Source organism: Rutidosis leptorrhynchoides, chromosome 4, assembly GCF_046630445.1.
Source record: "Rutidosis leptorrhynchoides isolate AG116_Rl617_1_P2 chromosome 4, CSIRO_AGI_Rlap_v1, whole genome shotgun sequence".
In the NCBI taxonomy this organism is placed as follows: Eukaryota; Viridiplantae; Streptophyta; class Magnoliopsida; order Asterales; family Asteraceae; genus Rutidosis; species Rutidosis leptorrhynchoides.
Genome location: NC_092336.1, coordinates 413,004,400 through 413,076,488, shown reverse-complemented (window position 1 = coordinate 413,076,488; position 72,089 = coordinate 413,004,400). Strand labels below are relative to the sequence as shown.

The window sequence follows — 72,089 nt, the reverse complement described above, 5'->3', positions numbered from 1 at the left end:
ACCCATAACAACACCAAACATAATCAACCATAACCATCACACACCTGCAACTTTTTTGCTCGTTTGCATGCTATTTGCTTTTTGAAAACTACCATCAACACCATCACTTACAACAATCCATAATCATTTAATTGTTTTCCTTCGTTGGCGTTATGACCCTGCGTGTTATGCCACTCGAACCAGAAACCATATCGAAACAGTCATCCTCACCTTTTTGATACTACTATTGTATTATTTTGATCTGATTTCAATTCAAACCCCACAAAACCCCACAATGATAACTAATATAGTATTAATAATGGATCACGGTTTAAAGTTTGGCAATATGAGTGTATTTGAATATTAATATACACATCATTATTAACCTACAAGACATGTGTGGGACAATGTTAAATAAAATGGCAGACAAATTGTGTGGGATTAGTTGGTGAACCAAAAGTAAATTTGGAGGTTTGTCAACTTGGAAATAAAATATTTCAGCACCTTATCACTTTACATGTGCAATACTGTGAGATGGTGGCCGACCTAAATTGGAGCAATTAAAGGGGACGTAATTTTTTTTTAAAACTAGGTAAAAATATTAAGATGATGATAAGAGTTACATTGTATAATGATAATGAAGAGCCTACAGTTATTACCATTCAAGAACATATAAGAACTTAAACATTTGATTTGGGCCGATTGCTTTTTCCTTCTTGGGCCGAGATATAATGAAATTTTTGATTGGGCCGTGACCCAATTACCTTACTGTTGGGCCAATCATAAACTGAACGAGGCATGTTGGGGTTGTGTCTGAGAAATGCGTATAAGAATATGAAAGAAGATTGGATCGATTAAAATTTTTTAAAAAGAAGAAAAGAACGAAAATAGGTTAATATGTGGTTAAATATAAACGGGATGCAAGTTAATCAGAAGAGCAGGGATAGAGGAGTGGTTTATGAATGGTTTAGGTTATCGAGAGGTCGTGGGTTCGATCCTGGGCGATGATATTTTTTTGAGATTATTACTTTAAAGGTAGTCTTTATTATTATTTATTATTATTATTTATAAAATCATTATAGTTATTATTATTAGTAGCATATTATCATTATAATCAAAAACAATTTTTATTACTATTATTGATATTATGTTATCAAATAAATATTTTTTTATATATAAAATATACTTTTAGTAACATTACATATAAGTATTTAATAATCATATTAACATTTTATATGTATAAATATTCATATATAACAACTTAAGTATTTTAATATAATACTAACCAAATATATATTAATATAACTATATAGATATTAATCATTTTGAATATATACACAAATTAAATATATAATATATAAGTTAAGATATAATAAATAAATTTGTTCGATTACGATTATGTTTATTAATAAATATACAAATGATATAGGTTCGTGAATCCGAGGTCAACCCTATACCTGTTCAAAGTCATCCTATGTATTTTTACTACAAAATACATTACAGTGAGTTTCATTTGCTCCCTTTTTAAATGCTTTTGCAATATATATTTTTGGAACTGAGAATACATGCGCTGCTTTTATAAATGTTTTACGAAATAGACACAAGTACTTAAAATTACATTCTATGGTTGGATTATTAACCGAATATCACCCTTCAAGTCTGGTAACCTAAGAATTTAGGGAAATGGCCCCTGATTGACGCGAATCCTAAAGATAGATCTATGGACCTTGACAAGTTCCATTCGGGGTACCAATGCTTTAGTACTTCGAGATTATTATACAGACGAGAGGTTCTGTTTTGGGGATATTCTATGCATTAAGTTAACGTCGGTTACCAGGTGTTCAAACCATATGAATGATTTTTGTCTTTATGCATGGGACGTATGTTTATGAGAAATGGAAATATGAAATCTTGTGGTCTATTAAAATTATGAAATGATTATTTATGATAAACTAATGAACTCACCAACCTTTTGGTTGACACTTTAAAGCATGTTTATTCTCAGGTATGAAAGAAGTCTTCCACTGTGCAATTGCTCATTTTAAAGATATTACTTAGAGTCATTCATGACATATTTCAAAAGACGTTGCATTCTAGTCATTGAGTTCATTAAGATTATTATCAAGTCAATTATAGTTGGATATATTATAAAATGATATTCATGCCGTCAACTTTCTATGTAATGAAAGATTGTCTTTTCAAAAACGAATGCAATGTTTGTAAAATGTATCATATAGAGGTCAAGTACCTCGCGATGAAATCAACTGTTGTGAATCGTTTATAATCGATATGGACTTCGTCCGGATGGATTAGGACGGGTTGTTACAATTGGTATCAGAGTGGTGGTCTTAGCAAACCAGGTCTTGCATTAGTGTGTCTAACTGATAGTTGTTTAGATGCATTAGTGAGTCTGGACTTCGACCGTGTCTGCATGTCAAAAGTTTTGCTTATCATTTCTAGTCGGAAATCATCTGCTTATCATCCTTAGGAAATTACATGCTTATCATTCTTAGTCTAGACACATTTTACTGCAATGATTGCATGAATAGTGTATAGACAAAATTTGTATCTTAGTGTATCTGCTAATTCATATCTTAGCATATCTATTACTGTAGACTTTGCCTGACAACTTCCGTAGATTTCTCCGTAATTTATGGGATTTTAGTATTATATATGCATATGTAAATTATGTATTGCAGGGTACTAATCTCCCTCCTATAATCTTTTTCTTATCAAAAATCCTTCATCTGATCGTACGAGATGAATCCCTCAACCAGTTCGAGTTCCTCAGATTTCGATAGCTATTCCGATAGTTATTCCGACAGCTATTCCGACATGGATATTCACCTAAGCTCCGAAAACGGTGTCACCAGAATGAATTAACCAATCAACCATCCCCAAATCATCTGATGGGTTCGTAGTCGACTTAATCAATGGAGACGCGAAGAAGGCGATCCTTTCCGTCAACCGAATTCACTTTTTGGTGAAGAACCTGAAGCACTCACCGGCGAACCTGTTCAAAACACCATTTTCACCCTCATTTCCCGAATACCTCACCACGATTATATTCTATCTAAAATTCTAAACCTTATTCATCCGCTCGTTCCGACCGACAGTCATTCCGGAATAATAGAATAAGTCAACGAACTTCGCGCTCGAGTAATCAATTTGGAGAATATGGTGCAAAATTTACCAGCTTCAGCAACATCACCGGTACCAATAGTACCATTAGTAATGGCACCAGTATCATCAACAATCCATGCCTCAACATCTCATTCTATACCTCGAGTATAATGATCGTTCTACGTATCGTTCTACATCGATTATCTTCGTTCTTCATGGCGATTAAGTAATCTCTAAATGTTTTAGAGATTATGTATTCTAGTTCTAACGGTAAACCAAATGAGTTTAATATTATATTAACTCAATGAATCCATGATTACATCTGAAGAAAATATATATGTATATATGTTTTCATAAAGATTGTAATTAAAAATTCTTTCGTACAAGTGTTAATTGTGAAAATATTTTATCGGGTAGGTAATACCCGAGGAATATTCAGATTTCACATTAATAAGTTACACTGTACATTCTTCGAAGCTGATTCAACAGTCGTTTACTATCCTACTTACATCCACCGATATACAAATCCGTTCACCACAGAATAACCATATTCATCCAATTTCATATTTGGATTTTGATTCATCAGAATCCAACAAGTGGCATAATGAAGAAAACATTTGACAAAATAAAATTTGTTAGAAACAAACAAATTAACTATGAGGAATTTTGTTAAGAATCCACGTTAATTGTTCCTAGCTAACTGATTACATTTTATTTATCGTAATTTAATTATCGCAATTTACATTCTCGCAATTTTATTTATCGTTATTTAATTTCTGTTATTTACTTTACGCACTTTATTTATCGTCATTTAATTTCTGTTATTTATTTTTACGCACTTTAAAAATCGGGACACGTATACAAGGTTTTGACATATCATATCGACGCATGTATATATATTATTTGGAATAACCATAGACACTCTATATGCAGTAATGCTGGAGTTAGCTATACAGGGTTAAGGTTGATTCTACAATAATATATATATATATACTTTGAGTTGTGATCGAGTCTGAGACATGTACACGGGTCACGATACGTATTAATTAATTTGAATATTATATATTAAATTATATATGAATTATTGGACTGTTAACTGTGAATTATCGACTGTGGACTAATGACATTGGACAATTAAAATGAATTAAAATATTGATTATAATATATGAAACTAAATAATTCTTCAAGTTTGCCACTTGATTTCATTTTAAACGCCATTTGTATCTTGACAATTCTAATCTGCGTTCAAACCTTTCAAGATTCTTGAAAACACCTCAATCGAGAGGATGAACCAACCGCACTTCATCTACGGAAGAAAAGATTAATGCATATAGTTATGCACCTGAAAACACTCGGAACCTGCGTGAATGTTAAAACGTATCTGTGTTAACTCTTTTAGCATTATTATTACCCAAAATAACTTTACAATTCCTTTTCAAGGTAGCAAATTTTATCACAGCTCCAGTAAATCAACTTCGACTTTTCATTCGGATTAGCCTTATTATAACCGTGATATATAAGTTTGCCTTTCGTCATCGTTACCGGAGTACCGTTTATATCTCATTACATTAGCAGTAAACTTACCAGCAACTTCATTACTCATTGACTTAAGTCTCTCCAAAAAACCATTATATTGTTCATTAAAACCCTATCATATACTCAACCGCATCTTGTAATGAGAATTTCCATACCAATTACCGGGAATTAGCAATCAGTATTTTGAAATCTCGCAGCATGTCTACATCAACAGTTATATGTATACATATAACATTTATCTCTTAGAATTATGATCTTTCATTCTGAAATTCTGAAAAGCACCCAGTCTACAAATCAATACTTCAAATTCTGGAGAAGCTGAATACAACAGCAAAAATTGTACACGACTTTAACAGTCGGAAGTTTGATGATAAAGAATAGTAGATTGGCAAAGCTCAGAAAAGTTGAAACTGGAAAATGAATTGAGCAAACCAAGAAGGAGATTGTAGAGAAGTCACAAAGAATAAATCTGCCTTCAAAGAATCCAAATGATTCAGTATCTACTGAAGTCATTAACGAATACCTTACTTCTGACTCTAAATTCTTGCGGACAAATTTTCTATATCAACCTTCAAACTTAGAAATCCCAAAATATCATCATAAATATCTTTGATATTTCTGAGGATATTTTCATAAAGATTCTTGTCCAAAATTATTTATCTCTTCCTGCTATCTATATTACATCATAAAGGAAACTACTTTAGTTTCTAAATTTCTTTAAAATTTGATTTTGAATTATGAATGAATTTCTTCATCACAACTTGATTCAAAAATTCTAAGATATCATCGTACCTTTATTTTAAAAATCAACGATATATCTGAAGATATTCTTATCTGAAATCATTTATCTCTTCGCATTATCAGTGTTACATCATATAAGAAACTATTAGTTTCTATATTCTGTAAACCTTCGAGTTTAAACTATGAATGATTTTGAAATAGTGTTGGGAGCTGAAGCATGAGTTAGTATAATATAATAACACTTAATCAACGTGATTATATTACAGTAAGTCATGCTGAGTTTCTAATGGAACGTGATGATTCACAGATCATAACGTCATCATGTGCCATGTTACATAACTCTTTCATTCTGTTTAACTTCTGAACATATCAAGAAAGTATATTCTTGATAGTTCTATTCTCAGTGATTCTGGTAATTTGACAAATCAAATCGTGTGCTTTCACTCTTTCTTGTTTAGAACATTAAGTTCATTCAAAATTTCACACCTACGGATTCTGGACCATTATTTGCGAAAAGAAAACAAAAGCACAGAGCTCCGAAATAGAAGGGGGTATAAATCGTAGCAAATAAGAGAGAACATTAACTGTGAATGACAATATTATAGAAGACGAAAGTAGGGACTCCAAAATATAAGAGAAAATATAAAGCCCAATAACAACACGGAGATTACAAACCATGGATATTAATACGGATAGCAATATAAAGACACGGTATAATTAAGAATAGTATCACCCCAAGGTAATAGTAGAAGTAAACAGATTCTTCTGATGGAAGATTGAAAAGAAGGATGACAGAAATAATAATTAGAAAAATATCAAGGATTAGAGCTGGATTAAGCATTTTCACAATCTTTTGGATGTATGATCTAAGAAAGAAAGTATAGGAATGGTGAGAATAATGGAACGGAAGAGCTTAAATTTATAGTGGAAATATCAGACAGAGTAATCGAGGCAGATCATCGTATTTAATTATAGAGATCTTAATTTTTTTACTCGTCGAAGAATCAAATTTTTAGATTTCGAAGATTTTCTTTAAATCCCTTGAATTCCGGAATTCAACCAAGACAACGTCAAAAGTTAAAACGCACCTTATTTTCTAAATTTAACCATGACTAGTTAAAAGTTATGACGAAACTTGTCTTTCTCATTTCACTATTTAGTGATAGCTTCACTCGTACGCTTCGAGTAATCGAATAGTTTATCTATATTAATCAATAATGATAAAACTATATTTATCAACTCGTATTCGTCATGAAAACATTTTTATTGTTAACCATGACCACCTCACTTAAATTTCGGGACGAAATTTCTTTAACGGGTAGGTACTGTGACGACCCGGGAATTTCCAACCAAATTTAAACTTAATCTTTATATGATTTCGACACGATAAGAAAAGTCTGTAATGTTGAGTCTCAAAATTTGTGAACTGATTACATGAATGCATTTACCCTTTGACAATTCCCGACAATTCACGAACAACAAATTGTAAATAGATGCATATATTTATAATGATTGGAAGTATAATTCGAAATAAAATATTATTTAAGCATTAGAATTAAATATTAAATATTTGAATTAAAAATGGAAATAATAAATAGAATGATTAAGTAACTATTAATATATATATATATATATATATATATATATATATATATATATATATATATATATATATATATATATATATATATATATATATATATATATATATATATGATTTCTATAAAGGAATATTATGATTGGAATATATATAAAAGATATAAATATTATATGTATTATATTTAATACAATTATTAGATATTACATAATTTATAAAATGTAATATTAATACATGAAATTATAAACTAAATTATAGTTGTTATATTAATTTATATGTTACTACTTTCATTATTAGTGATATTTAAATCAATATTATAATTATAATTATATATATATATATATATATGAAATTAGATACATTTAATTGCTAATATTATTGTTATTATTAGTAATATCATTATTATTGTAATTAGGGGTAAAATTTTTTACTTTAGTTATTATTAAGATTTTTATTATTATTTTTATAATAAGCATTAAAAAAAATATAAGACTCAATATTAACATTATGATATATTCATTAATAATATTATTGATAATATTATTATTGTTATTATTATTATTATTATTATTAATATTAATATTACTATTATTATTAATCTATTTAATTATGTAAAGATTGTATATAAGGAATTGGAATCCAAAATCAGTTACATGTAGTTTTTCAAACTGTACGTAAATGATTCTTCAAATCCCTAATTAGTACAAACCAGATTTGCAAAGATCACAATCTGCATATTTATTATTTTTTTTGTTTCTTTTCTTTTGTTCTTTATTTCCGTTTCCTGTCCAATTCTTGTCCATCTTCTGATAAATGTCGACCACTTCCACTATCCTCAAACCCATCGCCATTTAAACACAACAATCACCACATCATCACCAAACCAAACCCACTAGTTGATTAAGGCTACTGCGTAACCATGACCTGCTGCTACTGTTGATTGTATTCGATCCAAAGAAAACTGCTGCTGCTGCCATTTTCCTGTTTCGGTTTAGTAATCACCTTTGGCTCACCTTTATACCACTGATGGCCGAAAACACCACCAGAACTGGCTACCACTAGGCCAAAGAGCCACCCTACCTCCATCTTTAACCCCGGTATCACCCCACCTCCTTCACCTCCTTTTTTTTTTTTTTGCTTGATGTCTCGACCCATAACAACACCCAACATAATTAACCATAACCATCACACACCTGCAACTGTTTTGCTCGTTTGCATGCTATTTGCTTTTCGAAAACTACCATCAACACCATCACTTACAACAATCCATAATCATTTAATTGTTTTCCTTCGTTGGCGTTATGACCCTGCGTGTTATGCCACTCGAACCAGAAACCATATCGAAACAGTCATCCTCACCTTTTTGATACTACTATTGTATTATTTTGATCTGATTTCGATTTAAACCCTACAAAACCCCACGATGATAACTAATATAGTATTAATAACGGATCACGGTTTAAAGTTTGGCAATATGAGTGTATTTGAATATTAATATACACATCATTATTAACCTACAAGACATGTGTGGGACAATGTTAAATAAAATGGCAGACAAATTGTGTGGGATTAGTTGGTGAACCAAAAGTAAATTTGGAGGTTTGTCAACTTGGAAATAAAATATTTCAGCACCTTATCACTTTACATGTGCAATACTGTGAGATGGTGGCCGACCTAAATTGGAGCAATTAAAGGGGATGTTAATTTTTTTTTAAAACTAGGTAAAAATATTAAGATGATGATAAGAGTTACATTGTATAATGATAATGAAGAGCCTACAGTTATTACCATTCAAGAACATATAAGAACTTAAACATTTGATTTGGGCCGATTGCTTTTTCCTTTTTGGGCCGAGATATAATGAAATTTTTGATTGGGCCGTGACCCAATTACCTTGCTGTTGGGCCAATCATAAACTGAACGAGGCATGTTAGGGTTGTGTCTGAGAAATGCGTATAAGAATATGAAAGAAGATTGGATCGATTAAAATTTTTTAAAAAGAAGAAAAGAACGAAAATAGGTTAATATGTGGTTAAATATAAACGGGATGCAAGTTAATCAGAAGAGAAGGAATAGAGGAGTGGTTTATGAATGGTTTAGGTTATCGAGAGGTCGTGGGTTCGATCCTGGGCGATGATACTTTTTTGAGATTATTACTTTAAAGGTAGTCTTTATTATTATTTATTATTATTATTATTTATAAAATCATTATAGTTATTATTATTAGTAGCATATTATCATTATAATCAAAAACAATTTTTATTACTATTATTGATATTATGTTACCAAATAAACATTTTTTTTTATATAAAATATACTTTTAGTAACATTACATATAAGTATTTAATAATCATATTAACATTTTATATATATAAATATTCATATATAACAACTTAAGTATTTTAATATAATACTAACCAAATATATATTAATATAACTATATAGATATTAATCATTTTGAATATATACACAAATTAAATATATAATATATAAGTTAAGATATAATAAATAAATTTGTTCGATTACGATTATGTGTATTAATAAATATACAAATGATATAGGTTCGTGAATCCGAGGTCAACCCTATACCTGTTCAATGTCGTCCTATGTATTTTTACTACAAAATACATTACAGTGAGTTTCATTTGCTCCATTTTTTAAATGCTTTTGCAATATATATTTTTGGGACTGAGAATACATGCGCTGCTTTTATAAATGTTTTACGAAATAGACACAAGTACTTAAAATTACATTCTATGGTTGGATTATTAACCGAATATCGCCCTTCAAGTCTGGTAACCTAAGAATTTAGGGAAATGGTGAAATTTCTCGTTCTTATTGATTAAAAACGTTCCATATTAATTGATTTCGTTGCGAGGTTTTGACCTCTATATGAGACGTTTTTCAAAGACTGCATTCATTTTAAAACAAACCATAACCTTTATTCATCAATAAAGGTTTAAAAAGCTTTACGTAGATTATCAAATAATGATAATCTAAAATATCCTGTTTACACACGACCATTACATAATGGTTTACAATACAAATATGTTACAACAAAATAAGTTTCTTGAATGCAGTTTTTACACAATATCATACAAGCATGGACTCCAAATCTCGTCCTTATTTAAGTATGCGACAGCGGAAGCTCTTAATAATCACCTGAGAATAAACATGCTTAAAACGTCAACAAAGATGTTGGTGAGTTATAGGTTTAACCTATATATATCAAATCGTAACAATAGACCACAAGATTTCATATTTCAATATACATCCCATACATAGAGATAAAAATTATTCATATGGTGAACACCTGGTAATCGACATTAACAAGATGCATATATAAGAATATCCCCATCATTTCGGGACACCCTTCGGATATGATATAAATTTCGATGTACTAAAGCATCCGGTACTTTGGATGGGGTTTGTTAGGCCCAATAGATCTATCTTTAGGATTCACGTCAATTAGGGTGTCTGTTCCCTAATTCTTAGATTATCAGACTTAATAAAAAGGGGCATATTCGATTTCGATAATTCAACCATAGAATGTAGTTTTACGTAGTTGTGTCTATTTTGTAAATCATTTATAAAACCTGCATGTATTCTCATCCCAAAAATATTAGATTTTAAAAGTGGGACTATAACTCACTTTCACATATTTTTACTTCGTCGGGAAGTAAGCCTTGGCCACTGGTCGATTCACGAACCTATAACAAATATGTACATATATATCAAAGTATGTTCAAAATATATTTACAACACTTTTAATACATTTTGATGTTTTAAGTTTATTAAGTCAGCTGTCCTCGTTAGTAACCTACAACTAGTTGTCCACAGTTAGATGTACAGAAATAAATCGATATATATTATCTTGAATCAATCCACGACCCAGTGTATACATATCTCAGTATTGATCACAACTCAAACTATATATATTTTGGAATCAACCTCAACCCTGTATAGCTAACTCCAACATTCACATATAGAGTGTCTATGGTTGTTCCGAAATATATATAGATGTGTCCTCATGATAGGTCGAAACATTGTATACGTGTCTATGGTATCTCAATATTACATAATATACAATACAAGTTGATTAAGTTATGGTTGGAATAGATTTGTTACCAATTTTCACGTAGCTAAAATGAGAAAAATTATCCAATCTTTTTTTTTACCCTTAACTTCTTCATTTTAAATCCGTTTTGAGTGAATCAAATTGCTATGGTTTCATATTGAACTCTATTTTATGAATCTAAATAGAAAAAGTATAGGTTTATAGTCAGAAATATAAGTTACAAGTCGTTTTTGTAAAGACAGTCATTTCAGTCGAAAGAACGACGTCTAGATGACCATTTTAGAAAACATACTTACACTTCGAGTTTAACCATGATTTTTGGATATAGTTTCATGTTCATAAGAAAAATCATTTTCCCAGAATAACAACTTTTAAATCAAAGTTTATCATAGTTTTTAATTAACTAACCCAAAACAGCCCGCGGTGTTACTACGACGGCGTAAATTCGGTTTTACAGTGTTTTTCGTGTTTCCAGGTTTTAAATCATTAAGTTAGCATATCATATAGATATAGAACATGTGTTTAGTTGATTTTAAAAGTTAAGTTAGAAGGATTAACTTTTGTTTGCGAACAAGTTTAGAATTAACTAAACTATGTTATAGTGATTACAAGTTTAAACCTTTGAATAAGATAGCTTTATATGTATTAATCGAATGATGTTATGAACATCATTACTACCTTAAGTTCCTTGGATAAACCTACTGGAAAAGATAAAAATGGATCTAGCTTCAACGGATCCTTGGATGGCTCGAAGTTCTTGAAGCAGAATCATGACACGAAAACAAGTTCAAGTAAGATCATCACTTGAAATAAGATTGTTATAGTTATAGAAATTGAACCAAAGTTTGAATATGATTATTACCTTGTATTAGAATGATAATCTACTGTAAGAAACAAAGATTTCTTGAGGTTGGATGATCACCTTACAAGATTGGAAGTGAGCTAGCAAACTTGAAAGTATTCTTGATTTTATGTAACTAGAACTTGTAGAATTTATGAAGAACACTTAGAACTTGAAAATAGAACTTGAGAGAGATCAATTAGATGAAGAAAATTGAAGAATGAAAGTGTTTGTAGGTGTTTTTGGTCGTTGGTGTATGGATTAGATATAAAGGATATGTAATTTTGTTTTCATGTAAATAAGTCATGAATGATTACTCATATTTTTGTAATTTTATGAGATATTTCATGCTAGTTGCCAAATGATGGTTCCCACATGTGTTAGATGAATCACATGGGCTGCTAAGAGCTAATAATTGGAGTGTATATACCAATAGTACATACATCTAAAAGCCGTGTATTGTACGAGTACGAATACGGGTGCATACGAGTAGAATTGTTGATGAAACTGAACGAGGATGTAATTGTAAGAATTTTTGTTAATTAGAAGTATTTTGATAAGTGTATTGAAGTCTTTCAAAAGTGTATAAATACATATTAAAACACTACATGTATATACATTTTAACTGAGTCGTTAAGTCATCGTTAGTCGTTACATGTAAGTGTTGTTTTGAAACCTTTAGGTTAACGATCTTGTTAAATGTTGTTAACCCAATGTTTATAATATCAAATGAGATTTTAAATTATTATATTATCATGATATTATCATGTATGAATATCTCTTAATATGATATATATACATTAAATGTCTTTACAACGATAATCGTTACATATATGTCTCGTTTAAAAATCATTAAGTTAGTAGTCTTGTTTTTACATATGTAGTTCATTGTTAATATACTTAATGATATGTTTACTTATCATAATATCATGTTAACTATATATATATCCATATATATGTCATCATATAGTTTTTACAAGTTTTAACGTTCGTGAATCACCGGTCAACTTGGGTGGTCAATTGTCTATATGAAACATATTTCAATTAATCAAGTCTTAACAAGTTTGATTGCTTAACATGTTGGAAACATTTAATCATGTAAATATCAATCTCAATTAATATATATAAACATGGAAAAGTTCGGGTCACTACAGTACCTACCCGTTAAATAAATTTCGTCCCGAAATTTTAAGCTGTTGAAGGTGTTGACGAATCTTCTGGAAATAGATGCGGGTATTTCTTCTTCATCTGATCTTCATGCTCCCAGGTGAACTCGGGTCCTCTACGAGCATTCCATCAAACCTTAACAATTGGTATCTTGTTTTGCTTAAGTCTTTTAACCTCACGATCCATTATTTCGACGGGTTCTTCGATGAATTGAAGTTTTTCGTTGATTTGGATTTCGTCTAACGGAATAGTGAGATCTTCTTTAGCAAAAAATTTCTTCAAATTCGAGACGTGGAAAGTTTTATGTACAGCCGCGAGTTGTTGAGGTAACTTAAGTCGGTAAGCTACTGGTCCGACACGATCAATAATCTTGAATGGTCCAATATACCTTGAATTTAATTTCCCTCGTTTACCAAATCGAACAACGCCTTTCCAAGGTGCAACTTTAAGCATGACCATCTCTCCAAATTCAAATTCTATATCTTTTCTTTTAATGTCAGCGTAGCTCTTTTGTCGACTTTGGGCGGTTTTCAACCGTTGTTGAATTTGGATGATCTTCTCGGTAGTTTCTTGTATTATCTCCGGACCCGTAATCTGTCTATCCCCCACTTCACTCCAACAAATCGGAGACCTGCACTTTCTACCATAAAGTGCTTCAAACGGCGCCATCTCAATGCTTGAATTGTAGCTGTTGTTGTAGGAAAATTTTGCTAACGATAGATGTCGATCCCAACTGTTTCCGAAATCAATAACACATGCTCGTAGCATGTCTTCAAGCGTTTGTATCGTCCTTTCGCTCTGCCCATCAGTTTGTGGATGATAGGCAGTACTCATGTCTAGACGAGTTCCTAATGCTTGCTGTAATGTCTGCCAGAATCTTGAAATAAATCTGCCATCCCTATCAGAGATAATAGAGATTGGTATTCCATGTCTGGAGACGACTTCCTTCAAATACAGTCGTGCTAACTTCTCCATCTTGTCATCTTCTCTTATTGGCAGGAAGTGTGCTGATTTGGTGAGACGATCAACTATTACCCAAATAGTATCAAAACCACTTGCAGTTTTCCCATTTCCATTCCGGGATTTCGGGTTGTTGAAGTAGACCTGATGGTTTCTGATGCTCAGCTTTGACCTTAGAACACGTCAAACATTCTCCTACATATTTAGCAACATCGGCTTTCATACCCGGCCACAAAAAATGTTTCTTGAGATCCTTGTACATCTTCCCCGTTCCAGGATGTATTGAGTATCTCGTTTTATGAGCTTCTCTAAGTACCATTTCTCTCATATCTCCAAATTTTGGTACCCAAATCCTTTCAGCCCTATACCGGGTTCCGTCTTCCCAAATATTAAGATGCTTCTCTGATCCTTTGGGTATTTCATCCTTTAAATTTCCCTCTTTTAAAACTCCTTGTTGCGCCTCCTTTATTTGAGTAGTAAGGTTATTATGAATCATTATATTCATAGATTTTACTCGAATGGGTTCTCTGTCCTTCCTGCTCAAGGCATCGGCTACCACATTTGCCTTCCCCGGGTGGTAGCGAATCTCAAAGTCGTAATCATTCAACAATTCAATCCACCTACGCTGCCTCATATTCAGTTGTTTCTGATTAAATATATGTTGAAGACTTTTGTGGTCGGTATATATAATACTTTTGACCCCATATAAGTAGTGCCTCCAAGTCTTTAATGCAAAAACAACCGCGCCTAATTCCAAATCATGCGTCGTATAATTTTGTTCGTGAATCTTCAGTTGTCTAGACGCATAAGCAATCACCTTCGTTCGTTGCATTAATACACAACCGAGACCTTGCTTTGATGCGTCATAATAAATCACAAAATCATCATTCCCTTCAGGCAATGACAATATAGGTGCCGTAGTTAGCTTTTTCTTCAATAACTGAAACGCTTTCTCTTGTTCATCATTCCATTCAAATTTCTTCCCTTTATGCGTTAATGCAGTCAAGGGTTTTGCTATTCTGGAAAAGTCTTGGATGAACCTTCTGTAGTAACCAGCTAGTCCTAAAAACTGGCGTATGTGTTTCGGAGTTTTCGGGGTTTCCCACTTTTCAACAGTTTCTATCTTTGCCGGATCCACCTTAATACCTTCTTTGTTCACTATGTGACCGAGGAATTGAACTTCTTCCAATCAAAATGCACACTTTGAAAACTCAGCGTACAATTCTTCCTTCCTCAATACTTCTAACACCTTTCTCAAATGTTCACCGTGTTCTTGGTCATTCTTTGAGTAAATAAGTATGTCATCAATGAAAACAATGACAAACTTGTCAAGGTATGGTCCACACACTCGGTTCATAAGGTCCATGAACACAGCTGGTACATTAGTTAAACCAAACAGCATGACCATAAACTCGTAATGACCGTAACGTGTTCTGAAAGCGGTCTTTGGAATATCATCTTCTTTCACCCGCATTTGATGATGCCCGGAACGTAAGTCAATCTTTGAATAAATAGACGAGCCTTGTAGTTGATCAAATAAGTCGTCGATTCTCGGTAGTGGGTAGCGGTTCTTGATGGTAAGTTTGTTCAACTCTCGGTAGTCGATACACAACCTGAATGTTCCATCTTTCTTCTTGACAAACAAAACAGGAGCTCCCCACGGTGATGTGCTTGGTCGAATGAAACCACGCTCTAAAAGTTCTCGTAATTGGCTTTGCAATTCTTTCATCTCACTGGGTGCGAGTCTGTAAGGAACACGAGCTATTGGTGCAGCTCCTGGTACAAGATCTATTTGAAATTCAACGGATCGATGTGGGGGTAATCCCGGTAATTCTTTCGGAAATACATCGGGAAATTCTTTTGCAATGGGAACATCATTGATGCTCTTTTCTTCAGTTTGTACTTTCTCGACGTGTGCTAGAACAGCATAGCAACCTTTTCTTATTAGTTTTTGTGCCTTCAAATTACTAATAAGATGTAGCTTCGTGTTGCCCTTTTCTCCGTACACCATTAAGGGTTTTCCTTTTTCTCGTATAATGCGAATTGCATTTTTGTAACAAACGATCTCTGCTTTCACTTCTTTCAACCAGTCCATACCGATTATCACATCAAAACTCCCTAACTCTACTGGTATCAAATCAATCTTAAATGTTTCGCTAACCAGTTTAATTTCTCGATTCCGACATATATTATCTGCTGAAATTAATTTACCATTTGCTAATTCGAGTAAAAATTTACTATCCAAAGGCGTCAATGGACAACTTAATTTAGCACAAAAATCTCTACTCATATAGCTTCTATCCGCACCCGAATCAAATAAAACGTAAGCAGATTTATTGTCATTAAGAAACGTACCCGTAACAAGCTCCGGGTCTTCCTGTGCCTCTGCCGCATTAATATTGAAAACTCTTCCGCGGCCTTGTCCATTCGTGTTCTCCTGGTTCGGGCAATTTCTAATAATGTGGCCCGGTTTTCCACATTTATAACAAACTACATTGGCATAACTTGCTCCGACACTACTTGCTCCGTCATTACTCATTCCGACACCATTTGTTCCTTTCGTTCTATTAACCCCTGGTCCGTAGACCTCACACTTCTCCGCGCTATGACCATTTCTTTTACACTTGTTGCAAAATTTGGTGCAGAACCCCGAGTGATACTTTTCACACCTTTGGCATAGCTGCTTCTGATTATTATTGTTGTTGCGGTTATTATTGTTGTTGGGATGATTGTTGTAGTTGCTGTTGTTGTTGTTGTTGTTGTTGTTGTTGTTGGGCCGTTTGTTGTAGTTGTGATTGATGTTGCGATTGTTGGGATAATTGTTGCGATTATTGTTGTAATTGCTGTTGTTGTTGTATTGGTGATTCTTATCACCGTTTTCCTCCCACTTTTTTTTGACTTGCTTCACATTGGCCTCTTCAGCAGTCTGTTCTTTAATTCTTTCTTCAATCTGGTTCACTAGTTTGTGAGCCATTCTACATGCCTGTTGTATGGAGGTGGGCTCGTGTGAACTTATATCTTCTTGGATTCTTTCCGGTAATCCTTTCCCAAACGCATCGATCTTCTCTTCCTCATCTTCGAACGCTCCCGGACACAATAGGCACAATTCTGTGAATCGTCTTTTGTATGTGGTAATATCAAATCCTTGGGTTCGTAACCCTCTAAGTTCTGTCTTGAGCTTATTGACCTCGGTTCTGGGACGGTACTTCTCGTTCATCAAGTGCTTGAATGCTGACCACGGTAGTGCGTACGCATCGTCTTGTCCCACTTGCTCTATATAGGTATTCCACCATGTTAATGCAGAACCTGTGAGGTATGCATAGCGTACTTCACTTTGTCCTCTTCAGTACACTTACTTATGGCAAACACCGATTCGACCTTCTCGGTCCACCGTTTCAATCCGATCGGTCCTTCGGTTCCATCAAATTCCAAAGGTTTGCAGGCAGTGAATTCTTTGTAGGTGCATCCTACACGATTTCCTGTACTGCTAGATCCAAGGTTATTATTGGTATGTAGCGCAGCCTGTACTGCGGCTATGTTTGAAGCTAGAGAAGTACGGAATTCCTCTTCATTCATATTCACGGTGTGTCGAGTAGTCGGTGCCATTTCCTTCAAAATAGTCAAATGGAACAAGTTAATCATACAGAATATTAAGAGTAGTTAATAGTATTTCGTAGCATAATATGAACTCATTTATAAAATTTTTTTCTTCATATTAGCGTTTATAAGTTTAAATTCGGGTAGTACCTACCCGTTAAGTTCATACTTAGTAGCTAATATACAATTCAACTACTACAATTCTATATGAAAAACTGATTATAATAATATTTCGCGTTCAAACTTTTACACAATATTTTACAAACTTACAATACCGCTTATTTTACATATAGCATGAAATATAGCACACAATAAATTTGATACAAGATGGTTGTGAAGATAATTCTAGCTAGTACACAAGTCGTTCAGTAAAGGCAATAAAGACACGTAATTCATACGTCCAGAAACAAGTCATGCATTCTGGTTTTACTAGGATTACTTCCCATCCTTGGTCTTGTGGAACATAACTGTTATGGCCGTTGATAAGACAGCGTGTTGTAACGTCGTCAAAGGGACGAGGGTTACGTAATGTCCAACAGTCCCGTAACAATCTAAAAACCTCATTTCTTACCCCAATTACCGACTCCGTCACTTGTGGGAACGTTTTGTTTAATAGTTGTAGCCCGATGTTCTTGTTCTCACTTTGGTGAGAAGTGAACATTACTAATCCGTAAGCATAACATGCTTCTTTATGTTGCATGTTAGCCGCTTTTTCTAAATCACGAAGTCCAATATTCGGATACATTGAGTCAAAATAATTTCTTAACCCATTGCGTAAAATTGCATTTGGGTTCCCCGCAATATATGCGTCAAAGTAAACACATCGTAACTTATGGATTTCCCAATGTGATATCCCCCATCTTTCGAACGAAAGCCTTTTATAAACCAAGGCATTCTTGGAACGTTCTTCGAATGTCTTACAAACTGATCTCGCCTTAAATAGTTGTGCCGAAGAATTCTGACCGACTCTAGACAAGATTTCATCAATCATGTCTCCGGGTAGGTCTCTTAAAATATTGGGTTGTCTATCCATTTTGTGTTTTTATACTGTAAAATAGACAAGAGTTAGATTCATAAAAAAATACTTATTAATACAAGCAATTTTTACATATATCATAAAGCATAAGCATACTATATTACATATATTACACTACATGAATACAACTATCTTATTCCGACTCGCTTGTTTCTTCTTCTTCGGTTTTGGTTCGTTTTGCTAAGTTTCTAGGGATATATGATGTTCCCCTAATACGAGCCGTCGTTTTCCACATTGGTTTAGAAAAACCTGGTGGTTTAGAGGTTCCCGGGTCATTGTTACAACTTAAGGACTTCGGGGGTTGACGATACATATAAAGTTCATCGGGGTTGGAATTAGATTTCTCTATTTTTATGCCCTTTCCCTTATTATTTTCTTTTGCCTTTTTAAATTCAGTTGGGGTAATTTCTATAACATCATCGGAATTCTCGTCGGAATCCGATTCATCGGAGAATTGGTAATCCTCCCAATATTTTGCTTCCTTGGCGGAAACACCATTGACCATAATTAACCTTGGTCGGTTGGTTAAGGATTTTCTTTTACTTAACTGTTTTATTATTTCCCCCACCGGTTCTATTTCTTCATCCGGTTCCGATTCTTCTTCCGGTTCAGATTCTTCTTCCGGTTCCGACTCTTCTTCCGGTTCCTCTTCGGGAACTTGTGAATCAGTCCATGAATCATTCCAATTTACATTTGACTCTTCATTATTATTAGGTGAGTCAATGGGACTTGTTCTAGAGGTAGACATCTATCACATAATATCAAACGCGTTAAGAGATTAATATATCACATAATATTCACATGTTAAAAATATATAGTTTCCAACAAAATTTGTTAAGCAATCATTTTTCAAGTAAACACGGTCGAAGTCCAGACTCACTAATGCATCCTAACAAACTCGATAAGACACACTAATGCAAAATTCTGGTTCTCTAAGACCAACGCTCGGATACCAACTGAAATGTCCCGTTCTTATTGATTAAAAACGTTCCATATTAATTGATTTCGTTGCGAGGTTTTGACCTCTATATGAGACGTTTTTCAAAGACTGCATTCATTTTAAAACAAACCATAACCTTTATTTCATCAATAAAGGTTTAAAAAGCTTTACGTAGATTATCAAATAATGATAATCTAAAATATCCTGTTTACACACGACCATTACATAATGGTTTACAATACAAATATGTTACAACAAAATAAGTTTCTTGAATGCAGTTTTTACACAATATCATACAAGCATGGACTCCAAATCTCGTCCTTATTTAAGTATGCGACAGCGGAAGCTCTTAATAATCACCTGAGAATAAACATGCTTAAAACGTCAAAAAAAATGTTGGTGAGTTATAGGTTTAACCTATATATATCAAATCGTAACAATAGACCACAAGATTTCATATTTCAATATACATCCCATACATAGAGATAAAAATTATTCATATGGTGAACACCTGGTAATCGACATTAACAAGATGCATATATAAGAATATCCCCATCATTCCGGGACACCCTTCGGATATGATATAAATTTCGATGTACTAAAGCATCCGGTACTTTGGATGGGGTTTGTTAGGCCCAATAGATCTATCTTTAGGATTCGCGTCAATTAGGGTGTCTGTTCCCTAATTCTTAGATTACCAGACTTAATAAAAAGAGGCATATTCGATTTCGATAATTCAACCATAGAATGTAGTTTTACGTAGTTGTGTCTATTTTGTAAATCATTTATAAAACCTGCATGTATTCTCATCCCAAAAATATTAGATTTTAAAAGTGGGACTATAACTCACTTTCACATATTTTTACTTCGTCGGGAAGTAAGACTTGACCACTGGTCGATTCACGAACCTATAACAAATATGTACATATATATCAAAGTATGTTCAAAATATATTTACAACACTTTTAATACATTTTGATGTTTTAAGTTTATTAAGTCAGCTGTCCTCGTTAGTAACCTACAACTAGTTGTCCACAGTTAGATGTACAGAAATAAATCGATATATATTATCTTGAATCAATCCACGACCCAGTGTATACATATCTCAGTATTGATCACAACTCAAACTATATATATTTTGGAATCAACCTCAACCCTGTATAGCTAACTCCAACATTCACATATAGAGTGTCTATGGTTGTTCCGAAATATATATAGATGTGTCGACATGATAGGTCAAAACATTGTATACGTGTCTATGGTATCTCAATATTACATAATATACAATACAAGTTGATTAAGTTATGGTTGGAATAGATTTGTTACCAATTTTCACGTAGCTAAAATGAGAAAAATTATCCAATCTTTTTTTTTACCCTTAACTTCTCCATTTTAAATCCGTTTTGAGTGAATCAAATTGCTATGGTTTCATATTGAACTCTATTTTATGAATCTAAACAGAAAAAGTATAGGTTTATAGTCAGAAATATAAGTTACAAGTCATTTTTGTAAAGATAGTCATTTCAGTCGAAAGAACGACGTCTAGATGACCATTTTAGAAAACATACTTACACTTTGAGTTTAACCATGATTTTTGGATATAGTTTCATGTTCATAAGAAAAATCATTTTCCCAGAATAACAACTTTTAAATCAAAGTTTATCATAGTTTTTAATTAACTAACCCAAAACAGCCCGCGGTGTTACTACGACGGCGTAAATTCGGTTTTACAGTGTTTTTCGTGTTTTCAGGTTTTAAATCATTAAGTTAGCATATCATATAGATATAGAACATGTGTTTAGTTGATTTTAAAAGTCAAGTTAGAATGATTAACTTTTGTTTGCGAACAAGTTTAGAATTAACTAAACTATGTTCTAGTGATTACAAGTTTAAACCTTCGAATAAGATAGATTTATATGTATTAATCGAATGATGTTATTAACATCATTACTACCTTAAGTTCCTTGGATAAACCTACTGGAAAATAGAAAAATGGATCTAGCTTCAACGGATCTTTGGATGGCTCGAAGTTCTTGAAGCAGAATCATGACACGAAAACAAGTTCAAGTAAGATCATCATTTGAAATAAGATTGTTATAGTTATAGAAATTGAACCAAAGTTTGAATATGATTATTACCTTGTATTATAATGATAATCTACTGTAAGAAACAAAGATTTCTTGAGGTTGGATGATCACCTTACAAGATTGGAAGTGAGCTAGCAAACTTGAAAGTATTCTTGATTTTATGTAACTAGAACTTGTAGAATTTATGAAGAACACTTAGAACTTGAAAATAGAACTTGAGAGAGATCAATTAGATGAAGAAAATTGAAGAATGAAAGTGTTTGTAGGTGTTTTTGTTCGTTGGTGTATGGATTAGATATAAAGGATATGTAATTTTGTTTTCATGTAAATAAGTCATGAATGATTACTCATATTTTTGTAATTTTATGAGATATTTCATGCTAGTTGCCAAATGATGGTTCCCACATGTGTTAGATGACTCACATGGGCTGCTAAGAGCTGATAATTGGAGTGTATATACCAATAGTATATACATCTAAAAGCTGTGTATTGTACTAGTACGAATACGGGTGCATACGAGTAGAATTGTTGATGAAACTGAACGAGGATGTAATTGTAAGAATTTTTGTTAATTAGAAGTATTTTGATAAGTGTATTGAAGTCTTTCAAAAGTGCATAAATACATATTAAAACACTACATGTATATACATTTTAACTGAGTCGTTAAGTCATCGTTAGTCGTTACATGTAAGTGTTGTTTTGAAACCTTTAGGTTAACGATCTTGTTAAATGTTGTTAACCCAATGTTTATAATATCAAATGAGATTTTAAATTATTATATTATCATGATATTATCATGTATGAATATCTCTTAATATGATATATATACATTAAATGTCTTTACAACGATAATCGTTACATATATGTCTCGTTTAAAAATCATTAAGTTAGTAGTCTTGTTTTTACATATGTAGTTCATTGTTAATATACTTAATGATATGTTTACTTATCATAATATCATGTTAACTATATATATATATCCATATATATGTCATCATATAGTTTTTACAAGTTTTAACGTTCGTGAATCACCGGTCAACTTGGGTGGTCAATTGTCTATATGAAACATATTTCAATTAATCAAGTCTTAACAAGTTTGATTGCTTAACATGTTGGAAACATTTAATCATGTAAATATCAATCTCAATTAATATATATAAACATGGAAAAGTTCGGGTCACTACAAATGGCCCCTGATTGACGCAAATCCTAAAGATAGATCTATGGACCTTGACAAGTCCCATTCGGGGTACGAATGCTTTAGTTCTTCGAGATTATTATACAGACGAGAGGTTCTGTTTTGGGGATATTCTATGCATTAAGTTAACGTCGGTTACCAGGTGTTCAAACCATATGAATGATTTTTGTCTCTATGCATGGGACGTATGTTTATGAGAAATGGAAATATGAAATCTTGTGGTTTATTAAAATTATGAAATGATTATTTATGATAAACTAATGAACTCACCAACCTTTTGGTTGACACTTTAAAGCATGCTTATTCTCAGGTATGAAAGAAGTCTTCCGCCGTGCAATTGCTCATTTTAAAGATATTACTTGGAGTCATTCATGACATATTTCAAAAGACGTTGCATTCTAGTCATTGAGTTCATCAAGATTATTATCAAGTCAATTATAGTTAGATATATTATAAAATGATATGCATGCCATCAACTTTCTATGTAATAAAAGATTGTCTTTTCAAAAACGAATGCAATGTTTGTAAAATGTATCATATAGAGGTCAAGTACCTTGCGATGAAATCAACTGTTGTGAATCGTTTATAATCGATATGGACTTCGTCCGGATGGATTAGGACGGGTTTTTACATGGATAATAGGCAGTACTCATGTCTAGATGAGTTCCTAATGCTTGCTGTAATGTCTGCCAAAATCGTGAAATAAATCTTCCATCCCTACAGAGATAATAGAGATTGGTATTCCATGTCTAGAGACGACTTCTTTCAAATACAGTCGTGCTAACTTCTCCATCTTGTCATCTTCTCTTATTGATAGGAAGTGTGCTGATTTGGTGAGGCAATCAACTATTACCCAAATACTATCAAAACCACTTGCAGTCCTTGGCAATTTAGTGATGAAATCCATGGTAATGTTTTCCCATTTCCATTTCAGGATTTCGGGTTGTTGAAGTAGAGCTGATGGTTTCTGATGCTCAGCTTTGACCTTAGAACACGTCAAACATTCTCCTATGTATTTAGCAACATCGGCTTTCATACCCGGCCACCAAAAATGTTTCTTAAGATCCTTGTACATCTTCCCCGTTCCATGATGTATTGAGTATCTGGTTTTATGAGCTTCTCTAAGTACCATTTCTCTCATATCTCCAAGTTTCGGTACCCAAATCCTTTCAGCCCTATATCGGGTTCCGTCTTCTCGAATATTAAGATGCTTCTCCGATCCCTTGGGTATTTCATCCTTTAAATTTCCCTTTTTAAAACTCCTTATTGTGCCTCCTTTATTTGAGTAGTAAGGTTAGTGTGAATCATTATATTCATAGCTTTTACTCGAATGGGTTCTCTATCCTTTCTGCTTAAGGCGTCAGCTACCACATTTGCCTTCCCTGGGTGGTAACGAATCTCAAAGTCTTAATCATTCAACAATTCAATCCATCTGTGCTGCCTCATGTTCAGTTGTTTCTGATTAAATATGTGTAAGTCCTCCAAGTCTTTAATGCAAAAACAACTGCGCCTAATTCCAAATCATGCGTCGTATAATTCTGCTCGTGAATCTTCAATTGTCTAAACGCATAAGCAATTACTTTCGTTCGTTGCATTAATACACAACCGAGACCTTACTTTGAGGCGTCACAATATATCACAAAATCATCATTCCCTTCAGGTAATGACAATATAGGTGCCGTAGTTAACTTTTTCTTTAACAATTTAAACGCTTTCTCTTGTTCATCCTTCCATTCAAATTTCTTCCCTTTATGCGTTAATGCAGTCAAGGGTTTTGCTATTTTGGAAAAATCTTGGATGAATCTCCTGTAATAACCAGCCAACCCTAAAAATTGGCGTATGTGTTTCGGAGTTTTCGGGGTTTCCCACTTTTCAACGGTTTCAATCTTTGCTGGATCCACCTGTATACCTTCTTTGTTCACTATGTGACCGAGAAATTGAACTTCTTCCAACCAAAATGCACACTTTGAAAACTTAGCGTACAGTTTTTCTTTTCTCAGCAACTCTAGCACTTTTCTCAAATGTTCTTCGTGCTCTTGATCATTCTTCGAGTAAATAAGTATGTCATCGATGAAAACAATGACAAACTTGTCAAGATATGGCCCACACACTCATTTCATGAGGTCCATGAACACAGCTAGTGCGTTAGTCAATCCAAACGGCATAACCATAAACTTGTAATGACCGTAACGCGTCCTAAAAGCAGTCTTTGGAATATCATCCTCCTTCACCCTCATTTGATGATATCCAGAACGTAAATCAATCTTCGAATAAACCGACGAGCCTTGTAGTTGATCAAATAAGTCGTCGATTCTTGGTAATGGGTAATGGTTCTTGATGGTAAGTTTGTTCAACTCTCGGTAGTCGATACACAACCTGAATGTACCATCTTTCTTCTTGACAAACAGAACAGGAGCTCCCCATGGTGATGTACTTGGTCGAATGAAACCACGCTCTAAAAGTTCTTGTAACTAACTTTGTAATTCTTTCATTTCGCTGGGTATGAGTCTGTATGGAGCACGAGCTATTGGTGCAGCTCCTGGTACAAGGTCTATTTGAAATTCAACGGATCGATGTGGGGGTAATCTCGGTAATTCTTTCAGAAATACATCGGGAAATTCTTTTGTTACGGGAACATCACTGATGTTCTTTTCTTCAGGTTTAACATCCTCGATGTGTGCTAAAATGACGTAACAACCTTTTCTTATTAGTTTTTGCGCCTTCAAACTACTAATAAGATTTAATTTCGCGTTGTTCTTTTCTCCGTACACCATTAAAGGTTTTCCTTTTTCACGCATAATGCGAATCGCATTTTTGTAACAAACGACCTCTGCTCTCACCTTTTTCAACCAGTCCATGTCAATTATTATATCAAAACTCCCTAACTCGACTGGTATTAAATCAATTTTTAAACGTTTCATCCCCCAGTTTAATTTCTCTCTCCCGACATATATTATCTGCTGAAATTAATTTACCGTTTGCTAATTCGAGTAAAAATTTACTATCCAAAGGCGTCAATGGGCAACTTAATTTAGCATAAAAATCTCTACTCATATAACTTCTATCAGCACCCGAATCAAATAAAACATAAGCAGATTTATCATCAATAAGAAACGTACCCGTAACAAGCTTCGGGTCTTCATGTGCTTCTGTCGCATTAATATTAAAAACTCTTCCACAGCCCTGGCCATTAGTATTCCCCTGATTAGGGCAATTTCTAATAATGTGGCCCGGTTTTCCACATTTATAACAAACAGCGTTGGTATTACTTGCTCCGACACTATTCGTTCCGGCATTACTTGTTCCGACACTATTTGTTCCTTTAGTTCTGTTAAACTTTGGTCCGTAGACCTCACACTTTGTCGTGCTATGACCATTTCTTTTACACCTGTTGCAAAATGTCGTGCAAAACCCCGGGTGATTTTCTTCACACCTTTGACATGGCTGTTTTTGGTTTTTGTTGCCGTTGTTGTTATTGAGGTTGTTGTTGGGATTGTTATTGTTGGGATTGTTATTGTTGTTGAAACGGTTGTTGTAGTTGTTGTTGTTGTTGGGATGTTTGTTGTAGTTATTGTTAGGATTGCGGTTATTGTTGCGATTGTTGTTGCGGTTGTTGGGATAGTTGTTGCGATTGTGGTTGTAATTGTTGTTGTTGTTGTACTGGTGACTCTTGTCACCGTTTTCCTCCCACTTCCTCTTGAGTTGTTTCGTGTTGGCTTCTTCGGCCGCCTGCTCTTTAATTCTTCCCTCAATCTGATTTATGAATTTATGAGCCATTTGACTTGCCTTCTGTATAGAAGCGGGCTAGTGTGAACTCACATCTTCTTGAATCCTTACTGGTAACCCTTTTACAAACGCGTTGATCTTCTCTTCTTCATCTTCGAACGCTCCCGGACACAATAGGCACAACTCTGTGAATCGTCGTTCATATGTGGTAATGTCGAATCCTTGTGTTCGTAACTCTCTTAGTTCTACCTTGAGCTTATTGACTTCGTTTCTAGGACGGTACTGCTCGTTCATCAATTGCTTGAATGCCGACCACGGTAGTGTATAAGCAGCATTTTGTCCTACCTGTTCAAGATAGGTGTTCCACCACGTTAACGCAGTACCTGTGAAGGTATACGTAGCGTACTTAACTTTGTCCTCTTCAGTACACTTACTTATGGCAAACACTACTTCGACCTTCTCGGTCCACTGTTTCAATCCAATTGGTCCTTCGGTTCCATCAAATTCCAAAGGTTTGCAGGCAGTGAATTCTTTGTAGGAGCATCCTACACGATTTCTTGTAGAATTAGTTCCACTGCTAGATCCAGAGTTATTGTTATTTTGCATCGCAGCCTGTACTGCGGCTATGTTTGCTGCAAGGAAAACACGGAAGTCTTCCTCACTCATGTTCAAATTTTGACGAGTTGCCGGTGCCATTTTCTTCAAAAATAGCCCAAAGAATTAAGTTAATCATATAAAATTTTAAGAGTAGTCAATAGTATTTCGTAGCATAGTATGAACTCATTTATAAAAGCTTTTTCTTCATATTAGCGTTTTATAGTTTTAATTCGGGTAGTACCTACCTGTTAAGTTCATACTTAGTAGCTAATATACAATTCAACTACTATAATTCTATATGAAAAAACTGATTATAATAATATTTCGCGTTCAAATTTATACAATATTTTACAAACTTACAATACCGCTATTATACATATAGGATGAAATATAGCACATAATAACTTTGCTACTTGGCAGCTATAAAGGCAATTCTAATTAATACACAAGTTGTTCAGCAAAAGAAATAAAGACACGTAATTCATAGGTCCAGAAACAAGTCATGCATTCTGGTTTTACTAAGACGACTTCCCATCCTTGGTCTTGTGGAAAGTAATCGTTATGACCATTGGCTAGGCAGCATGTTGTAATGTCGTCAAAAGGACGAGGGTTTCGTTATGTCCAACAGCCCCGTAATAATCTAAAAACCTTGTTTCTCACCCCAACTACTGAATCCGTCACTTGTGGGAAGGTTGTATTTAAAAGTTGTAATCCGATGTTCTTTTTCTCACTTTGGTAAGAAGCGAACATCACTAACCCGTAAGTATAACATGCTTCTTTATGTTGCATGTTAGAAGCTCTTTCTAACTCACGAAATCCTATGTTGGGATATGTTGAGTAAAAATAGGTTCTTAACCCGTAGCGTAAAATTGCATTTGGGTTCCCCTCATTTAACGCTTTAAAGAAAACACGGCGTAACTTACGGTCTCCCCAATGTGATATACCCCACCTATCAAAGGAAATCATTTTATAAACTAAGGCATTTCTGGAAAGTCTTTCGAATGTTTGACAAGTTAATTTTGCCATAACTAAATGTGCTGATGAATTCTGATAGACTCTAGATAAGATTTCCTCAATCATATCCTCTGGTAGGTCTTCTAAAATATTCGGTTGTCTACCCTTAACGTCCATTTTGTTTTTATACTGTAAAATAGACAAGAATTAGATTCGTAAAAGATAATTAACAAACAATACAAGCAATTTTTACATAGAACATAAAAGTACAAGCACACTACAATACATATAATACACAACATGATTACAACCCTCTAATCTGAATCACTGGTTTCTTCTTCTTCGGACTTAGTTCGTTTTCCTAATTTTCTAGGGATATATGGGGTTCCTCTAATACGAGCCGTCATTTTCCACAATGGTTTAGAAAAACCTGGTGGTTTAGAGGTTCCCGGGTTATTGTTACATTTTAGGAAATACGGACGTTGTCGATACATATAAAGTTCATCGGGGTTGGAATCAGGTTTCTCTATTTTTATACCTTTTCCCTTATTATTTTCTTTTACTTTATTAAATTGGGTCGAGGTAATTTCTATAACATCTTCGGAATCCTCATCGGGATCCGATTCATCGGAAAATTGGTAATCTTCCTAATATTTTGCTTCCTTGGCGGAAACACCATTGACCATTTTTAACTTTGGCCCGTTGGTTGAGGATTTTCTTTTATTTAATCGATTTACTGTAGGTATCAATATTTCTTCCTTCGGAACCTCTTCTTCTTCTGGTTCCTCCTCTTCCGATTCCTCCTCTTCTAGTTCCTCTTCCTCCGGTTCCTCCTCTTCTGGTTCCTCTTCGGGAATTTGTGAATCTTCCCAAGTATATTCGACTCTTCATTATTATTAGGTGAGTCGATGGGATTTTTACTAGAGGTAGACATCTATCACACATTATCAAACACGTTAAGAGATTAATATATCACATAATATTTACATGTTAATAATATATAGTTTCCAACAAAAAAAGTTAAGCAATCATTTTTGAAGAAAAACACGGTCGAAGTCCAGACTCACTAATGCATCCTAACAAACTCGGTAAGACACACTAATGCAAAAATTCTGGTTCTCTAAGACCAATGCTCGGATACCAACTAAAATACAGTGGGGACAACCACCGTCCCACCCAGTGCTTTCCCAGCTAACCGCCTGGTGACCACTGAGTGTACCTCAGATACTGATTTTAGGGCCTGCCTCTCGGCTACTGCCAACCCTCGTAAGGGATCACAAGGAGTAAGAGCCAATGCTTCGTCACATGTAACACTGTAAGAACCTCCTTTACGACTAACCCGCCACACATGGACAGCGTTATACCAGCTCTGATGCCAACTGAAATGTCCCGTTCATATTGATTATAAACGTTCCATATTAATTGATTTTGTTGCGAGGTTTTGACCTCTATATGAGACGTTTTTCAAAGACTGCATTCATTTTTAAAACAAACCATAACCTTTATTTTATCGACAAGGTTAAAAAGTCACAACCTAGATTATCCATAAATGATAATCTAAAATATCACACTTACACACTACCAATACATATTGGTTTACAATATTAATATGTTACAACAAAGTAATTCTTGAATGCAGTTTTAAACAATATTATACAAGCATGCTGACACCAAATCTTGTCCATAATTTAGCATGCAACAGCGGAAGCTCTTAATAATCACCTGAGAATAAACATGCTTTAAACATCAACAAAAATGTTGGTGAGTTATAGGTTTAACCTATATATTTATCAAATCGTAATAATAGACCACAAGATTTCATATTTTAATAAACATCCCATACATAGAGATAAAAATCATTCATATGGTGAACACCTGGTAACCGACATTAACAAGATGCATATAAGAATATCCCCTATCATTCCGGGAAATCCTTCGGACATGATAAAAACGAATTCGAAGTACTAAAGCATCCGGTACTTTGGATGGGGTTCGTTAAGCCCAATAGATCTATCTTTAGGATTCGCGTCAATTAGTAGATCGGTTTTCTAATTCTTAGGTTACCAAGCAAAAGGGGCATATTCGGCTTCGATCATTCACCCATATAATGTAGTTTTAATTACTTGTGTGTATTTCGTAAAATATTTATAAAACTGCATGTATTCTCATCCCAAAATATTAGATTTTAAAAGTGGGACTATAACTCACTTTCACATTTTTTACTTCGTCGGGAAGTAAGACTTGGCCACTGGTCGATTCACGAACCTATAACAAATATGTACATATATATCAAAGTATGTTCAAAATATATTTACAACATTTTTAATACATTTTGATGTTTTAAGCTTATTAAGTCAGCTGTCCTCGTTAGTAACCTATAACTAGTTGTCCACAGTTAGATGTACAGAAAAATAAAGCAATATATAATATCTCGAATCAATCCACGACCTCGTGTATACAAGTCTCAGGCTAGATCACAACTCAAAGTATATATAATATTTTGGAATCAACCTCAACCCTGTATAGCTAACTCCAACATTACTGCATATAGAGTGTCTATGGTTGTTCTAAAATATATATATATATATATAGATGGGTCGATATGATATGTCAAAACATTGTATTCGTGTCTATGGTATCCCAAGATTACATAATATATTAGAATACATGTATAATACAATATAAGTTAGCTAGGATATGATTAATATAGATTTGTTACCAATTTTCACGTAGCTACAACAAGAAAAATTATCCAATCTTGTTTTACCCATAACTTCTTCGTTTTAAATCCGATTTGAGTGATTCAAGTTGCTATGGTTTCATATTGAACTTAAGTTCATGAATCTAAACAGAAAAAGTATAAGTTTATAGTCGGAAATACAGGTTTAAAGTCGTTTTTGTAAAGGTAGTCATTTCAGTCGAAAGAACGACGTCTAGATGACCATTTTGGAAAACATACTTCCACTTTGAGTTTAACCATGATTTTTGGATATAGTTTCATGTTCATAAGAAAAATCATTTTCCCAGAAGAAAAACTTTTAAAACAATAGTTTTTTAATTAACTAACCCAAAACAGCCCGCGGTGTTACTACAACGACGTATATCCGGTTTTACGGTGTTTTTCGTGTTTCCAGGTTTTATTTCATTAAGTTAGCATATCATATAGATATAGAACATGTGTTTAGTTGATTTTAAAAGTCAAGTTAGAAGGATTAACTTTTGTTTGCGAACAAGTTTAGAATTAACTAAACTATGTTCTAGTGATTACAAGTTTAAACCTTCGAATAAGGTAGTTTTATATATATGAATCGAATGATGTTATGAACATCATTACTACCTTAGGTTTTGTGGATAAACCTACTGGAAATGAAAAAAATAGATCTAGCTTCAAAGGATCCTTGGATGGCTTGAAAGTTCTTGAAGCAAAATCATGACACGAAAACAAGTTCAAGTAAGATTTTCACTCGAAATAAGATTGTTAAAGTTATAGAAATTGAATCAAAGTTTGAATATGAGTATTACCTTATATTAGAAAGATATATTACTGTAAATAAGAAAGATTACTTGAGGTTGGATGATCACTCAAAGTGGATTTGCAAGGTTGGAAGTAAGCTAGCAAACTTGGAAGTGTTGTTGGTGTGTTCTTGAGTAGTTGTTTTATAACTTGGTTTATATATGGATTTATGAACTAGATTGAGCTAGATTTTGATGAAGATGATGAAGAACACTTAGAACAATGGAAGAACACTTGAGAGAGAGTAGTTTGATGCATGTAAGTTGCAAAATGAAAGTGTTTTTGGTACTCCTAATTCACGTGAAAGTGTAGTCTCAATATAGGCTCAATTAGTTTGTAATTTTGTGAGATATTTTATGCTAGATGTTAAATGATGGTTCCTACATGGTTAGGTGACTCACATGGGCTGCTAAGAACTGATCATTGGAGTGTATATACCAATAGTAAATACATTTAGAAGCTGTGTATTGTACGAACATAAATACGAGTGCATACGAGTAGAATTGTTGATGAAAATGAATGAGGATGTAATTGTAAGAATTTTTGTTAAGTAGAAGTACTTTGATAAGTGTCTTTAAGTCTTTCAAAAGTGTAAGAATACATATTAAAACACTACATGTAAATACATTTTAACTGAGTCGTTAAGTCATCGTTAGTCGTTACATGTAAGTGTTGTTTTGAAACCTTTAAGTTAACGATCTTGTTAAATGTTGTTAACCCATTGTTTATTATATCTAATGATATGTTAAATTATTACATTATCATGATATCATGATGCATTAATATATCTTAATATGATATATATACATTAAATGTCGTTACAACGATAATCGTTACATATATGTCTCGTTTCGAAATCCTTAAGTTAGTAGTCTTGTTTTTACATATGTAGTTCATTGTTAATATAATTAATGATATGTCTACTTATCATTATATCATGTTAACTATATATATATATATATATCCATATATATGTCATCCTATAGTTTTTACAAGTTTTAACGTTCGTGAATCACCGGTCAACTTGGGTGGTCAATTGTCTAAATGAAACCTATTTCAATTAATCAAGTATTAACAAGTTTGATTGCTTAACATGTTGGAAACACTTAATCATGTAAATATCAATTTCATTTAATATATATAAACATGGAAAAGTTCGGGTCACTACACGAGTCCCATGAAACTAGTACACATGTTCGCGAATCTTGATTACGTGGCTAGAATTCACTCTCGAAGTATAACTCATGATCGCGAATTGCCATTTACAATAATTCTCACGAATGAGAGTCCCATAAAACTCATTCTGGTTGCTGAAATTTTGACTTTGCTTAACGAAACTCGTCTTTAACCATAAAAAATAATCTTTTAGAGCACAGACTTCAAATCACCCAGAATATCTCATAAAACTCTCAAATCACTCTCCCGAGACCATTTTACTCAACATCATCAAACATGGCGATAAATCTTCAATAATCACATAGAAGTTGGACAAACAACCCCGATGTTGCGATGATAAACATGTCTCAATTACGCAATATCAAAGATGAACAAGTGTATTTTCTAGTAGTTACTGGTATTAGGAAATTCGTACAATAAGAGTTGACTTAGGATGAAGGATTGGGTTCGTCTGAATTCGTGCGCACGTATGTAATCAGTGTTCTAACAGTGAAAGGAAAGTGGAAATGCGGAAGATCGGGGGTGTGGTGGTGTTCTCACATTCTTGCTTCGACAGTTATGTCAACATGTTTAATCTACCGCGTGGTCTAACTTTTGTTGGAAAGAGAGATCGAGTAGATGGTGTTTTGTACTGATGGATCAATTAGGTGAAGGGGTTATCAGAGTCAGGTCGGCTCTGACCCGTTATCTCAGAGTGAAGTGAGTTAGTTGTCGTATCCATAAAGAATTGATTGTTCCCTAGCAAGTAGAGGAGGCTGGATTATAGCTCAGTAATTTGGGTGTCAAAAGTCTGCCTTCCCGGTGTTGAAGTGCGGCGTGTCTCGGGTGGTTTATCAGGAGATATTTGAAAAGGAGTTGTGGTCGGGTGATCGTTGAGTTGTGGGATGGATGAAGTAAAGGCCTATAGTTGATATTGGTTATTTACGTTTTGGAGGGTAATGTTGGAGTGCTCTTTATCGAAAGTTGCGAGATCGTCGTAGTTGGAGCGTGTGTATCCCAAGTTTCCTTAGCAATATAGATGAGTACGTTCATTGATGTCAAAATGGTGATCAGGGTTCGTTCATTCTTAAAGTGTTGAGTTTGAAGATGGAACGGAAAGCGAAAGTAAAATAGTCGCATATCGATACTTTTTAGATGGCAAAATTGGCTCGCAGATCGCGAGCATGATGCAGGTTCACGAACTGAAGTTCAGAACATGAGAAAGTGTGTCGAATGTTTGAATCTTTGTATCGCGTTTGGGAGCAAGATTTCATGTTTGGATGGACTTCACGGCCCGCAAAGTGAGACTCGCGAAATGCGAGGCTTTTATGTAGTCAGCAAGTTTTACGGTTTTGGAAAGGATTTCATAAATTGTAACCCTAATCTCATTGTATCTCTATTGTAACGACCCGACTTTTTCGACTTGCTTTTGTGCTTTGTGCTTTCACGAAACTGCGTATTTGTGCGTACTGAGCTATACTATACTCTGGGATCTTACTACATGTGGATTACTTTCGTTTATATGTTTAAACGTTCCTTTAAGTACGTAGGGTACTTAACTTGATCCCCGTAAGCCTTTATGACCGTTGGTGTCACTTGACGTTTAGAACGAACTGCGTACTGTGTACACGTTTAACTTTGGTCATAATCGGAATATTATGACTACAAAATACTAATTGTTATTTTATAATAACAATTACTTGGGTTTTTGGATGCTTAATTACGCTTAGTAATTTACTAGAGCACACTAGTTGGTATTGTTGGACTTTCTACCTTGTTGGACTTTAGCCCACTCTACACTAGCTAGTGGACTATTTAAATTAGCCCAATTATAATAAGTTAGTGACCCATAATAATGAAAGACAAATGCCCATTTATTAGAGGGAACATACTAGCATTTTTGTTAAGCATTATCCTAAATGTTGCATGAGATCCTAACATAAGCACCAACTTTAGACAACCATTAACCAAAAAGCAAAGGTGTCCCCCTTGTCCCCCCACTAAACCCACGATCACCATACCCTCCACACACCCTCACCTCCTATAAATACCAAGCTTATCCTATTCATTTCACACTTGATTTCATTTACAAATTACACACACTTACTCTCTAATTCTCTTTCTAGTCTTTCTCACTCTAAAAAGTGTAAGTTTTAAATTTTCTTTATCTTCTTCTTCCCTTCATCTACACGACATCATCGTCATCATCATTTATTGGATCTAGATTTGAGCTTTAGATCTTGTTATATCTTGTAGATTCAAACTTGGGTTTGAATCCTTCAAGAACATGAAAGATTCAAGCTTTCTAGCTTGGAATCTTCATTTACTTGTTAGATCTAGCTTGAAATTTCTTTGTTTTGTTATAAAGATCAAAACTTGTGTTTATGATCTTCATGTATCTTAAAGATCCAAGCTTTATGCTTCAAGATCTTCAAGAACACTAAAGATCCAAGCTTTCTAGCTTAGGGTTTTATTATTTTGTTAAAGATCTTAGATTTTTAGCTTATGGTCTCATTACTTTCATTATTTTGTTAAAGATCTTAGCTTTCTAGCTTATGGTCTCATTAATCTTGTAAAAATCTAAGCTTTCTAGCTTAGGGTTTTCTTAATACTTGAGATCTAAGTTATTATTGTAGATCTCACTTACTTGGAACCTTTTTGTGTTTGTTGTGATGATAAAGATCAAGTCTTCATCATCACATATGATGGAGATGCATAAACTTGTGTAAAATGGACAAAGGTTGAAGTTTTATTGGATTTATGCAATAAAGAGGCAATCTTGATGTTCAAAACTTGTAGAATGATAGATTTTACTCTTAGTTGTGTATTGATGGTTGAACCTTGGTCAAATTGATGCTAAAACATCAAAGAGTTGTACACTTGAAGCTTACAAGCATCAAGGATGAGAACCGTGATGAGCATCAAGCACCAAGAATCTCACCGGAGCACTTGTTTACTGTTTTTTGGGGTCTGATCAGACTTCTGGACTTCTAGAAAATTGATTTTCGGATAGTTCTTTTCGAGTAGATGACTTTCCGTTTAGGCCTCGACTTAATCCGATATACGGTTTAGGATTTATAGCCTTCCGAAAGTCACTATGCCTTTGTAACGTTGTGCTGAAATTTCTGACCTACTCGCACTTAAACCGTCGCCACGGTGAAATGAAGACGATTTAGGTTCTGAAAAATGGTAAGCAGTTAGAGGACTCACATACGGAGCCATGGACACTGACTACGCGTCTTTTCGATTTGTATAGAGGTCGTAATAGCTGTCCGAAGTCAGCCTTTTGTTTTAATCTCTATTCTTGTTAAACTTACCTTAGTGTTGATGAATGATGATGATAATGATGATGTTGATGATGACACTTAAACTTAATTTATTCACATTTACACTTATTGGGACAACATACTGACCTAGTGACCTTTGACTTAGGTTGACGACCTTTCGGACCGACTTACTACCTGCATACGTTTCATATCGACTTTTACTGCTTATTCACTGTGAGTTATAGCATCCCTTTACTACTTTTTACTATTTTTGGGACTGAGAATACATGCGCTTTTTACGTTTTACATACTAGACACGAGTACTTAAACTTTACATATGTGTGGGTGATATAACGACACAAAGATTCCCCTTAGCTCGGTAACGTTTAATCATTGGTTTCCTAACCGTGAACGCGAATCTTAGATATGGATCCATAGGGTTTGACAACCCCACTCGGGCTAGTCGCGCTAGCATTCAACGGGTGTTTAATACTTCGAGGACAAACGCACTCGCCAAGTGCACTTTTAGGGGGATATATATATACGTTAAGTCTAGTTACCGGGTGCCCACGGTTAAGCATATACTTTTCATACTGATTTAAACTGCTGATTGAAGCACTGAAATCTCGTGGTCTACATTACTTTACCGATTACAAACTATAGCTCACCAACATTCGTGTTGACTTTTAAGCGTGTATTTCTCAGGTGCTTAGACGATGTTGCTTCCGCTGTTAGAATTGCTGTCTTGGTGTTATAGACTTGCTGTTATAGACCTGCTGTGTTAGATTTCCGTTGCATTACTTAGAGATGTCTCAATCATGGAACTTTTCTTTTGCATTCGTAACTTATGTTATTTCCAAACAATGACTTTGTAACGACCTTTGGGGCACATACTTATGTTAACGCTTCTATTCATAGGAAGCACATTATTTTTTGTAAAACGCTATCTTTTTATGAATGCAAAACTGGTTTTCAAACAGCATGTAGTGTTTGACCTTGTAATGATCCTGTTGTTGATGAACCGTACACGATAGTTTTGTACGGGGCGCCACATCTATGCTCCCACAAAAATTTAATAAGAAAACTTTCTCTAGTTGACCGTGAACTAAAGAAATCACAAGATTAGACATAACCACATTAAACTCTCGTGTTATTTACGTTTTTTGTTTGTGCATTGTGTTTATTCGTTTGTTGTTCAATTCGGTGAGTTTTAATAATTAGCGATTATCACAAAATCCTAACACCTTACGCTCATTATTAAAAATTTGTTTAATCTTAGGACATCGAAGATTTAGACTCTGGTGTTATGAACAAACACAAAACAGCTTTAATTTACATTTATATCAAATATATCAATTCACACTTCATATCGATAAATGTCAAATTACAAGTTTGGAAAATGAAAACTAAACAACCGTGAAAAAAGATCATGCTTGTAATTAAAGAGCGAATGCAGACAACATGACCAAACATAAAAGAACAACGACTGCTAGAAAAGATGCCACCACTGCTCCGCTTGTTTCTTGACAGAAATTGTTGAATTGTTGACAAATTGCCGGCCAGTTTGCATCCTGGTTTCCGTTATGAGCCAAATACACTATGGATGCCGCCCCACCAGCTGCCGCTGTTGTCAAGGCAACCGCAACCTACATTGAAAGTTTGAAACCATAAAGGTTATAACTACTTCAATTTTATTTTATTTTTGACTAAAACATGTAATACAAAATGTAAAAACTAAAATGAAGCTATTATAGAATCTATATTAACAGAGATTTAAAAATGTGATTTATGTCCTTTATATATGATGAGGGCAATTTTAATTAACACTTCCACATATATATACATTTTGTTTTTAAAATTTTAATAAAAAAATTTTACAAATCATATGCTAGCTTTGATCATGTAAAGCAGTAGTTGAGCTAGATGAGTAATTGATCAAGAAGATGTGAAAAACTTTTACAAAATAATGTGACCAGAATATAAAAGCTTTCTATTTACTGTGTCAAGGAAGATGAGGAGGACTCTTGGGGCCACCAAATGCGGGCGAATAACGCATACGATAGATATAGGGATCGAGAGGGCTAGATACGCTGCTGTAATGGCGTTAGCGACCACAAAAAACCTGTCATACTACATGTTAGTATTAATCTTGAATCATAATCATAGTTAAACTCCACGTACAAATCTGACTTACGTAAAGGCTGGTAGATCATCGAATTGCGCTTTGAATTGAAAGAACTGAGTGAAGAAAGGGAGCGTTTGTTCGGTGGAACCCATGGCTATAGCGGCTCCTAAAGCAGCAGCAATGCCGGCTAGCCTTAGAATCACATCAAATATGGCAAGCCCTCTTTTGTACCCTCCTTTTGGAGCCTTATGAACCAATGGTTTGACAGCACTTGAGGCCGGTGGTGCGGACAAAAGTGGCGCCTTTCCTTTCCTTTCTTTTGGTGTTTCTGTAATGTTAACTGCGGTTGACTCGCCTTCCATTTTAGAGCAAGAAAGAGATTGAAAATGAGGGCGGAAAACGGGATGAAAGAGAGTTTGAGTACAAGGTTGAGATTTGAAAGGTGATGAGGAAAATGAATGAAAGAGGATATATATATATATAGAGAGAGATGATTTAAATGAATGCAGAGTTGGTTTAACAATGAGTGAAGACGGTACGTATAGTGAAGTTGATGAAGAAATCAAGAATTGTTGCTTTAAATATTTTGTTACATATATGCTTTTATAATTTTAATTTTATAAAAGATAAAAGTAAGTAGTCAATTAAATAATAATTTTTTATTAGCTAATATAGTCAACTAAACAACTAGATTTCCCCTGCTCCAATATCGATACTCAGCCAACTAAACCCCTTAAGTAAATAAAATTGTTCATATTGGCTATATTAATTGCTGGTAACAATTTTTTTTTTTATTTTTCAATATTCCATGCGATTATCTTAGTCCATTTCCAACTGTAGGTAATTTATGCAATTTTAGGCCAAAAAGTAAAATCTGTCTGTTACATGACAATGTCAGTGTTTAACACTCAATAATTCAAAATGTCATTTTTTTGTCAGTTTTGTATAAGGTCGACCATTTTTTTAGTTTTTACATTTTATTATATTAAATTAATACATTATTACTGATAATTTAAAAATAAACTTATAAATTCAAATTTATATAATTGTTATATTTAAAATATTACTAAATCAAAATAATGTGAAGAAAAAAATGGGTTAATATGTATTAGCCGAAAGCAACATATAAATTAAATAATGGATAATAGATTTCTTTTTAAACTAAAAATATACTGCGTATATCATCGCTGCTGCTTCTTTTTCAAAGTTGAGTAGCCACCATTTTTATTTGAAGCCAGTAAAAGAGAAGAAAAAATAGCAAAAAAATAAAAATAAATAAAAATAAAACAAGGTCAACAAGCATCAGCCAATCGTAGGATTTCACATCTCCTTCACGCTCATCTCCTTCTCCGTCAGGTTTTCGACTAGCGCTCGGTCTGCGTTTCCAGTAATGCTGCGTTAGAGGATTTACCGGCATTAGATTTGTGCCAACTCATCTGGCGAAATCGACCTGACACTCTGTTGGAAGTGTTCTTAATGATTGAATAAATAAATGGTCTAAGTAAAAAAAAATGTGAAAATCTTTACTTTTAGGTGAAGTTCATATTGGATATATATATATATATATATATATATATATATATATATATATATATATATATATATATATATATATATATATATATATATATATATATATATATATATAGGGGCAGGATCAATGGGGAAGTAACCAATCGGGGGGAAGCGGGGGGAAGCAAAATTTTTTTTCCTTTTTTTTTGAATTTTTTTTTCCGGCATCAAGATCACACAAAAATATGAACATTTAGAAGAGACACTTCGTAATGAATGTTATTATTTAGGCGGGAAAACGATCAACAAAAATAACATTCAAGATAATATTGTTCGTGAAGAATGTGAACGTTTTTTTTCATGTTTTGTGAAGTAAAATTTAGCCCGATTTAGAGTTTAGGGTTTAGGGTTTAGGGTTTGGTGTTTTGGGTTTATGGAATAAACCCAAAACACCAAACACCAAACACTAAACCCTAAACCCTAAACCCTAAACCGTTCGTGTTAAAAACTCAATCTAAATCCTAAATCTAAACCCTAAACCCTAAATTTCTAAACCCTAATATCTAAACCCTATAAACCCTAATATCTAAACCCCAATAGTTAAAATCTCAAAATACGCTCGAAAAACACGATAATTGTTATATATTACTTCTTCGAGCGTTTTTCCGCCAAAATAAAAACATTTATCACAAAGTGTCTCTACTAAATGTTCATATTTTCATCTCATCTATAATGTTCGTGAACAAAGTTTTTTCAAAAAACGAAAAAAAAAAGTTTTTGCTTCCCCCCGCTTCCCCCCGAATGGTTACTTCCCTCTTGATCCTACCACTATATATATATATATATATATATATATATATATATATATCCAAATCCAATATGAACTTCACCTAAAAGTAAAGATTTTTTCATTTTTTTTAACGGCAAAGGCAATATATTAAATAACGCTCCCTAGCAAGGCGTTAAGGGAGAAAAAATTTACAACTGCTTTTGAAGCCAAGTATTCTAATTCGAAATTACTTGCCTCGGTTTTTAAGCCAACGAAATTAAAAAATTCTAATTACATTGAAAATACTACTCCTATGATTTATGATATCGTTATATGCCACGTCATTTCTGAATCGCCACAGGACCCATAAATTCAATCACGTTAAACCGCATCAATACATTTGAAGCATTCTGTAAACCATCAATCCAAATTTCAACATCGTCCCAAGAATGAAATAAAGGCATGTTGTTGTCGATCCTCACACGAACCAATCTCCATGTTTCCATGGCAACCTCACATTCAAAAAACAAATGAGTTTGATGTTCGACCCCTTGTTGACAAACCGGACATGAAATAGACGAAATATATATACCTCTTGTGGAAAGGATCAAACAAAGAGGTAAAACATCCAACTTGAAACGCCACCAAAAGTCAATCACTTTCCTTGGATTTTGTTTTACCCACGAAGCAACAATGGGCAACGTCGGAAGAGGTATTTTGTCAATATGTTCACGTGTGATTTTGACTGAGAATAATCCATCATTACTTAAAGAGCAGATCCATTTATCCACACTAGTTAATAGGTAAACGTGTTGGATATCAGCTTGTAACCGAGACAACATAGTAGCATTTCGACCGCTCAATTCAGTTCTAGACCAAATCAGCCGCCAATCACCATCGTTCCACTTATTTGTCACCTTTTCAAGTTTATTATCATCAAGATGATATGGAGGATTTTACCGAGAAGCCAAGGTAGAATCATCACACCTAATGTCATTCCAAAAGCTAACGTTTCTACCATTACCCACTTTCATGTGGATAAAATTTTGAGGAAGCAGTTTATCAACAGTAAATTGTTTGCAACATTCTACAATAGTAGACCATGGATTATTAACATAAAACATCTTCCATGAATGGATTTCACGATTCTGACCCACAAGTCATCCGAGAAAAACACATGTTGCCATCTCTACTTCTGGATTAAAGCAAGATTGAATGACTTTAAACTCCCTATGTTCAAACCACACTGACAAAACGAAGCTAAGATAGAGTCCCACTTTATCCATGCTATCTTTTTCTTGGACGCACAACTACCCCAAAAGAATCTAGATCTTGTTGCCTCAAGTTTTTTAAGAACCGTTTCCGGACACTTGAATAGCGACATCCAATATATCCCGAGGATTCCCATTACCGATTTTAATGGGGTTAATCTACCACCTGATGAAATTAGGCTTGCTTTCCAAGAGGCTAATCGATTCGTAAATTTTTTAAAAAAAGTCGTCCTAACTTGCTACTCTTTTCAAGCTTGAACTTATCGGGATCCCGAGATAATTAGTCGGGAAATTACGCGGTCTACAACCCGCATTAGTGGCCAACTCGTCAACACGGTTTTGCTCGATCCGTAAACCAAAAACGTGTGATTTGGAAACATTTAGCTTGAGACCTGAGACAAGATAAAAAAAAAAAAAAACATCAAAAATATGCAGCATATGTTCCAATTCTGATCTGCTCCAATCCAACGTGAAATAACGTCATCGGCATATATAAAATGAGAAAGCCTCATTGTTAGGACCCTAAAATGTATAGTGTTAAAGTGAATAATGCTTTAATATAAGGTTCTATAGAGGAGAGCTATATATAGAACCTAAATAGTCCTAAATACATAGCCATTGAATTGTAGTGAGTTTAAGAAGTCATGGAATACAAATTCGTCCAAATTACTCTCTGTCAAAATCTGTTATTGTTCATCCGAATCTCATTCTTACTCTTGATTCTCTATCACTAGATCGATCCAGAATTCGAAGATTCAAGTTCCAGATTACATTCGCTCACTTTGAATCAGATTTGCACATGTCGAATCTGTAGTTCCGAGGTTCAGATTTATCTTTAAAGTTCAGCGAAGGTGTAATATACTTGATATAAAGTAATTCGATCAACAGAACAGCTTAACTACATTGATTATGAGGATTCAAGAAAATTTTTAGAGTTCGTGGCTAAACTCTCACATTTGGTCAATTCAAGCTTTATTCTGTATTATTTTGAAGATCAGTGGATTCAGTGTTACTCGTTTAGTGTCTACGCATCTTTTTTGACGGATTGATTTCATCAATTGAACCTAAGTTGATAAATTGATCAACATTCGCAAGCTTAACTGCATGTTCTAATCTGCTTCAACAGTTAAATTCGGCTAAGGTGTTGATGTTTGAGGTGTGTAATTGATTCAGTGACATTCACTCAAGAGATACAAAGCTCATTCAAGTGATTCTGGAGGAGTTCTGTACAATTCTCACGTTTTCAGTTATAGATTCGCTCGTTTCAACTACTACAGTTGATATTCGCATGAAGATTCTGACAACAGATTCTCACATTCGCACGGTTGTTTTTCACTTGTTACTAACTTGTTTCCTTTTGCCGAAAGGTGATCGAATCTCACAACAGGTGTTAATCATCCAAATCTTAGTGTTTGTGATTTAATTTGAATAATAACTGTGAGAATCTCACACGTCCGAATCTGACAAACTGAGAGAATCTCAGTTTATCCTTACACTGTTCAATTTAGTATTTTGGAGTTCCATTCTTACACAGTACGATTCTATGTGCGAATCTCCTGAAACTTAACAGAGATACTGTCCGAATCTGACATCATTCGAATCTCTGTGCGAATCTGACAGTAAATCCTTTTTATTGTGATAATATGCTATTTCTCTTTAATCTTGTTAGTGTCGGAATCTACCTTGACAACTGAAGTGTCCGAATCTGTTAAGATGACTACTCAAGATGCATTGATTATTGGATCTAATTCCCAACCTCCTGTTATATTTGAAGGTCAATATTACTAATGGGTACAACGTATCACACAACACATTGATTCAAGGGTGCGAAGACAAAGTACATTTGGGCTTCATTAAATGAAGGGCCAATTGTTGAATTACACCCATAAGCTGGTATTCCGATACTAGTGTATCAACTTACTGGTGATAAGCGAGAACATGCTCAGGGTGATATTGAAGCAAAGAATATTATTATGAAAGCTATCCCATATGATTTGTTTGAGAATGTTATCAACAACACAACTGCTAAGGAGATATGGGATGAGATTAGAAGAAAGCGGGAAGGATATGACATGAATGATATCTCTAAGATGAATAAGGCACTAGGTCTTAATGAAGACTTTAAGCAAGAACCTGATAAACTTCTTAGAGACAATTGTAAGCGTTACAATGGTGTTTTGAGTGAGTTGAAAAAGTGTAAGATCATTAAGGTGAATGCTGAGGTTAACATGAAGTTTCCAAAAAAGCTCAACTCTGACTGGACTCCGTATGGAACAATCATTCAATCTACCAAGGAGATTGACAACTGAATGTTCATGAGCTTGTTGGTGTCCTTATGAATTATCAGCCAGGTGTTTCTAAATCTCAAGTTGAAAGGAAAGAGTCAACTCCAAATGATCCACTTGCTCTCATTGCTAAGAAGAAGAGTAAGTCTTAAACTACTTCCAAAAGCTTATCAAAGAAAGTGCTTGTTGAAGAGTCAACTAATTATGAAGGACTCAATCTTTCGGATGTTGATGACTCTCACCTTGAATTAGTCAAGATGGCTGCAATGTTTACCAAAGCCTTGAACAAATCCAAGTTCAAAGGGAAATCAAGTAATCAACGCAAGAATTCATCTTTTTCATCTTACTACAAGAGGATCTGAATTCTCTAAGCCTCAACCGATATCAACTGATGATTCAAAGAAGGAATATTCCATTTGTTACAATTGTGGCAAAGCTGGTTATTATCCCGTGAATGCAAAATGCCAAAGAAAAAGGGATGCATCTTACTAAAAAAAGAAGATGTTGATGGCTATGGTGATGGAGACAGCCTGTTGATGATACTTGATTCAACTGGATGGATGATTCAAAATCTGAAGAGGAACACGCTAATGTTTGCAAGGTAACCAAGCTTATCAAAGCAAAGGAAGCAATGGAGAACTTTGACTCTACATCAGATGATGAGGAGGTATAATTCACTAAAATTCCAACTGATTTTGTGAACATGCATAACACATTGATGAAGAGATTAGTCTCAATCACAAAAGAGGTAAAATGTTTGAAAACTGAAAATAAAGCTTTAAAGATAAAATCAAACTAAATGAGACTAATTCTTCATCATCATCATCACAATCAGAAGTAAATCATTTACGAACACAACTCAGTACATTAGATACTGAGTTGGAAGAACTGAAGAAATCTATCCTTCCGATTAAGATTGAAAGAACGGGTTATCGATTAAAACCCGAATGTCTTGCGAAAAAGTTCAATTTCTTGAACGAGATCTTTCTAACTTAAAAGAAAAACATGAGCATACAATTTCCAAGTTAAACAAGAAAATTATTGAATTGGAAAACACCTTACTCAAAAAGAGATCGGAAATCACACTATTCAATAATGATATACTTCAAATGAAAGCTCAACGTGCAAAATATGAAGATAAACTTGACAAAACTGAGCAATCAAAAGCTGTAATTGAAATGAATATTTCAAAGCAAACCATATTTATGAAGAGACTAAAAACTATACATGGTGATAGGTGGGTGGGGGGTGGGGTTAGTTTTGAAGTTCCTAGGACATTGGATAGTGCAATCAAATCCTCTCCTTGTTTGTATAACTGTGATTACATTCAAGCTGGTTTACCAAAGCATTTTGTTCATGCTTCTGATGATGATATTGATGATATAATTGGTAAACGTTCATTTAAGAAATATAATCAAGTTAGCTTGATGTATGAAAAGATTAATGCTAAAATGGGTAAACAAAATCCTGCTTTCCCGAAGGAATTAGTTGAACTAGAATAGAGTACGCAGTATGCAGATTATGTGTCTAAACATAGATTGGTTTACATTCCTACAATTTTGCCAGAAACATATATTGTGATGTTTGAGAATGAAGTGTTTGGAAAACCTAGTTCTAGTATTACTATACAAGAAGTGTTTAACTAACCTGCTATTGAATCCAAACCAATTCTACCGACCATTACTGCATGTCTTGTACCAAATGTTCATTTTGGTAGAGATCTAGCACATGAACTGAATGACTTAACCAACAAGTTTGTAACTAAGTTAGACAACATGAAAAAAAAGTTAAAACTTGCTAAGTCAAAATCACTAGATCACAAGACTTTAGATCAAAAGGTAGAAAAGGTTGAACCTAAGATAGAACCTCAATCTGAAACAAAGCCTAAGGAGATAAGCTTACAAAATATAGTTGATCAACTTGAGAAAGAACATTGAATTGCAACTTAGATGTAAGTCTCTAAAATAAATGCTTGATATGTGTGACAAATTTTCTCCTCTTCCTAAGGTAGAATCTACTTATACTTTTAGGAAAGGTGAAGTCTTAGTTTCCATGGAAGACTTATGTCTTGAGATTAAGACCTTAAAAACACAATAGATCTACTAAAGAAGGCTAACACACATAAGCATGCTTCTCCAAATGCACACACAAAGAAAATAGATCATAAGAAAGTGAAAATTGTTTCTACATGTGTTGCTGGGATTGATAATAAAGTTAAGGATACAACTAAATCATGTGATAGAAACCCATTACAATTCTAAAAATTCCATTACGATCTCATATGGAGAAAAGTTTCTCAAATGATTCATCTTTGAAGCAATTTATTGTTAAGAAGATTAAGCGTCCTGATGGTTCTCATTTAATTAAGAAAATTCCCGCAACCTTAATGTTAAATCATAAAAGGGAAAGTCTTTTAAAGAACCCAGTGAAGTCTTCAAAACACACGAGTCCAAAACCTGATTTGAGTGTGTATGATAACAAAGAACGTACAGTCAAAATGGATATTTTGAAGAATCAATCATCTCACAAGTTAAATGAAAACTTTGGACGTTTAACTAACAAAGGTGTTTTTTATGTCACAGGTTTTAATCCAAACTTGAAATTCAAGTCCAAATAGGTACCTAAGTCGTGCTTAGATCTAGTAGCAACAGTTACCAAGAAACTTGCTGGTCGACCTAGGAAACTATCTCACGTGTTTCATTTTACTTCTGTGAACAAGACATCTTCTTGAAATAATATGTGTGTAAAGACTTTTAATCATTCTGTAAAACTTGAGATTGCTTATGCTAATGCTTCATGTAATATGCTTTTAAATGATGATTTGAAATCTAATATGAATGATACATTACGTTTGACATGTTTATGCGATCCAAAGTTTTCAGGTACTACTAACCGTAGAGGACCCAAACAACTTTGGGTACCTAAACTCTAGGAACATTAACATTTACAGGGTTTCGATGTTTGTGGGTGGTATATCGACTCTGGTTGTTCACGACACATGACGGGCGATGAATCCTTGTTGGTGAACTTTGTCGAGAAATTCCTAGGAACGGTTACTTTTTGAAATGATGAAATTTTGGCTAAAACGGGTTATGAAGATTTTGTAAAGAATGGTATCACGATCAAACGGGTCTCATACGTTAATGGTTTGGGTTATAGCTTGTTTAGTGTAAGTCAATTTTGGGATGGAGATCTCAAAGTCACATTCGAACGTCTTCAATGTGCAGTGCAATCCACTGATGGACATGATCTCTTAGTTGGTAAACGTAGTGAGTTCAAAATGATGATTTACTTAATTGTATATCACATTTTGAGGGAGAGAAATGGGATACAACGAAAGGAAAATTGATATTGAAAAGTGAAAACATAAAAAACGTGTGTTTTAAGTGTTAAAATATCACTTTGGCTTGTATACATCTCAGTATGCAACTTGCTCTACAATTGGTATCACTGGAAATTTGTACATTATTCTTGAAATATTAATAAGTACAAATTTCATTTTTGAAAAACCCTAAAAATTTAAAAGATTAAAAATAAAAAAGATTTGATTTTTCTTGAATAATTGTTATTATTAACGTATGTTCGAATCTAACAGTAAACAGATGACATTCAGACAGTCTCAAAACTCAGATTCTCTCAATTATATTTTTAATGAAAAAATGAAGAGCTTGTGATTTTCTAAATTCGGATGATCCAAATTTTGTGTTGAAAAATGAATAAAATGGACTCAATTAACTGAGATTCGCTCAGTTACTATCCCATTAGTGAGAGATTCGCACGGCCCATTTTCAAAGCAAATTCGGACTATAAATGAAAGTCAAAGAGTCAAACTAAAATTACCTTTTTTCAAAATTCTCTCAATTGCAAAGACGTCCGAATCTGACACTATGTCCGAATCTGACTCAATCTCGAGACAAACTTTTGGTAAATTCAATTTTTAATCAAGTTTTTTATAGAACTGAACAGATCTGAACCATTTAACGTTAATAGAATCAGAAAGTATCAATTGTTATATGATCAGATAACATAAAAGTGTTTAATTATGGTTTGTGTTGTAGTGACCCGAACTTTTCCATGTTTATATATTAAATGAAAACTATATTTACATGATTAAATGTTTCCAGCATGTTAAGCAATCAAACTTGTTAAGACTTGATTAATTAAAATGAGTTTATGTTGACAATTGACCACCCCGTTTGTCTGATGATTCACGAACGTCATAACTTGTGATAATTATATAATCGTTTTATTTTTTTATGATGTAAGTTTTTATTTTATTTATATATAAGAAGAAATACAATTAAATCAAAGATGTACAAGTAAAACACTATTTGCTACAGTAAAACACTATTTACTATAGTAAAACACTATTTTCTACAGTAAATTTTCGATTTGCTACAGTAAAATACTATTTGCTACAGTAACACTATTTACTTGTATTCAATCCGTATTCGTACTCGTACAATACTCAGCCTCTAGACGTATATACTATTGGTATATACACTCAATGATCAGCTCCTTAGCAGCCTTAATGAGTCATCAAACATGTGGGAACCATCATTTGGCAACTAGCATGAATGATTACACTAAAAATCAAACTAATGGAGCCTATATCTTGACTCCATATTCACATTTTCTTTCACCCACCATAAACACATTTTCATTCCAACTTTTCTGCATCAAACACATCTCTCTCAAATTCTCTCTTGATGTTCTAAGTGTTCATCATCATCTTCATCAGAATCTACATCAATCTAGCTCATAAATCCATACATAAACCAACTTACAAAACAACAACTCAAGAACACATCAAGAACACTTTCAAGTTTACTAGCTTACTTCCAATCTTACAAATCCATTTCGAGTGATTATCCAATCTCAAGAAATCTTTGTTATTTACAGTAGGTTATCTTTCTAATTCAAGGTAATACTCATATTCAAATTTTGATTCAATTTCTATAACTATAACAATCTTAATTCGAGTAGTAAACTCACTTGAACTTGTTTTCGTGTCATGATTCTACTTCAAGAACTTTCAAGCCATCCAAGATCCTTTGAAGCTCTAGATCATTTCTTGTTATTTCCAGTAGGTTTACCTACTATACTTGAGGTAGTAATGATGTTCATAACATCATTCGATTCATATATATATATATATATATGTATATATATATATATATATATATATATATATATATATAACTATCTTATTCGAAGATTTAAATTTGTAATCACTAGAACATAGTTTAGTTAATTCTAAACTTGTTCGCAAACAAAGTAAATCCTTCTAACTAAACTTTTAAAATCAACTAAACACATGTTCTATATCTATATGATATGCTAACTTAATGATTTAAAACCTGAAAACATGAAGAACACCGTAAAACCGGACATACGCCGTTGTAGTAAAACTGGGGGCTGTTTTGGGTTAGATAATTAAAAACTGTGATAAACTTTGATTTAAAAGTTGTTCTTCTGATAAAATGATATTTCATATGAACATGAAACTATATCCAAAAATCATGGTTAAACTCAAAGTGGAAGTATGTTTTTCAAAATGGTCATCAAGATGTCGTTCTTTCGACGAAAATGACTATCTCTTTCAAAAATGACTTGTAACTTATATTTCTGACTATAAACCTATACTTTTTCTGTTTATATTATTAATATTTGGTTCAATATGAAACCATAGCAATTGGATTCACTCAAAACGGATTTAAAACGAAGAAGTTATTGGTAAAATAAAATTGGATACTTTTGCATGTTTTAGCTACGTGAAACTTTGTAACAAATCTATACTAACCATAACTTAACTAACTTATATTTTATTATACATGTATTATAACATATATTATGTAATCTTGATAGACCATAGACACGTATACAATGTTTTGACATATCATATCGACGTCATCTATATATATTATTTGGAATAACCATAGACACTCTATATGCGGTAATAATCGAGTTAGCTATACAGGGTTGATGTTGATTCCAAAATAATATATATACTTTGAGTTGTGATCAAGTCTGAGACTTGTATACACTGGGTCGTGGATTGATTCGAGATAATATATATATTGATTTATTTCTGTACTACTAACTGTGGACAATTAATTATGGACTACTAACGTTGGACTGTCAACTTAACAAACTTAAATCGTTAAAACGTAATAAAATATGGTATGAATATATTTCGATCATACTTTGATATATATGTATATATTTGTTATAGGTTCGTGAATCGACCCGTGGCCAAGTCTAATTCTCGACGAATTGATAATCTGTGAAAGTGAGTTATAGTCCTATTTTTAAAATCTAATATTTCTGGGATGAGAATACATGCAGTTTTATAAATGTTTTATGAAATAGACACAAGTAATCTAAACTACATTCTATGGTTGGATTATCTAAATCGAATATGCCCCTTTTAGCTTGGTAGCCTAAGGATTAGGGAACAGTACCCCTAATTGACGCGAATCCTAAAGATAGATCTATGGGCCTAACAAACCCCATTCGAGGTATGAATGCTTTAGTACTTCGATTTATTATTATACAGACGAGAGGATTATGTTTTGGGGATATTCTATATGTATCTTGTTAATGTCAGTTACCAGGTGTTCATCATATGAATGATTTTTATCTCTATGCAGTTTGCGAAATGCCTGATATGAGATGGATGTTTATGACAAGTGAAATTTTGTGGTCTATTATTACAAATTGATATACATATAGGCTAAACCTATAACTCACCAACATTTTTGTTGACGTATTAAGCATGTTTATTCTCAGGTGATTATTAAGAGCTTTCGCTGTTGCATGCTAAATTAAGGACAAGAATTGGAGTCAGCATGCTTGTAAAATATTGTTTAAAAACTGCATTCGGAGATTTAAATCGATGTGTAATATTATTGTAAACCATTATGTAATGGTCGTGTGTAAAACGTTATATTTTAGATTATCATTACTTGATAATCTACATTATGCTTTTAAACCTTTATCGATAAAATAAAGGTTATGGTTTGTTTTTAAAATCGAATGCAGTCTTTGAAAAACGTCTTATATAGAGGTCAAAACCTCGCAACGAAACCAATAAATATGAAACGTTTATAATCGATATGAATGGGACATTTCAGTTGGTATCAGAGCGTTGGTCTTAGAGAACCAGAAATTTGCATTAGTGTGTCTAACCGAGTTTATTAGGATGCATTAGTGAGTCTGGACTTCGACCGTGTTTACTTGAAAAACGATTGCTTAACACTTTTTTGTTGGAAACTATATATTGTTAACATGTAAATATTATGTGATATATATTAATCTCTTAACGTGTTTGATATTGTGTGATAGATGTCTACCTCTAGTACAAATCCCACCGACTCACCTAATAATAATGAAGAGTCGAATATATTATGGGAATATTCACAAATTCCCGAAGAGAAACCGGAAGAAGAGGAACCGGAAGAAGAGGAACCGGAACAAGAAGAGGTTCCGGAGGAAGAAATATTAATAACTACAGAAAAACGATTAAATAAAAGAAAATCATCAACAAATTGTCCAAAGTTAAAAATGGTTTGTGGTGTCTCCGCAGAGGAGGAAAAATATTGGGAAAATTACCAATTTTCCGATGAATCGGATCCCAACGAGGATTTCGATGATTTTATAGAAATTACCCCGACCCAATTTAATCAGGCAAAAGAAAATAATAAGGGAAAAGCCATAAAAATAGAAAAATCTGATCCCAAAACCGATGAACTTTATGTTAACATGAAGTACCCTGATGGGGTGTATGGTAAACACCCGTATTTCTTAAATTTTAACTATAACCCGGGAACATCTAAGCCACCAGGTTTTTCTAAACCATTTGTGAAAATGACAGCTCGTATTAGAGGAGCACCATTTATCCCTAGGAAATTAGCAAAACGAAACGAGTCCGAAGAGGAAGAAACAAGTGAGTTGGAATAAAGAGTTGTAATCTTGATGTGTAATATATGTATTGTAGTGTGCTTGTACTTTTATGATATATGTAAAATTGCTTGGATTGTTTGTTAATTATCTTTTTCGAATCTAATCCTTTTCTATCTTACAGTATAAAACACAAAATGGATGTTAAGGATAGACAACCGATTATTTTAGAAGACCTACAGGGGGATATGATTGACGAATCTAATCCTTGCGAACGATTTTATTGTTAATTTATAAATGATGCACTAACCACTTGCAGGAATGCCAACATACCAATCCCTGCTGCACATAGACTTACAATGGTAGTCTTTTCTGAGGTGAAAATGAATACACCTAATGTTCCTGACAACAGATACATTGCTTTAATACTAGAGTGGTTGTTGAGAATAGTTGATCAGAGGGAAACAAGGATAGATTCTTACCTTGAAGCTGTAGGTTTACCTCTACCGAATTGGGCACAACAAGTACAAGTTAAACCAATCGTGGTTCCAAACTAAAAGGTTAGAGAAGAACCTAGAATCCAACCCAGACCAGCTGAAACTCCACCCAAGGGAAACCTTAAATGACTTAGGGTTACCAGGTCATCAGACCCTGTGAGGATCAGTGAACCTAGTCCAACTCAGTTTACACCTATCTTATCAGCCACTGAAAGTAGTGACAACAACACATCAATAACTGAGTCATCTCCCGAACAATAGAAGAAGAAGATGCGATACAAACTTGATGAGATGATTTAGACACCACCAACACGACAAAATAGGTTTAGGACTTTGACTCATATCATTCAAAACCTAGCTACAACTGTTACTAATCTCCGCATCAGTTCCAATAATAACGGTAAGCCCTACACTAAATGAGATGTAAATCTCAATAGGAAAGAGAGATGAATGCAAGGATGGTAAAAAGACCAAGAAGCCCATCCAACTTAATCGGGATTTAAGAATAAATCCCACTAGGAAAGATGTTTCTACATCTTCAAAGGAAGTAAAGGTCTTCAAAGAGGTAAAGTCTTCGCTGACTCAATCGATTGAGGTAACTCAGTCATTGAAGTCCAGAACGGCCGAAGGGGAGCCAAAAAACCTTGAAAATGCACCCTGCGTATAGGCTGGAATTCCTCTTGATATACTTCATCCAAGAGATGTTATAGAGCCTCAACATCAAACAGGGCCTAGAGGTCCGACTTATCTTGATGAGGGAGATCTTTTGCTCTCCACAGAATGGCAACATGACATTCCTACGGGAAATTTATCAGACTTCAGCAGACTGATCCTTTGGACCAAGCAATTAATCCATTGGACTAAACCACTTCTCATTTTGATCTTGATTCTCCTGATCAAGGTGTTAAGTCTGTAACTGAAAGAGATATGTTACCTCATGATACATCAATGAATTCAGGAGTCGGGAATATTAATATTTCCGCGAGACATATAAAGACAGGTAGTTCTTCTATCTTGTCGGAGTCCCATGAGACATGTATCATGGAGGTGAATGACCCAACAAGGTCCTCACCGGCTACAACTACATCTTCAACAAATACATCATCTTCATCAACTACTCTTGTGTGGCTGATGGATCAACATCCAAAGATTGAATAATATTTTGCAATTGATTCACAAAACCTGATGATTGTATTGGAAAGAGTTGGTCAAACTACATTTTAATTTGAGCTTAATAATCTTGATCACTATGAGCCAAATGATAAATTATTTCCAAAGTAGTATCGTTAGTAAGTTCAGTTTTGCATATATTGCCCATGAAAACATTCTATAAAATCATTTTTAACGTTTACGATCTTTGATCGGCCCCCTACATAATATTAAGCAATTTTTTAACTTCATACAGTTAACCTTGTTATACAATGAAAAGGTTTTTAATGTTTTGTAATCACCGGTAAGCCAACCATCTTGAAATGTAATTCTGCCACCCTAAACACAATGAAATATAAATAGAGGAAATATAGACATTAAAGTGTTTTTGAAGTTGAAATATATTAATTTTGTTAATGTATAAACCTCGATTTATTGTGCATGAAAATTTGATGTGCTTGACATGAAGTTATGTTGTTTACGATAATTTGGTGTTTTGTTGATGATGAAATAATAATGATACACATACCTGCATGTCTATGTGGAATATGCATCCACGTCTTAACCTGCGTACTAGATGCTACCATCCACGTACGTTTTGAATAAAACCAAGGGTGTAGGCGTGCCAACTATGTGCCTCTACCAATGGATGTGGTCTTTAATGACTTGGTCAAACTGTTTACCTTGCAAGCTAAGATAAACGATAAGACCAACCTTATTCGGTTTCCTTAAGTAATGCATGTTAGTTAGAAAAGGAGATCACAATTATATGGGGATAGAATCCTATTCAAACCCCAATTGTTAGCCTATAAATACATGACTTAAACACCCTAAGAGGTACGACGTTACATTCTACATAATGTATAGCATACTCTCATGTACGAATTATATACGTACAATCTTAATCATCGTTCAAGACTTTCAGGTAAGTTCATTGTACTATGAATCCTTCATGTCTTAGGGCCACTCAACCTTGTATGCTAAGTTGTTAGTGGATTCACGATCAGCCACCCCACCGGAATCACACAAGCTTCGGTGCGGGTTATGCTTGACTGTCTTCGGAGGTTCAAATAGCGTTTGTCCTTAAGCCTTATTTATTGCACTCAAGCATGCGTTCACCCTAACCCCGTTAAAATATGCTTGATCAATTGGTGCCATTCGTGGGACCGATTATAGAACAAATGCACTTGGAATTTACGTTTATGTGTTTTATATGTCGTTTTTTCCGTAAAAAATTTTGTTTAATTAATCGGTTACTTTCATGTTTTTTAACGAAAAATCTTTGATCATCATCAATGGATGGAGGAAGCAAGGGATCAAAATCGCCGCAAACTGGCAAATATTTGTCAACAGGTTCAATATTTCACACGCCTATAACCACATCAAAAACCCCACTAACACCGTTTGCTCCGGTTAATGGTATAACGAAGCCTCCAGCAAGTACTACGACTATATTTGGATCAGTCAATGCTCAACAAATATTGACCGAACCATCTAATGCAAGTGGAATGCAAAGTTACTAGGACTATGATACTAACAAAAGCTTGCCTCATGCTACTCAAAGTGAATACAACATGAAACTACTAATGGGAATACATAATGAAATCTAATACAATAGTCCTATGGGGATGGAGGAAAATGATGTCCGTCATGTGGGACACCTGGTTCTCGATCTTAGTCACCCGGGTACATAGGGCATGCACTTCCCTCATCTGCTCCTCGATAATGGGAGATGCCGGTAGGGGCAGGTGGTGCAGATGGTGCCGGTGGTGAAGGCGTAGCACCAGAAGTAGATGGTGCAGTACGGGTGACCTTACACACAAATGGATCAGGAGGATACCGCACAACCCACTTACGGGTGGTGACCCTAACCAACTGTCCATGCGCGTTCACGAATAGCTTGCCTCCATTCACCCCGAGAATAACGATACCGTCGTAGTGGTAACGCTTCTTCGGCGGGGTAGAGGGTGGCGGTACAGGCTCCTCCTCGGGGTCCTCCTCAGAATCCTCCTCAGGATCCTCCTCGCTGGTCTCGTCGGATGATGAACTGTCTGCATCGTCTGAAGGTGGTGCAGGTACATCATGTGTGGGAGAATGTGTCTGGCCGGTTGTCATGATCTGATGTCTGCCAGGTGGAACCGGCACAACTCGTCCGTCGGCGGTGCGTCTGACCCAGTGTCCACGTTCGTTAAGAAATGGACTGCCCCCGTTTACCCCAGGGATCATGGTACCATTGGAATGATAATGTGGCCTTAGGAGACTAGGGCTGGGTTGAGCTGGGATCTCCTCGGGATCCTCGTCACTGTCAGAGATGACCATTAGGTCAGATGAGTAACTACTATCCCCAGAAGACGAATCACCAGAGTTGTCAGAGGGTAACGGTGATGGAATAGTGAGTCAGCAACGACAATAGGCGAAGTAGCAGATGAATCCGAATCACTCTCCAAGTCAATGATAATAGGCAGTATGTCCGACATCTGAATAAGGAAAAATAACTTTTTCCATTTCAGTAAGACATATAGCAAGCATGTATCAGGCATAATAACTACAGCAGCCTAGATCATCTATAGCAGTACATAGCATGGTAATAACAGTGTCCTATAGCAGTACCATGCAATCGAAAGCAGATAGTTGTAGCATGCAGTAGCGAGAATAAACAGTAGCATACGGTAATAACATACAGCAGTAATAGTAAGCAGTAGCATGTAATAGTTCTGCAGAAATAAGTAAACGATCAAGTTATAGATTAGTCCTATTAGTGAATCCTAATCAACTCGGTCAAGACACACTAATGCAACCTGATTCCCTACAACCGATGCTCTGATACCAAATGTGATGACCTGTCTAAAACCATCATGTACAGATCATCAACAACAGGTCCATTACACGGTATAACACTACATGTTGTTTTAAAACAAGTTTTGCATTCATAAAAAGATAACGTTATTACCAACGTCAGATGTTTTACAAAAGTAACGTGCTTCTACGAATAGAAAGCATTAACTAAAGTACGTGACACTTAGGTCATTGCAAACCATAGTTCAAATGAAACATAAGTAATGAATGCAAAGTAAAAAGTTCCATGATTGAGACATCTCTAGTAATGCAGCGATAGTCTATCACAGCGAGTCTATAACAGCGGAAGCAATTTCATCTAAGCACCTGAGAAATAACATGCTTAAAAACATCAACACGAATGTTGGTGAGCTATAGTTTTATTGTAAATAATAATGTAATGTAGACCACGAGATTTCGTGGTCAAAACCGTATGAAAAGGTATATGCTTAACCGTGGGCACTTGGCAACTAACTAACGTAAAATAATATATCACCCCCTAAAAGTACACTTGGCGAGTGCGTTAAAACAGATGAAGTATTAAACACCCGTTAAATGCTAGCGCAACTAGCCCGAGTGGGATGTCAAACCCTATAGATCCATATCTAAGATTCGCATTCACCGGTTCATCAACCAATGACTAAACGTTACTGGGATAAGGGGAAAATTTGTGCCGTTATGTCACCCACACATATATAAAGTTTAAGTACTCGTGTCTAGTATGTAAAACATAAAAAGCGCATGTAATCTCAGTCCCAAAAATAGTTAAAGTAAAAAGGGAGCTATAACTCACAGTGAATGTGCGGTAAAATCGATACGAAAATGTAAGCAAGTAGTAAGTTGGTCCGAAAGGTCCTAGACCTAAGTCAAAGGTTACTAAGTCAGTAAATCTTCCCAAAAAGTTTAAAAGTACGTAAGTTAAGTCCTAAGCATCATCATTATCATCATCTTACGTAAAAGATAAAGTAAGTTTTCAACAAGAATAGAGATCGAAACAAAGGGCTGACTTCGGACAGCTGCTACGACCTCTATACAAACTGAAATAACGCCCGGCCAGTGACCTGAGTCCTCTTACCGTTATACAATTTTTAGATCCTAACTCGATGTCGTTTGACCGTGGCGACGGTTCAACCGCGAGTAGGTCAGAAATTTCAGCACGTCGTTACAAAGGCGTAGTGATTTTCGGAAGGCTATAAATCCTAAATCGTATATCGGATTTAGGTGAGTCTTAAACGAAAAGTCATCTACTCGAACTGAACTATCTGGAAATCAACTTTCCAGAAGCCCTAGGAGTCTGATCAGACCCTGAAAAACAGAAACAAGTGCTCCGGTGGGTTTCTAAGTGCTTGACGCTTATCACGGTTCTCATCCTTGATGTGTATAAGCCTCAAGTTTACAACTCTTTGATGTTTTAGCATCATTATGGCTAAGTTTTAACCATTAACACACAACTAAAAGTAAAAGCTAACTTTCTATATGTTTTGAACATCAAAGTTGTCTCTTTATTGTATAAACACAATAAAGCTTTAACCTTTGTCCTTTTGATACAAGTTTATGCATCTTCATCTTATGAGATGATGAAGACTTGATTTTTATCACAATAAAAAGCATAGAAAGGTTCCAAGTAAGTGGGATCTACAATAATAACTTAGATCTCAAGTGTTAAAAAACCCTAAGCTAGAAAGCTTGGATTTTTACAATATTCATGAGACCATAAGCTATAAAGCTAAGATCTAGTAAAAGTAATGAGATCATAAGCTAAAAAGCTTAGATCTAAACAAAATAATGAAACTCTAAACCAGAAAGCTTGGATCTTTAATGTTCTTGAAGATCTTTAAAGAAAAAAGTTAGATCTTCAAGTTTCATGAAGATCATAAACATAATTTTGATCTTTTAACAAAATAAAGTGATCTTAAGCTATAAAACTTAGATCTAACAAAGTAATGAAGATTCAAAGCTAAAAAGCTTGAATCTTTCATGTTCTTGAAGATTCCAAATCAAAGTTTGAATCTACAAGTTGTAAGAAGATCAAAAAGCTAAAAAGCTTGATCCTTTGATGATGATGATGATGATGATGTCGTGATTCAAGAAAGAAAAGAAGAAGAAGAAAATTCAAGAACTTACAATTTTAGTGTGAGAAAGACAAGAGAGAAAATTAAAGAGCAAGTGTGTGTGAAATAAGAATGAAATGAAGTGTGAAATGAAGAATGAGGCTTGCATTTATAGTGGTGGTGGGGGTGCATGGTGGCGACGGTTATGGGGGACAAGGGGGGACAATTTTTACTTTTTGCATGGTGGTGGTACAAAGGTGGTGCTTGTATGTTGGGATCCCATGCAACATGTTGTAGTAATGGCACACAAATATGCTAGTATGTTGGCTCATCTTAATGGATTTTTGTCCTACATCTTAATGGGTCATAATTTCATTAAAATTAGGCTAATTAAATGGTTCATTAGCTAGAGTAGGGTGGGCTTAAGTCCATTAAGGTAAAAAGTCCATTAAGACTAACTAGTGTGCATTAGTAAAACACTAAGCGTAATTAAGCAACCAATAAGTCAAGTAATTGTCATTAGAAAATAACAATTAGTATTATGTAGTCATAATATTCCAATTATGACAAAAGTTTAACGTGTACAAAGTACATAGCTCGTTTTAAAAGACAAGTGACACTAACGGTCGTAAAAGCATTCGAGGATCAAGTTAAGTGATTACGCACTTAATAACACCTCGTAAGATATTAACGAAAGTAATTAACATGAATTAAGATCCCGAAATATAATATAGCTCAGTACGCACAAATACGCAGTTTCGTGAAAATAAATATAAGTCGAAAAAGTCGGGTCATTACACCTGGGTTGCAAACCCAGTGTTAGTTAAAAAGCCAGATGGATCCTGACGAATGTGCGTAGAGTTCACGGATATTAACAAGCAATGTCCTAAAAATAATTATACGTTACCAGAAATCGATTGGAAAGTCAAGTAATAAGCATATTTCCGGTATAAATGCTTCTTAGATGCATGCAGAGCATACCATCAGATACAAATGACCATCGCAAATGAAGACAAAACAACCATTCACACAAGTCAAGGCATTTACTGTTATACAAAAATACCTTTTAGGTTAAAGAATACGGGTGCTATGTATCAGTGAGTGATAGATAAAGCTTTCAAAAGCCATATAGGCCAAAATCTGGAAGCATATGTGGATGAATTGGTTATCAAAAGTAGCATGGAGTAGGGGTTGTTGGATGATGTGTTGGAGGCATTTGCGTCTCTACGAAAAATTAACATGGAGTTAAACCTATCAAAGTGTAGTTTTGGAGAAGAGGAAGGCAAATTTTTGGATCATATTATCACAGAGCGATGCATACACTCAAACCCAAAGAAAATAGAGGAAATTGAAAGTATGCCCACACCAAAAAGTAAAAAGGAGGTGCAAATGAAAAACTGGTATATGCTTTAGTGCATACGGCCAGGCACTTACGAAGGTATTTTCAAGCGCATCCAATTATGGTCTTAATAGGTCAACCAATAAAGCAGGTATGACAAATGAAAAAATTCAAAAAAGCCCCTCGTAATCCACAAATATTTTTTGCAGAAAGATAAACTTACTTTTGCTATCAATGATTAAGCATGTATTGTACAAACCATAAAATTCTGATCGCATGTCCAAATGGGCTATTGATTTGGGTGAGCATGAAATAAGTTTCTCTCCTAGAAGTGCAGTCAAAGGGCAAGTACTGGCTGATTACTTAGCTGAAACAGCTGGAAAAATTGAAGTTTTACATGAAACGAAAGAAGTTGCACCTTGATATCAGCTAAAAAGTCACATTTTGTCCCCGGTATTGAGGCCCAAAAACTATAAAGAATCAAGCTTTATCTCTAAAATACTCGCTTTATTGGAAGAAATTGAAGATCAAGTGATTATGAAGCCAGTGCAAAAAGTATCAAGAGAATCGGAGCTAAAACGAATATTCTAGAGCGAAAACGGTGAAATAAAAGTTACGACCCCGGAAACCAAGTTACGATCCAGAAAAACAGCAAACCAGTGCAAGCCATACGGCCTGCCATCCGGCTTTCCATACGGCTTGCCAGATGGATACGGCCTGCCATGCATACGCCTAGGCCAAACGGGCTACCTGGTCATGCGGGCATGCCATACGGCTTGCCAGCCGTATGCAGGAAAATTTCACTTCAATTTAAAGGCCATTTGTCATCCATTTTTACACACACTTCAATTAACTTATCTCTCTCTTTCTACAATATTAGTCATACTTTCAAGGTTTTCGACTCCGTGCGGGAAACGTAGGACCCGGAGAAGAACGTCGAAGATTGTATTAAGAGCGGTATGGAGTTTGAAGTTGTCACTGTTGTATTTGGAACTCATTTAATCTACTAGTACTTTTATCCCTCGTCTTTATATAATGTCTTTCATTATTATGATTTGTTATATTGTTACCATGATTAGTGAGTAGTTTTCTTTAGTGTATGCTATGATTTAGTCAGTTATAATGCCGAAATAATATTATGGTTTGTGTATGTTGTCAAGATGCTTTCCGATTATGCTTTAAACTCAATCACTTTTCCAACTAATAGAACGTAGTTATCGTCTCTGTTATTGGGAAGTCGCAAACCCCGAATCAGAGTACACTATATGTGTCACCCCTTGGTAAGAGAAGTCTATCAGATACAACGTAAGTTTGACTAAGGCACACCAGTTGTAGTAAGTCCACCGAGCCTTAGATTCTGACTGAGGACTCTTTTGTAGTGAAATATCTAACTAGGCCCATAGTACATTGTCGGTCCTAGACCATAATAGTGTAGTCACCAAGCATATAAACTTCGTACATGCATGCTGAAGCACAACAGTTGTTGTAAGCTGTACCTCTGCTAAGTAAGGCCATGAAACCCAGTCAGTGCTGATTAGTACACTTCACCATAATGCGCTCTCAAGCATTGCACCCCGCTTGAGGGATTCTTAGTTAATTAAGGAACTGTTTGTTTAAACACATAAAGGATTTGACCGTTAGGATAACCGAACGTGTTCATGGAAGTCAAACCGACTTGGACATGGTGTTCTTTATGGTTGAACTCTTTTTAAGGGCCTAACTATATTTTTAAACCCAATCATTAACGAAAGCATCGAAGCACATCACATCTCTCGAATATGGCATACCTTGTATTTCATTGTGCATAAGAAAGTTTAGACCTTTATGGAATGTTAATACGTCACCCAACCGAGCCGCTCAATTGGATGATCCGTTTGAACGTGTATGCCTGTAGTCAGACTACACCGGCGTCGGGGGTAAGGGACGTTGCTTTCTATTCAGAATCTTCAAGCCTAATGCATTACTCAGTGACATGTCTTATGACAGGGGCGTTAGGACCAGTGTAATGAATACAAGGTCACTACCTATTCATGAGCCAACATTCCATAATCTCAGAAAAGTAACTGATGAAACCATAATATGCACTTGCTTTAACCTTATCTGAATTACAATTTTTATTGCATTTATTTTGTTTTATCTTATAAACTAGAAAAACCCAAAATTAGGTAATATACTACAACTCCCTCACTTTAGGATTATCTTAAGCTTTAGTTATAGGTTCGATTCTACTGATATCTTAAAATTCAACCCTAGGTCATACTTCCCTTACTCACGATAATAAGGAGTTGTACAATTTAGACCCCGTTAAATATAAATTTAAAACTATTCCTCTCACCTCTCGATAGCTGATTCTGACGCCTTGCGGCCTAACGACACCGCATAAATAAAATTGCCCATTTTGGTCATATCACACCTCCCCCAATAGAGTTATGGGAAATGCACACTGACAGAGCATGTGGTCCAGAAGCTGCATGTGCCGAAATAGTTCTTCTAAGTCCGGAAGAAGAAGAATAGACATTCGCATTACGCTTCAGCTTTTCCGTAACAAATAACAAAGCAGAATATGAAGCATTATTATTCGGAATGCGAGTAGCAAAACATCTAAAAGTACGTGAACTGTCAGTTTATGTTGATTCATAGTTAGTCGCAAATCATTTCATTGGGGTATTGGAAGCGCACGATGAATCGATGCAAAAATATTTGAAACTGGTACAAGAACTAGTGGTTGACTTCGACATCTTCTAGATAACACAAGTGTCAAGGACGCTAAACAAAAAGGCGGATGCGTTAAGTAAACTGGTCGCGTTGACATTCAGTCACTTTAAAAAATAAATCTAGGTTGAAGAGGTTAAAGTGAAATCAATCGATACTGATTCTATGACAGCAATAGTAGAAGAGGAAGAGCCACGTTGGATGACACCGATGGTGGATTTCTTAAATACAGGCGCACTACCAGTAGATGCGGTAGAAGCATGAAAATTCAAAATGAAAGCACCAATGCATTTAATAGAAAAAGGAGCACTTTATAGAAAGTCCTTTTTGGGACCACATTTACTATGTTTAAGTCCTAGTCAAGTTGAGGTGATCATTAGAGAAGTTCGCGAAGCGTTGTGTGCTTTGCATTCAGGGCACAAGACAGTTGCATCTAAAATAATGCGACTTGGACACTATTGGCCGTCAATGTATAGATATGTCGCGAAGTAATACGTACATGCCAGTCATGTCAATTTCACGCACCAGTAAGCAAGGCTCCACAACATTCGATGATTCCAGTATCCTCATCATGGCCATTTTGTAAATGGGCAATTGATATCATTGGGCCATTCCATTGGGCCCAGGTATTAAATACTAATCACACTTTTTTATTATAACATATATATATATATCTGTGCTTGCTTACAGTTGTAAATATTGTGAACTATTTACCCGGAGGTGTAAAATTCTTGGTTGTGGCCATTGATTACTTTAGAAAGTGGGTAGAAGCTAAACCACTAAAAACAATCACCAGAAAGCAATACGTAACTTTGTATGGGAAAATATCATCTGCCGATAAGGAATCCCAAATAAGATTGTAAGTGACAATGGTAGGCAATTTAAGGGAAACTCTTTTAGGGATTGGTGCCAAGAATTGAATGTAAAACAAACATTCACATCAGATGCACACTCTGAGGCTAATGATCAATGTGAAGTTACAAATCGCGAAATTGTGCTGGGTATTAAAGCAAGACTTGGTTTATGTCGAAAGGGTTGGGTGGATGAATTACCTAACGTGCTTTGGGAACACCGCACAATACCAAAAGGCTCTAACAATGAAACACCATTCAATATGGATAGTGACATTTGATTGTCCATGCGTAAAAACACTTATAAAATTTCTTATCAAAGTCAGGAGTATAAATTATAAGCATTGGTTTACTTTTTTGCGGCCAACATTGGCTTGTTGTCGCAGGAATAAAAAGATTATGATTCCATAGAGGGGTCGCCCCTGTCATGTAATATAGCATTTATTCTAAGTTATTGTGCCATTATACATAAAATAAGAGTCGTCAAAACCGCCTTGACAGATTCACAAAATAACAAATGCACATAACAAAATGATAGAACACAACAAACCCAAAATTTCGTTAAACAAATGATTACATATGTTCAACTGCGTAAACTAGGTCTAACGCTTATAAGTAAGCATGACCATTACAAAAAGGTAAGCAAAGGCATACAATAAATACCTACGTCATCTTATAAGTAATGTGACGCTACCTAAGAAGTTAAATTTTACCCTCGCCCACAACGATTAGGAGAATAAACCTCTATAACTACATTATGCTAAAAAAGGGGTGGCTTGGCTAGTACGGTGCCCTACACTAAGGAGAATGTACAATCCTTGGCCGTTGTGATCAGATGCACATACTGCTTTTAACATAAAATAAAAATATATATAAGTATAGGGATGCGAAACCCAAAACCTTTCTGGCCCATCCCTCACTCCAACAAAACCGATGTCACCAGGAAGCAGACAATCACCGTCCCTCTAATCTTGGCCGCATGACAAGTTTAATCAAACTTGTCATTGACTATGTCCAGCGACTTGAAATCCCTGTTTTTTTTACCATTTCCCCTAAACGACGAATGGGGATCTTGTGGAGCGCTGCACAAGCTAAGACACATCTTTCGTTTGCGTCCGCAACTATTAAATCTGAAATTTTTTGGGGACAACAGGTGGAACGTGAATATTTTGTTGAATGACTTCCCAGAAAAGCGTGCGCTCATAAGCACGCACCGTTAGCATCACTTCACCAAATCGTTTCTCAACAACTTTACAATCAAGGGCATGTTGGACAATCTTTGGTAACCCGCCGCGGAGAAAGTTATACTCTGACTCGATTAAGTTACGCTTAGCACACCAATCGCTAACGCTATCATTAAGATATCACACGTGATATTCAGCATGGTCTAGCTTTACAGCTAGCTCCATAATAAGTGCTTCTAAAACCTTGCGCAGTTTAGAGAAGTCGCTTTATACTTGTTGCTTCTCATGGGTTAAGGTAGCAATGCGTGCCTTCGCGCATTTATGAGCGGCAACAGCTACTGAAAGCTGGTCGTTCAAAATAGCATTTTCACCTTCAAGTTTGGTGATTTTGGATTTTTCAACCAACAATTGATGTTGACCTGAAACTACCAAGTTAGTTTTTTGGTTAAGGCGATGAACATCTCTTACAAGGTTAAATAGCGTCGCTTGAGTATCAACATACAGATCTTCCTCTGGAGAAAGATCTTGAAATGTTTTTAGTAATTTGGAGGAGTGCAACCTTGTAAATGCTCAAACTGGTCAATAAAGGCGATTCAATAAGTCTCTAAAGGTCGTCAAAATTTTCCATTAAAAGAGAGCTAATCTGCGCACTTGATTTCTTATTACCACCACTACTAGGTCATGCATAGTTAAAAACATCACTATATCTATAACTTTGGGGAAAAGGCACAATTATACTTAACAATAAGTTACATACCTTTTTCCGAAGTATTCACGCCGGTCTTGAAGAGAAAAAATGAACCGGTCTCTTCAATAGAAAATAGAGAGGTATCTCCATCTCTTTGCTCGTAAACAGAGGAATATTTCCTCTTTGAACCAGTTTTTATGCTTGCAACAGGAGTTGTGGTGGTTGCAACTACATGACCCAACATGGATATTTTTATACACATGCGGATCAACTTCACCTTTTTTCGGTTTCTGTGGGTACATAGGCATCCATCTTCATTTTAAAACAAAGGCTGTACAGAAATTATGAGTGCAAATATGAGAGTTAAAGAGGGTCTAGAATTATCAGTTCAACAAATAAATGGTTCAAGCAAGATTCTCAACGAATGTTCATGGTTGGAGTAACTGTTATACCTTTTTTTTTGCTATATTTTAAAACGCAATGAAGCTGAGAGAGGAATATTCGTAGCATGGTTAAATGTAGGACTTTGGTACAAGGTCCCGACTAAAGCCATTTATTGGTGAAGGAAATAGGGATCATCACTTTTTTGCCCATTTTTTCTACTATCTTGCGTCAGGGCCCAAAAAAACAAAGTTGACAAAATGCCCGCGCAATTCGCAAGAGTCCTTGCGACCAGACCCACGCAAGGCACAAATTCATTCGTCTTGCGACCTTACAACTTGTGTCCTTGCATCTTATCCTGTCAAGATAGGATTTTATGGATAAGATTTTGTTGGATTTCTTAGATTTTTACGGATAATATTATGTTGGGATATATAGAATGGCCCTGGTAGAGTTTATTAACACTCTCATATTCCAGTGTTTCAAATTAATTTAAGATATTATAGGCACGTAAAGGTACACATTTAAGCATTTTTGCACTTATTTAATTGTTAATGAATTGTCGTAATGATGATAAATTTGTTATTCATCAATGTTATGGGGGTTCTTTCCAGTTTATTAACAACATTCCCATATATTTGCCCCTAGATTGTTTTAAAATTCGGTTAAAACTCCCAATTGCACCCCAAAAACCCATGAATCGAAGAATATTGTTGAAAAATGTTCTTAATAAGCTTAATATGCCACTCAATGCACCTGTTTCAATGATATATTTGGTAGATAATCATGTTTTTGATATTACGGATAATTATGAAGACTTTCATGAGTTTTTACAATATGCAATCGCAAACGCCCCTATTGATATTTATATTATCGAGAGAGTACGAACGCAGCAGCTACAACGAAACCCAGAAACACACCAGCTACAACCAAACCCATAAACACACCACCGACAACCAAACCTAAAAATACACCACCCACAACCAAACCAGGATACACACCATCACCAACAAAACTCAGAAACGCACCTCCTAGAACCAAACCTCTATAATAACAATTTAGAAGAGGATCTACCTGAAATACCACCTCCAAAAATAGAAGAGTTTGAATTGTTTAACCATGGTGTTGAGAACATACCACCTTAGGCTTGGGCCCAATCTGGTCAATGGTAGCCAAGAAGTCACATTATGTAGTATTCAACAAAGGCCAAACAGACAGAATATGGCCTCTTTTCAGCAACAACAAAGGTATGCCTCTCCAAGTGAGCTTATTGGCCTCGTCCAAAGCTTGTAAGAATTTTGTTCCAGCAAATTCCCATATGTATACACTAACTAACAGTGGACAGGGTTCGAGCTATACGATGCCACCTCCTCAGACATGGTTTCAGGGTCATACTAGCGGGGATGCAACATCAATTCCTCGAGCGTTCAATGCTTGCACTCTCCAAAATCTAAATGATGACACTTGGTACATGGACATTGGGGCACTGCTCACCTTTCCTCCAACCCATGTAAACTCGATACTATTTTTAATAAAAGCATTTTACCATCTGTTATTTTCGGTGAAGGTTCCACCATACCAGATTAACATAATATCCTTGTTATACGCAACATCGTTAAAAACCTAATTTTTGTCAAACATTTTAATAAAGATAACAAATCCAGTATTGAAATTGACAAATTTGGTTTCTCTGTAAAAGATGCTCGGACCAGACATACTCTTCTTCGATGTGATAGTGATGGTGACCTTTACCCCATCACTTCATCTAACCTCTCCAACATTGCTTTACTTACATCGAGTCAACCTCTTTGGCACAATCCTTTGGGACACTCGGGTAATCATATCTTACGTACTCTAGTTTCTTGTGGTTTCTTTAATTTTAACAAACCTCCGATTAAAACTTTATGTCATGCGTATCAGTTAGGAAAACATACTAAATTACCATTCTCTCGTTCGACTTCTATTACTTCTAAATCATTTCAAATAATACATTCTGATCCATGGACATCTCTCATTGTCAGTGTAGGTGGTTTTAAATATTACATGTTATTATTAGACCATTTTACATATTTTTTGTGGATATACCCTCTTCGCAAGAAATCTGACACCTTTTCCAAATTCTTAAAGTTTCACGCATATATTAAAAATCAATTCAATACCACAATTAAAGCCCTCCAATGTGACAACGGGGGTGAATACAATAATGCTTCCTTTCATGACCTCTTTTCCACCCATGGTATGTGACAACCCGGGAATTTCCGACCAAATTTAAACTTTAAGTTTATGTGATTTAATGTTTCGACACGATAAGCAAAGTCTGTTAGGTTGAGTCTCAAAAATTTTGAACTGTTTTCATAAATGTAATTACCCTTCGACTGCTTCACTCTTGATAAAGTTTAATTATACTAATTAATTATTATATGTTATTATATCCATATATGATTAGACGACACATGCATATCACTAAATTCATGTTTTGATCGTCCCCACCACCACATATTGACAACTACCTCTTACTACTATTTCTTCTCATTGTTCAACTAAAACCCACGAAAGTCTAACTCGACAAATTAACACATTTTATTATTATAGTATAATTATGATATTATATATTATGTATTTCCATATATATATATATATATATATATATATATATATATATATATATATATATACACACACGGTTACATGTATCACACACCACCTAAAACACTCAATCACCTTTATTAAACTCCCACATTCATTATGTAACTTTCTGTTCCCAATCACCATCATCTCTAATTATATATTTCCCTATAATTATATATACATATACATAAAAATGATAATCACTCACACCCGTTTCTTTTGTTTATATGTTCTATTACAATTATCACAAACCAACAACCTACTAACCATCACCTTTAAATTATCACATGAATTGAATTATTAGAGGTAATATTACTGTGTTTGTTTCATTGCATCACCATTCACATATTATATACATATATGTTTTTGCAAATTGAGAAGTAAGATGCTTCTCTATGCCTTCTTGTTACTATCTGTCAACATTCCAAATCCAAAAAGAAAAAGGAACCGATGGCTCACTGTATCCCTTTATATCTATCATAATTGATACAGATTCATATAAAAGATATATACATATACAATCAAAATCAACCACATAGACATCCACTAAATCACCTTTCAACCTATATAATTCTGTTTCTTTTTAATTCCACTTGACAATTCTATTTTATTTAATACACATCCATGTGCATAATTGAAAAGATTATTCCTCTCTTTCTTCTTATTTTGTCAATCAAGTAACATCACCACCTCCTCACTAAGTGTAAGGCTTCATTTACATTTTTCTGTTTTCTATTCGAGCATACATAAGCGTGAACTGCTACTTCTGTTAGTTTGTTATTCGAATTTTCTTGCTACTGCTATTGTACGCATAACCTTACTTCAAAAACTCAACAACCACCACCATGAACTTGCTACGGCTGCAATTTCTCACGATCAAACACACTTCACCATCTACTCCAGTCATCATCCTCAAATCTATCACCACCACCATGGACAACCACTCGATAAACCACCATAAACCACGTAACTGCTGCTACACCAATCTCTGCTTCTAATGCATCAGATTGTGCTGTTGTTGTCACAAGAGATCTACTTAATCAAAAACCTGTAAGTTATTGCCCCATGATTTACCTGCATCAACAATCAAACCAAACCAAATTAATGACTATTAGTTGTTACTGGTTTCTATTTAAGGCAAAACATACTCGATTCAATGTTACCATAAATCTATTTTCCGTTATTATTTCATATGAAAACCTAAATCATCAATCAATGTAATTAAAACTTGCTGCTGTCTCATTGATGCTCCTGTTTCGATTGAGTGATCAAACTCAACTCTTCTCCCGATTGTGAACAACCAATATTCACCTCCCACTACCATTGAATAAGGTCAACAACACAACCACTATGTTAAAACCATCACTGTAACTGCATACACTCTGTCCTGTTACTGGCCGAATACAACCCATCAACCTACAGGCACCCTTCGAACTAACTACTGTTATAGTTCTACTTTTACTTTGACTAGAATCTCAAAACCCATTACCGGTCTTTTTGTTTATTGGCACGAATAACAACATCAAAGAACACAACACACTCTCAAATCACCACTATGATTAACCTATTGAACCTAATCTTTACTACTACCTGAGTTCGATGATGGATATGGCTTTGTTCCCGTTTTGACTCCCTACATAGACACACTAACCCTCATCATCGTAAAAAGTTCCCATCAACAAACCCACCAAGAAACACCATTAATTGTTGCTATAGTTCGATAAATAATAGTACAGGACATGTAAAAAGAATTAAGAAATTAAAGAAATTTATGAACTGATCACTTACCTGATTATTAATGAACCGATGACTAATTGATCGATTGATAAACCAATGACCTATTCGATCGATTGATTTTTGCTGCAACTTTTCACTACTCAATTCCTAATTATAATCGACTTCCTGTTCTTGCTACAATCGACGACCAGAACCCCCAAAACTGAGACTGTGATTGATCGATACCATGAATCATCGATAAACACTTCGCTAAGATGATGATTGAGGTTATTTCGATCTTGCAAGGGATCTACGAATGCTTTGGATATGTGTTTGCTCGATCTATCTGTGATTTAGGGATTATGATATACCGTATCAGATTTATCCTTAAACGGGCCACCATTTTTTTTTTAATTTTAATTGGACCATGTTTCTTGATTGGAACGAACTGTAGCAACTGGTCCAACTCAAATGCCCAGCAATCCATCAGTATTAATTTTATTATTATTATTATTATTATTATTATTATTATTATTATTATTATTATTATTATTATTATTATTATTATTATTATTATTATTATCATCATCATTACTATCAATATTATAACTATTATTATCATTAATATTATTTTTGTTACTAACATTAATTATTACCAAGTATTATTATTAAGCATTATTAATATTAAGAGTAATTATCAAAATTATAATTTTTATTGTAAAAACAATACAACTTTTTATTTTAATATCATTATTGTTAAAATTATCATTTTTACTAAGACTATATTTTTTATTTAAAATAACATTATTAATAAAACTATCATTTTTATTTATTATTTTGGAATTGACATTATTGATATCCTTATTATTAACATTATATAGAGATTACAAATTTTTTTTAATTACGAGTATTAATATTATTTTACCAACTAACAATTAGTACATAACACTAAATTTAAAACATATAACATATAAGTTATTAGAATAACAAGTATATCACTAATAATATAAATTCGTTCGATTACCATATTATGTGTTAATATAAATATATGAATGATATAGGTTCGTGAATCCAAGACCAACTCTATGTTTGTTCAATGACGTCATATGTATTTTTACTACAAAATACAATATGGTGAGTTTCATTAATCCCTTTTTAAATGCTTTTGCAATATATATTTTTGGGACTGAGAATACATGCGCTGCTTTTATAAATGTTTCACGAAATAGACACGAGTAATCGAAACTACATTCTATGGTTGGATTATTAAATCAAATATGCCCCTTTTTATTAAGTCTGGTAATCTAAGAATTAGGGAACAGACACCCTAATTGACGCGAATCCTAAAGATAGATCTATCCAGCCCAACAAGCCCTATCTAAAGTACCGGATGCTTTAGTACTTCGAAATTTATATCATGTCCGAAGGAGGATCCCAGAATGATGGGGATATTCTTATATACATATTGTTAATGTCGATTACCAGGTGTTCAATCCATATGAATGATATTTTGTGTATATGCATGGGACGTTTATTTATGAGAACTGAATAGGGAAATCTTGTGGTCTATTAAAATGATGATAATGGTTATTTATGTTAAACTAATGAACTCACCAACCTTGTGGTTGACACTTTAAAGCATGTTTATTCTCAGGTACGAAAGAAATCTTCCGCTGTGCATTTGCTCATTCTAGAGATATTACTTAGAGTCATTCATGACATATTTCAAAAGACGTTGCATTCGAGTTGTTGAGTACATCAAGATTATTATTAAGTCAATTATAGTAAGATATATTACGAAATGGTATGCTTGCCATCAACTTTCGATGTAATGAAAGATTGTCTTTTCAAAAACGAATGCAATGTTTGTAAAATGTATCATATAGAGGTCAAGTACCTCGCAATGTAATCAACTGTTGTGAATCGTTTATAATTGATATGGACTTCGTCTGGATGGATTAGGACGGGTCGTTACAGTTGGTATCAGAGAGATGGTCTTAGCGAACCATGTCTGCATTAGTGTGTCTAACTGATAAGTCGTTAGGATGCATTAGTGAGTCTGGACTTCGACCGTGTCTGCATGTCAAAAGTTTTGCTTATCA

The 72,089-nt window shown here is 34.5% G+C and overlaps 2 protein-coding genes across 2 annotated transcripts; one reads left to right on the top strand and one right to left on the bottom strand.

Moving 5' to 3' along the window:
- Nucleotides 1–37,531: 37,531 nt before the first annotated feature.
- Nucleotides 37,532–38,579, bottom strand: LOC139844630 (casparian strip membrane protein 1). The gene is made up of 3 exons (XM_071834864.1): nucleotides 38,287–38,579; nucleotides 38,091–38,214; nucleotides 37,532–37,738 (listed from the first exon to the last, which is right to left on the bottom strand). Exons 1-3 carry the CDS (start codon nucleotides 38,577–38,579, stop codon nucleotides 37,532–37,534), a joined length of 624 nt encoding a protein of 207 aa, XP_071690965.1.
- A 24,233-nt stretch (nucleotides 38,580–62,812) lies between these two features.
- On the top strand, nucleotides 62,813–63,671 carry LOC139842015 (uncharacterized). Its single transcript, XM_071832195.1, has 2 exons — nucleotides 62,813–63,009; nucleotides 63,416–63,671. The coding sequence occupies exons 1-2, from the start codon at nucleotides 62,813–62,815 to the stop codon at nucleotides 63,669–63,671; spliced, it is 453 nt and encodes a 150-aa protein (XP_071688296.1).
- The last annotated feature ends 8,418 nt before the right edge of the window (nucleotides 63,672–72,089 follow it).

Bases quoted from the DNA above. Each gene is read 5' to 3' on its own strand.
- LOC139842015 (XM_071832195.1), top strand. From the start codon at position 62,813: ATGAAAGCACCAATGCATTTAATAGAAAAAGGAGCACTTTATAGAAAG. The intron at 63,010-63,415 runs GTATAGATATGT...TGACAATGGTAG, and splicing joins GGACACTATTGGCCGTCAAT to GCAATTTAAGGGAAACTCTT.
- LOC139844630 (XM_071834864.1), bottom strand. From the start codon at position 38,579: ATGGAAGGCGAGTCAACCGCAGTTAACATTACAGAAACACCAAAAGAA. The intron at 38,215-38,286 runs GTAAGTCAGATT...GTAGTATGACAG, and splicing joins GATGATCTACCAGCCTTTAC to GTTTTTTGTGGTCGCTAACG. The intron at 37,739-38,090 runs GTAAATAGAAAG...CTTTCAATGTAG, and splicing joins TCCTCATCTTCCTTGACACA to GTTGCGGTTGCCTTGACAAC.